The sequence below is a fragment of the Prunus mume genome, linkage group LG1 (assembly GCF_029339155.1).
Source record: "Prunus mume cultivar Tortuosa linkage group LG1, ASM2933915v1, whole genome shotgun sequence".
Lineage (NCBI taxonomy): Eukaryota > Viridiplantae > Streptophyta > Magnoliopsida > Rosales > Rosaceae > Prunus > Prunus mume.
Window position 1 is genome coordinate 7,463,026 of NC_142698.1, and position 70,664 is coordinate 7,533,689.

The following is a 70,664-nucleotide window of genomic DNA, read 5'->3' on the forward strand; positions in this document are numbered from 1 at the left end:
AGAGAGAAAAAGAAAGAAAAATGAAGCATAAAGAAAATGTCGTATTCCGTCCCATCTTTTCTAGATCTTAACCTAGCTCTGCCAACAAAAACATGGGGGCAAGAAGTTGCACCGGTCTGGACGCGCTACTTTGCTTCCTCGCGAGGACCAGTGATAGTAAACAACTCGTTACTCCTTGACAAAGAAGTTGCCATTGGAGTTGCGAAGAGTTTGGTGACTCCCAGGGATGTGCACATACTGGGAACGAGAAATGACAACCGGTTAGTGAGCGACGTCATGGTACTGAGCGTGCAAAGTGCGGCATCTATCGTAAGTGTGGGGCATCGCCTCATTGAGAAATCTTATGAGGTGCAAGTACTGAGAGCTCAGTTGGTGGCAGAGTAGAATTTGGTTGATGAATATCAGCGTGACATCAAAAGATTGAAAAAGAATAGGGCAAAGACAACAAAGGAGAACCAACGCCAGCTTCAAATACTGCAGGAAGAAAACGAAAAGCTATCAAAGATGGTAGATTCTTATTCTAAAGGCATGCAAAAACAACTAAAGGCCTTGGAGAACCCAGGGAAGCACAAGCGAGATTACGAGGCAAGTTTTGTTCAAGCAAGAGAGTGATCTTTGGGAGCTCAAGTGAGGAGCCCCAAGAAGCGGTGCATGAAGAGATAGGAGATCAAGAAAGCCAAACTAAAGACTCTTATTGTGGAATCAAAATGCGCGCCATGATGATGATGAAGAAGTTGTTGTTGTTGTTGTTGTATTGTCTTTTTCTTGTTTTTTCAGGACTAACAAAATCTAATAAGTTTTCTAACCACTTTATTTGGTAGAATCACTAAAACGTTTGTGGGTATCATATCTGTTAAACCCTCAGGAGACACAACTTCTCCTACTAGGGATTCCTAAAGGTATAAAGGCTTGTTGCATACACTCAATGCAATCGAGTTACCTGCGAAAGTGGTCAAATTAACTTCTTATTTTGTTTTTATCTTTGTTTTCCTTTTGTTTTGCTCGAGGAGGGGTATTTGATTGGTGCATAATTACATATCATTTTGTACCATTCTAACTTATGATTTGGTTATGTTTTTAAGTTAAACTTGTGTTTGTAATCTCTTTTGTGTTTGTTTCAGTGTATTAAGCTTTGGGACTCATTTAATGCATTTTGGAGTCAAGTTAGCTCAAAACTATGACTGCAGATCAGTCAACTTCATATATTGGACTGTACTTTCTCAGGAATAACCAGATAATGAGCCATAAATCATTGGAAATATGTGGAAATCTAGTTTCTGGAGCATTTTACGGTTTATGATTCTGAGTCTTCTAGAGGAAGTTATGCAAGTTTTGGCAACTTAAGGTCCAGATTCCGAGTCTGCGTTACTGTGCCAAAATTGACATTTGAATGCATTTTCGATTTTTCCTTGAGCTGGGCTGCATATTTGGAAAGATAAAACAAAAAGCTTCAAGATCCATATTTTTCTAGATTTTTCAGAGCGGAGGAACAAGCCCAAAACGAGCCCAAAAGAAGACTTCAATGCATTGTCATGCATGACATAAGCATGAGCTAATTATTTTGGTGGGGAAGTTAGGTAAAGTTGGTGAACTGAGTGTTGTAGGTAGAATGAGTACTCAATTTAGAATTTCACTTCCCCTAGGCCTATAAATAGTGAGGTTCTCCAAACTTGTAAACGCACCCCAAGGGGAGAAGCTCTCAAACACCTCTCTAGAGCTCCTCTCCCTTTTCCCTTCTCCTTCTCTTCCTTCTCCTCCTCTCCCTTCTTTACCTTTCCCTTATCTCCTCAAATTCTCCACCTCTCAACACCTCTCCATTCCCTTCATCAAATTCTCCAAGTTCTCAAACACCTTTCCTTCTCTCCTCAAACTCTCCATGCTCTCAAACACCTCTCCTTTTCTTTCATCAAATTCTCTAAAGTTCTCAAACACTTCTCCCTTCTCTTTCTCAAATTCTCTTAAGTTTTTCTTTAATGTTCTCAATTGTTGTACAAAACCCTTTTGCTTCTTAGTTGTAATTTATTTTTCATTATAATGTAAATTCTTATTTAAAGTTTTCAAGTTTCAATTACGGTTCTTGTTCTTATTCATTATGCTTATAAGTTAACATGCTTGTTTGAATGATTGATCACCATTAAAAACCTGTATGTTAGCTATCTTGGTTTGAATTAAGAGTAGACGGTATGCTTTACTTCGAATTGAACTATGAATAGGAAGAGTATGTATGGACATTTGACAACAAGGATTAGATGCATGCTTGGTTGTTTAAAACATTCTTCTATGCTTAATGGATTTCTAATGCTTAATTTTACATTAGACAACATATGATCAAATTATGGAATTAGGAATACAAGGTTAATACCAAACACTATGGCTTAATCGTACTTTAGCTAGAATTAATCCATGAATCTAAATTGAACTTGGGAACTTATTTTCTTGAGTTAGTTATTTTCTTTCTTCCTTGTTTTATGTTCTTTTGTTTTCATTTATGTTTTGTGTAGGGAAACTGAATTGGATCATTCAATCACCAATCTCTGTGGAATTGACCTCGCACTTACATATGCTAAACTACCAACGGCTCGTGCACTTGCGAGTATCACAAGTTAAGGATGCAGCTGAATTCATTTTGGTGCAGCTCAATCGATGCAACAACCACCATTGAAGAAGCGCCATCACGGCCACACCCACCACCGCATCTGTAACAGATATGGGGAAAATATGATTTCCAGCGATCTACCTGCGCATAAAACCGAACAAATAAACAAAACCAACAACCTCGTTAAAGAATAATTGAGTGATCTGCAGCAACCTCAGTCAAAGATGATGTAGAATCAAATTTAGAGAACATAAGCTGCATTAAGGAACGGGTTTTGGGAGCAGGATTTGATTGGGAACATAGACTAAAATAGATGATGGGGAACTTCAATCTAATAATGGCTCGGAGGAAACCCCCACAAGAGGCTTTTTATTCAAAACGCCCCAGTAAACTTATTCACTAACCTAAAAGGAAAAGACAAGAAGAGAAGAGGGGGGGAGGGGCAGTGACGCTTTTTCCTCCTCCTCCCTTTATGGAGTTTTCCTTTATGACTCACAGAAGGAGAGAGCAGCTAGGGTTTCTTTGTATGAGTAAGGAATTGGCTTATGTTATGATCTCTAGTTAATGATGTCACATCCCGGGATCGGCTCCTCCATAGCATGATATTATCCGCTTTGGGCCCCCCTTCCTGCCCTCACAGTTTTGTTTCTGGGAACTCACGAGCAACTTCCCAGTAGGTCAACCATCTTGAGATTGCTCTAGCACAAACTCACTTAACTTCGGAGTTCCCATAACTCCAAAGCCAGTGAGCTCCCAAAAGGCCTCATGCTAGATGAAGATGGGCATGTACATATAAGGCATATCACCCCCTCTCCGTTGGTCGATGTGGGATGTTACAAATGAGATTTCGTTCTGGGTCTTATGTTCTTTGTTGTATCAGTATCAGACAATCAAATTGTGGACAAACAATATCTGATTTTTTGTGATCATAAGCTGTTGAAGCATCGTTTTTTATTTTTGTGATCATAACTAGGTCAAATAAGTGTAGTTTATGCTTTGAGTTTTTTTTCTTTTTTCTCTTTCTATATTGAGTTTTAGGTTTCAAGCTCTCATCCCCAATAATTTGTTTCCTAACCATCCATCTTGATTTGACGTTATTTGTAGATATTTTTTCAAATTATAAAGAAAATACTCAACCTATTTTCTAACCATCCATCCATCCATCATGTTTCCCATTTTCTATCTTTCATCATTTTCATCCAAATGTTAAAGTTTTACATATCAGTTTATCACTTTTTTTTAGAAAGGAAATAAATATTGGTTTTTTTGGACCCTGAAACTTCGGTCAAATCTCACTTTACCCCCTCAAAGTTAAAATGACCCACTTAACCCCCTTGACAGTGGTTTTGTGTCCCACTTTACCCTCAACTGTTAACTTTGTTAAAAAATTATGTTAAAATGCTGATGTAGCACAAATAGGACCCACTCTTGTATGCCATGTGTAAAAAATAATAAAATATTTTATTTTAATGAATATAACAAATAGGAAAGAAAAAGTTTAGAAAATTATTACTTCCCCTCCCATTCTCTCTTCTCTCCCAAAGTTAAAATGACCCTTTCCCTAACAACTCCTCCCTATCTCTCTTTATCTCTCCCTTTTCTTTCTCTGTTCCTAGCTTCACCACCTTCACGATAAAGACCTTGAGATAGTACTTGATCCCAGAAACCATCCGCCTATGCGCCTCCACCACCTCCAAGAACTGAATCTCTTCGCCGATGTTGCTTTGGTGGCTCTTTCGCTGGCTCCGGTTGTCTTGCACCATCAAAAACCTCCCGGACTCCTGAACCTCCTTGTTCATCTTCACGTCTTCGATTTTTCGCCTGCCTTTGACCTTGGTTCCTCCATACCAATTTGACAAAGCAAAAATGAGGCAGATCAAAAGGGCCAAAATAATATTTTCCATTATTTTTGGGAGTTGTTTATGGGGGAAATTGGTGAATTGAGTTTTTGGGTTTTTGGGTTTGGGTGTGAAGAACTGAAGTATTTTGTTATTGTTGAGGATGGGGATTGAATTTGAAAGAGAACCAGATAGATCCAGATGGGGAGAGAGAAACAAAAGAAAAAAGGAAAAAAAAAAAAAGGAATTACATTATTTTATTCCACTTTTTCGAACCAAAAAAAAAAATTATTCACTTAAGGAAAAAAAAAGTGGGCTCCTCACATAACACATCAGCACTTCACTACTACAAAAAACACTTTACGCAATGAAATAAGTTCGTAGCACAAAGTATAATTTCGTCGCACAAAACCTGACGAAATTTTGGTCACAAATCTCGTGAAGATAGGGTTTGTGCGACGAAACCTAATCTTTGTCGTGCAAATCTACCTTGCAAGACGAATACTAAAGTTTTGTGCAACGAAAAATATTGGTCGCGCAAAGTCTTAAATTTTTTATTTTTTTAAATAACATTCCAGCATTCTATTTTTGGTACCTGCCCAAATTTTTAGAGTTTTGCGCGACGAAATATTTTTTGTGTTTTAAAATTTTTTAATTAAAATAAACTAATTTAATAGTTTACGCGACGAAATATTTTGTCGCGCAAGGTTTTTGACTTGTTGTTTTATTATTTCTTTTATATCAATTTTTTTTGAATTTTTACTTTTGAATTTTAATTTAATTGTATGAATTTTTTTAATTACTTTAATTTAAATTGACATATTCAAAATAAAATTACATATTCAAACTAGTGATCAAATTATCCAATAAATATATATATATATATATAATATTCAAAATGTACACATAAATCAACAAAGTACAATAATAAAATCCTAATACATGCCTATTGTAGTGGTAGTGGCGGATAATATGTTTTCGATAGTGTCATAATCCTTAACTTTAGCTGTCAAAGTCGGAGTTATTTTGGTTTTAAAAACCGTATCATTTTGTGCGACGAAAAATAATGGTTGCGCAAAGTCTTAAAAAAATTAAAGGAAAAAACATTGGTCCCATTTTTTGTATTAACCCAAATTTTTAGAGTTTTGCACTACGAGTTGTTGGTGGCACAAAGTTTTGCGCCACCAAAATTGCACGACAAAAAATATGTTGGTCACGCAAAGGTTGCGCGACGAAAAATATGTTGGTCGCACAAAGTTTTGCAACAAAAAATATTGGTCACGCAAAGTCTAAAAAAAATTTTAAAAAGAAATTCTCAAGTCCCATTTTTTGTACCTGCCCAAATTTTTAGAGTTTTTGCGACGAACTGTTGGTCGCAAACTTTTGAGAGACGAAAAATTGGTTCGTAGCGCAATATTTATAAAAATAATCGTTATGAATAATAAAAAAATAAAATAATTTTATTTTACGATTTAAAATATAAATAAGGGTAAAGGTACTTAATAAATATATATACTATTCAATTTCTTAAGTGTTATACGTACAAAATAAATAAATTTAAAGCTACTTAATATATATATATATACACACACCATTCAATGATCCAAAACCGTGAAACTTGACGATCAATTTCCCTTATTGACGATCAATTTCCCTAAATTATATTCAATGGTCATGTCATCTAGTTACATCAAAAGTATCTTTACATGCAATCCTCTATGGCATCTAGATGAATTCAACATATAAAGACCAATTAAGCTCTATGAAAATTGTGTAACGATCACACAAACCATAAATATGCATAGCATCTACAATTAAGTCATTCATGGTATCAATTGCAAGAAGCAAAATTCAAGTTAAGCATGACATCTACTCTAACTTGCATCACACTAATTTAACTTAGATGGTAATCGGGCATTCAAACCAAATTAAACATTAATAAGCACATCAAAAGACACTCAATGTTGAAGGAGATCGAGCTTAGAATGGAATGTTGATTCTGTGATTATTGTAAATAATTCCTTTCCTTATTTGTGAATGATTTAGCTTGATCGTAGGAACCATATTAGGATGCTTTGTAACTATAAGTCTGTGGCTCTGCCTCTTGAATAAGATAACAAATCAATTACATATCAATTTCTTACATGGTATCAGAGCATTGATCTGGGCAATAACCAAAAACACAACAAAACCCTAGCCGACCTCCATGGCAGAAAGCAAACCATCAGGCATGGCTTCGGAAACCAAGTGGGATAATCCCAATCACCAACTATACCTTCATTATTCAGACCAACCCGGTGCTATTCTTGTGCCGCAGCCCTTGGTTGAAGATAATTACAGCACATGGAAACAATCCATGACTATGGCCTTAACGGTCAAGAACAAAGTTGGACTCATAGATGGTTCGATCAAAGAGCCGAATGGGAAGGATCCAAGTGAATGGCAGCAGTGGAATCGTTGCAATACTTTGGTCCAAACTTGGCTGCTAGGGTCGATGTCAAAAGACATCGCCAGCAGCGTGATTAAATGCAAGAATGCTAGGCAGATGTGGCTGGAACTGCAAGAGAGATTCTCACATGTGAACGTGGTTCAATTGTTCAATATCGAGAATGAGATTCATGACTGTGTGCAGGGAAGTATGTCCGTGGGATCTTACTTCACGAAATTGAAGGGACTATGGGATGAACGTGACACTTTGTGCACCTTCCCAATCTGCACTTGTGGATCTGTCAAAGAAATGGCTGCATATTTGGACACGCAGAAGACCATGAAGTTCCTCATGGGTCTCAATGACTCATATGCAAGTGTTCGCAGCAACACTTTGCTGCAAGATCCCTTACCTATTGTGAACAAGGCATACTCCCTAGTTCTGCGGCATGAGAAGCAATCGGAAGTGACAGCGGGTAAAGCTCAGGCACAACCGGATGCGGCCGTGTTTGCCGTGAAGAATTCTAGCCGTGAATTCGAAGGAGAAAAGGGTGAGTTGAAGTGCACCAAGTGCAACAAAACAAACCACACTGCCAAGAACTGCCGTGCACACCTAAAATGCACGTTTTGCGGATGGAAGGGTCACACAGCTGATTATTGCCGCAAGAAGAAGGCAGCGGCTGAGGCCGAGTTTGGTGCGATGATTTCCAAAGGGAACCAAGCAGCAACGTGTGTGACAGAGAGGAAGGAGATGCAATTTCCCTTTACTGCTGAAGAGTGCAAACAGATCTTGAGTGAGCTGCACAACAGGTCCTCTTCTGCTAATCATGTTGGTAATTCAACAACCCATGCTCTTTCAGGTAAAGCTTTTTCACTCAACTCTAATGGCAAACAGAGTACTTGGATTTTAGACAGTGGATGCACGGACCATATGATTTATGATTCCAACCTGTTCTCTACCTCGAGGCCGGTCACCAATCACACAGTAGAATTGCCGAATAGGTCCGTGGCACAAGTGACCCACATTGGCATAGTTGTCTTGTCCCCCAAATTGATTCTTGAGAATGTTTTGTGTGTCCCGTATTTCAAATTGAATTTGATTTCTATTAGCAAGTTAGCAAATTCATCTTGCATAACCATTTTTCTAAACCACTTTTGTATCATACAGGACCTACGTTCGGGGATGATGATTGGGACGGGAATTGAACGGGAGGGCCTCTACTATCTCGATCGAGGCAAGACAGGAACATGCAATCAGGCACAAAAATCCAGCCCATCCCTTTGGCACCAACGCCTTGGCCATCCATCTCCCAGAGTTCTTCCATTATTCTCTTTTTCAAATTTGAAACATACCTCTTGTGATACTGACAAGTGTGCAATTTGCCCTTTGGCTAAACAAACAAAACTTCCTTTTCCTTCAAGTTCAATTACTACTCATTCTCGTTTTGATTTAATTCATATTGACATATGGGGTGGTTATAAAGTTGCTTCGATTTCAGGTGCCAAATATTTTCTTACCATTGTTGATGATTACACTAGATGCACATGGATTTATCTTATGAAACACAAGTCTGATGCTAGGACTCTTCTAGTTAATTTCATCAATATGATTGCTACTCAATTTGATTCCAAAATTAAGATCATCCGTAGTGACAATGGCCCTGAATTCAACCTTGGCAGCTTCTATGCTGATAAAGGTATCATGCATCAAACTAGTTGTATCAACACACCCCAACAAAATGGGGTTGCTGAAAGAAAACATAGACACTTGTTAAATATGGCCCGTGCCTTGCTCATTCAGGCTGGGCTCCCACATCGTTTTTGGGGGGATGCCATTCTCACATCCGCATACCTCATAAATCGAACACCCACTCCTCTTCTCGATGGCAAAACCCCGTATGAAAAGTTGTTTAACCAAACTCCTACTTATTCCCATTTGCGTGTTTTTGGTTGCTTGTGTTTTACTTCTACCCATGCACAGAGTCGTTCGAAATTTGATCCCCGAGCATCTCGGTGTATTTTTTTAGGATATCCTTATGGTCAAAAAGGATATCGCGTTTTTGATCTCAATCAACAAAAAGTGCTTGTTTCTCGTGATGTGTGTTTTTTTGAAAATGTGTTTCCTTTTCTTATTCCTCACCAATCCGCTGCGTCACCACCTCATCACCATTTGCCCAACCTTTCTTCCCCTCACCTTGATCCGTTCTTACACTTTGACATGGACTCCCTCTCCCAAGCCCATCTGCCTTCCCCCACTGCTGGGCCCATTCCACCCACCAGCCCATCTGACCCCACTTTACCCATCACACCTACCGCAGACCTCACGGATCTGCCTTCTTCATCCCCCAATCCAGACCTCATCGAGCTGCCTTCTCCTTCCCCATCTCCGTCGCCCACATCTCCCACCATCGCTCCACGCCGCAGCGGTCGCTCCATCCGACCGCCGCTTATTTGCGAGACTTCCACCTCGAGCCTGGCCTCCCTTCAAGGACCGCACCGATGTCTTCCACGAACTTGGTCATCCCTTCAGGTACGGCTCACCCTCTTTCTTAGTCCTTGTCTTATGCTCAACTTTCTCACTCTCACAAAACATATCTTGCCCAACTTACCCTTCTGCAAGAACCTACGAGTTTCTCTCAGGCAGTCCAAATTCCCCAATGGTGTGCCGCCATGAAATCTGAGATTGATGCGCTATACAGGCTAATAGGACTTGGAGCTTGGTGTCGTTGCCCCCTCATAAACGACCGATCGGCTGTAAGTGGGTATATAAGGTGAAATTGAAGGCCGATGGCACGGTCGAACGCTACAAAGCTCGCTTAGTGGCAAAGGGTTACAGTCAAGTGGAAGGCATTGATTACCAGGAAACTTTTACCGGTTGCCAAATTGGTGACAGTCCGTGTTCTCCTTAGTGTGGCTTCCCTGCGTGGCTGGCATCTCCACCAATTGGATGTGAACAACGCATTTTTGAATGGTGACCTTGATGAGGAGGTGTTCATGTCCTTGCCTCCTGGTTTCGGACGAAAGGGGGAGAATCGGGTCTGTCAATTGCACAAGTCGTTATGCGGTTTAAACAGCATCTAGACAGTGGTTTATCAAGTCGTCTACGCCTCAAAGCCGCAGGATTCCAACAATCACGATCCGATTATTCTCTGTTCGTCCGTCGTCGTCAAGGTAACTTCCTAGTACTGCTTGTATATGTTGATGATGTCATAATGGCAGGGAACAATTTGGAGGATATAGAGAACACGAAATTATTCTTGGCTAACCAGTTCAAGCTTAAGGATTTGGGGCAGTTGAAATATTTCCTTGGCATTGAAGTTGCCAGATCACGGCATGGAATCAGTTTGTCGCAACGTAAATATGCCTTGGAGATTTTGGATGATGCTGGATTTTTAGGTGTCAAACCTTCTCGGTTCCCAGTGGAACAGAATCTATCACTCTCACAGTTCAATGGAAAATTACTGGATGATGCTTCGTCGTACAGAAGAATGGTTGGGAGGTTGATATATTTGACCATAACTAGACCAGACCTGACTTATGTCGTACATGTACTGAGCCAGTTCATGGACAAGCCACGGCAACCACATTTGGAAGCAGCCCATAAAGTGCTTAAGTACATTAAGCATACACCGGGTCAAGGAATTCTACTACCATCTACAGGGTCACTCCAATTGCGGGCATTCTGTGATGCCGATTGGGCACGTTGTAAAGACACAAGGAGATCAATCACGGGGTACTGCATTTTACTTGGGCAAGCACCGGTCTCTTGGAAGACTAAGAAACAAACAACGGTATCACGTTCAAGTGCGGAGGCCGAGTATCGCTCCATGGCTACTACTTGCTGCGAAGTCACATGGTTGAAGAGCATTTTGAAGGATTTAGGAGTTGATCACACGCAGCCAGTAACTCTGTTTTGTGATAATCAGGCGGCTATACACATAGCATCGAATCCAGTGTTTCATGAGAGAACCAAACACATAGAGATAGATTGTCATTTGGTTCGAGAGAAAATTCAAAAAGGGATGATTCGGACAGCTCATATTCGAACTGCAAATCAGCCAGCCGATTTGTTCACTAAGCCATTAAGCTCGACACAGTTTGAAGTGCTACTTAGCAAGTTGGGTGTCATCAACATACACTCCAACTTGAGGGGGAGTGTTGAAGGAGATCGAGCTTAGAATGGAATGTTGATTCTGTGATTATTGTAAATAATTCCTTTCCTTATTTGTGAATGATTTAGCTTGATCGTAGGAACCATATTAGGATGCTTTGTAACTATAAGTCTGTGGCTCTGCCTCTTGAATAAGATAACAAATCAATTACATATCAATTTCTTACACTCAATAAAAAGGAAAAAAGTTGAAATTAATATTAACTAGGAAAATTAAGTATTCATGATTAAAATCACAATGAAAAATACCATAAGTTTAGAAGAACACCTAATTTCTCTTCCTTGCTTTGTCTTAAGCTTCCTCTCCTCCAACTTCTTGATTTTTTTGTGTATTTCGCAAAATAAGTGGAGTAAGCCTACTTATGTAACTCACGGCTAGCAAGCTCCCAAAAAAGAAAGGAATTCTATTCCTTCCCTAACTTGGACTACAAGTTCTTATTAAAAAGAAAAGAAAGTAAACTAATCAACTAATTACAACTCCCAAAGCCACTTCGACAATTCCCCACGCTTCACTTGCATCGTCAAAACCAGCCCATATATTAACATATCAATGCTGCTCCAGATCCAATTTTTATATGTAAAACTCGATGATTAGGATGCAAGTAAGCTAATTACCAAATCAAATTATGATATATACTTTTTAGAAATACCCATAATTATCCCTTTATCTATTCAAGGCAGGATTAGAAGTGCTAAATATTATATATGTCTCCATTAATTGATTTTTTTTCGATTTGTTTATAATTTCTGTCAACTTTCCTCCGTTTTGTTTTTTGATCGAGTCAACTTTCCTATGGTTTAGTTAGGCGGGTTAATGTAAAAGTAAACAACAATAGAAGAAATATCACCCTAATTTAGAAATTCGAAAAAAGGTAATGCACCAAACAAAAGTAGGAAGTAGATTTGCAGATACGGACTCCAACTTCATAATTTCCGAGCAGTGCAATCCATCATCAATATCCTTGCATTCTGAATAAACCACATGCAAAGCACATATCTTAATATCTAACTCAACTATCAAATATTTACCCCACAGAAAACAGCAAAGAATAATAAAGGAACAGTGAGAAAGTAGGAAGAGAGAGAAGAACAAGAAATAGAAAAAATTAAACTACAGGTCATATACCAAGAGAAATTATAGAATAATATTGTATCACCGCCTTTTAAAATATGCCATGTGTTATTTTTTTAAAATAATTAAAGTTTTTTTTTATAGCTGGACTTTGAATTTATTTTTATCTTTAAAATAAAATTGAGAACATAGGAAAAAGAAAGAGTCACTGCCCATCCGTTGCCTTCCCTTACTACAGAACCCTCCCTCTCTTTTTCTTCCTCCCTCCATCTCTCTTTAATCAACAACTATCGCCCATAAAGAATCTAGTGTATTTCCATACTGAGCATTTTGAGCCATTGGATCGGCTTGCAAAGAGCATAACAACACCCTTTTTGGGTTCATTTATCTCCTGTTTCCCTTTTTCCGACCGAGGTGGCCGACAGAAGGAATGTTTGGTCCTTTTTCTCTTGGATTGCGTAGGCGTACCACCACCAAGCCACTGATTGGCTTGAATGGAAAAAGTTGGATAGTTGTGTTCACACTTCTAACTTCTAACTAGTTGATTGATCAGCCAAGCAAGGAACTTCCTCTTGGCTTAGGTTCTTTCACTTCCTCATGGTCGAGAATGATTAGGTTTTTCTTATGGGTATTTTAGTATTTTTTGGGAATTAATGAGAATGATTCAAATTAAATTAAAAGACAATTAAATTAAATAATAAGAAAGTAAATGTAAAAATAAGATTGAAGCAACAATAAATGTAAATTTAAGTAAGAATGAAACAAGAACGATAAAGGGCAATAAAATAAAGCAATTTGAAATTAAATTAAACTTAAAGAAAATTTGATAACAATTAAAAGTAAAGCAATAAAATTGAATCTTAAAACAACGTAATGGAAAATGCAAGAAATTAAACTTACACTAACAAAAGCGAAGAACTAATCTAGTCTACTTGCTTGGAAAATAAAATTCTAGTCTAGGGATAGAAAAGTGAAAGACAAAAAGTAGGTTTTTGTGTCTGATGTCAGGGTCCTTCTCTTCATCTGATGGTTTATATAAGGTGATCGTCCATTCATCGGTTCAGAATTAAATGGCTCGAAGGTCAACTTCGTTCAAAATAATGTTCTGCTATTTTCTAGTTTGTACATTGGGCATGTAAAGCATCCGTTGATCATTTGATTTTTACAGAAAAATAGAATTATCCCTTGAAGAATTTTTTGCAGTTATATTCTACCTCATTTTTTCCCCTACATAATTTGAGAAAAATGGCGGCCTATAAGTATAGCTCCATTGATAGTGAGAGTATTTACCCTAAACCCAAAAATAAATAAATACATAAATATATATATACTCCTCAAAGTTAGAAGAATTCGAATGTATGTTCTATAGGGTTCATAATTACTCCTCTTACTACAAGACGCTTACTTAGCCAACATTTAAGCAACAACTGGAGTGGGAGAGTCAGAGTCGAAAAGAGGATTCCTCACTTCTTTCTCTCATTCAAAACCGTGCGAACTGCCGAATGGGAAAAATTGGGTGCTATCATATAGCTTTGTATAGGCTAAATTCGCGAATTGGTGATAAGCGGACTCGAACCGTTGACATCCGCCGCAGGGTAAACTACCGCCTCTCAGGCCCCCGACTGATTCTACCATAGAGGCCAACAAAGACTGGATTTGTTATCTTATGTTTGATTTTCGTGAAAAAATACCAGTTGAAGCGGAGGGTTTCTTCAAACAACAAGGAGCTAGGTCAACCATTCAATCAAATGAAATTGAGCATGTTTCCCATCTCTTCTCAAGAAACAAGTGTGTTATGCAAAATTGTGCTCAATTTCATATGCGGCAATTCTCCCAAGATCTCTTCTTTAGTATTTGTGATTGTTCCAGAAGAAATAAAACAAAAGATACGGTAGAGCTAGGACAGTTGTTGTACATGAGGTCTACCTCCTCTCTTGCTTTATTCTTCAATTGCGACCAAAATAAAAATGGAGAAGCAGAAGCTATAATTCTGGTTTTTAGTCCTAATGAAATTCCATATTATATTTTTAGTCAATAATATTATATCTGTTCTCTTAGTTGTTTGGTAGTTCCGATCTAATCCCAAATTAGAATTGGATAATGACTATTTTTTAAAAAAAAATTTAATTTTTTTTTGTGTGGAGACCTTTTGTATTGAGAATGACAATATCATATTAAACTCACATACACTACACGGATGCTAGAACTTGAACTCAGAACCTTTCTAGGGGAGTAGTTGCTCCAAACCACTACTTGCACACACTACACAACGTCGTTTTGAAGCCAGATTTTTTTAAAAAAAATTAAGGCGCCTGGACCAAAACGATGTTTTTTTGGCAAGGCGTTTAAATTATTATTTAAAAAAAAAAAAAAAAAAGTCACGCATTTCATCGAACAGGTGGTGTGCGCTTGGGGTTGTACACCAGCAAGGCTTAAGGTCGCCCCTGACCTCCATAACCATTTTTTCCGGCATCCATAGATCGACTGACCTCATTTGTCCCTCTGTGTGTCCGCTCCGCAGCCAATATGCGTTTGTGGTTATGTTCATGAAGACTTACAGCTTTCTCTTTTTTCTTTTCAAATTTTATTTACTCAAAGCAGATCTAACGTTTTTCATTAAAAGAAAGAAGCAGATGTAATATCTTAGTTTTTGCTTTTTTTATTATTTAAGTTTTTCCTTATGGTCTTAGTTTTCAATTGAAGGGACTGAAGATTTTAAAACAACTACTAAGGAGGACAAATATTTAATTTTATTAACCCAAACAAATTTGTTGTATTTACTTATGGAATAACTATGTTCAAATAAAACTACATGTCAAACGATAAGCGGCACATAAAGAAGAAGAACTCATTCGATGAAGGAGCCAAACATTCCCATCTACTATATAGACCTCATGAATTTTAAAAAGTAGAACTATGTTCGTTTGTAACTGCTTTTGTAGGGAACATTTTTGCTCATAGTCGCTTGTATTTGAAGAACGTTGAGATCTTTATTAAAAATTCAAAGTGTGTTTTAAAAAAAAAAAAAAAACGTTTAGAAGTGATTCTTGAAGAAGCTCCTATAATGTCACTTTCCTGAGAAAGAACTCTGTGAGTGTTTCTAACAAACACTATTGGAAATGTTTTTCGTTGTCAAAAAACGCTTTTAGCATTTTCAAAAACAATCTCAAGCACGTAGTAAAAATGGTTAGTGGCATCTAGTATTATTGTTTTCGGAATGATATTGGCCCCAAATAAATCGTGTCATAGTAACTTTCCAATATAACTTGCCGTTGAGGCATAAGCATTTACAGTCACCGCTAAACCATTCTTTGGCATTCTACTTAATGGCATAAGAATGGTTTAGCACCAAATCACAGTTTGACACATGCAAAAATAACTTATAAAAAACATGAGGAAAAATCACTATACCCATAGTAAATTGTGATTGGTAGGAAAGTAGGAATTCCTGCTTACAAGTAAGGAGATATTTTCTTGTTCAGACTGGCACCCAGTTTTACTGTAATGATTTTTCTGTTGCTTATAGCTTTGAACTGGTCTCTGTAATGATGCGCAGACCATGAAAAGGACTTGACCAATCTAGCAGCGGATTGCATTAATCCATTCATGTTGTCTTCCTTTTTCTTTTGCGAGCACCAGCAGAAGTGATTTTAAATAGATATCATTCAAAGTGACGACAACCTGGAATCTGTTGAAATCACATAAAGATGTTCAGTTGTGTCATTTTATTGTCTATATATTTGCAGTTTTCTGCATAATCAATCGTTCATAATTCATTGATGTTGACCAACGACCAAACCAACCAAACTTGGCTAAGTAAAAAAATAAGATCCACCAAATTGGCCATCAATTATACGTAGTGCAGGGTTAATGGACCCATCCTTGGCCTATCTATATATACAATAAAATAGGCCAGGGAATGTCTTATAATAACTGGCTGTCCGGACTACGTGGTCGTGCGATCATTCTTACAAAAACCGAATCCCCTTTCTTTTGATTTCATACGATAATTCATTCTTGTGAGTGTGTTGCTGTATAGGGTAGAAGAATCAAGGTCTTGACATGAGGACTTACATGTTCCATGGCTTTCAACATTGTCAATCACAGTGGTATTTCCCACTTCATGTTTCCAGAAAACATAATCATATCTTCCCTAGCAATTATCTCAGAAAGAAAAGTTTTGTTTTCAAAAAGCCGGTTTAGAAATAGATATTTCCGAATCAAACTATCCTTCAACTTCCATATTACAAATGGGACATATGTGTTTTGGTACCAATTTCTTTTCATGTTATAAAAGCTGGGTGCATGTGATGATCTAGGTGCCAACACCTGAAAAAGGGAAGAAAAAATATCTCACCTATATAGTTCAATTAAGTTGATCAAGTTTTTGGACATGTAAAGTTTTTTTTTTTTACAATGCGATATTCTAAACTGCTCTAAATATACGAAAAAGAGATCAAACTCGAGTACAAAGGGACAGACACACCGTCTTGTCCAACTTGCCTAACCGATAGTTACATTGGATTTAAAGTTTTTAAAACCACTTAGATATTTTTTCTTCTTTTTGGGATCAAGAAGTGATTATATATTTTACGAGGTGCCTTAAGAATTTGGTGGGATGACATAAGTTTTCCCTTGGGCACTTGCTTATTTTCTTTCATATCCTAATCTCAAACTCAAACTTTTGGCTCAAACTTGGTGGTATTTATCTAAGTTGCATTATATGTAGGTTAAATTTTTTTTTAAAAAAAAAATTATGTTCTTCTGATCGGTTTATGCTCATGCTTTTAGGTTTTTTTTAGTATAAGCGATAGTCTAAACTAGAGAGGATGGGAGATTTCTCATACACACTCACAACTAAGATATCATTGGGATTCGAACATAAGACCTCCTCTCTGCAAAATCAATGCCCTTTTTCACTGGGCCAACCATGTTGGCGGCATGTTTATTTTTTAATTAGCAAACCAAGCATCTGATCAATATTAGATTGTTGCATGGTAGTTTTAGAACTATATTGAAGTGGAATGGACACTAAAAAATTAGAGTAGATAGAAAGCATTCAATTGCCAAAACATGGTGCCATAATCCAATCCAATTATAATCAATGTACTTTAACCATAGCAGCAAGCAACCCAATACCATCTCCTTCTTGGCCTTTACGTACGTACATACACCGTACACGTGTGGATGTTCACACTTTCGTGTGCTCTGTCAAGACCCTTTATCTTCAATTATTTTAGCTTTTTCAGTGGGGCATTTAGGAAGGTTTTGGACTGTATCATATCTTCGAATGAAGACAATGCAGAAGGGGGTACTGGTTGGTGAGGCAACCTTCTCTCCACGTTAGAAAGTTTTTCACTTTAACAAATAAAAAAGGTTGGGAGCAACCCAAAAGGAAGAAAAGCACAAAATACATAGATTCTCTGCAGGCTTTGCTTTAATATCTTTCCGACCCTTGAGAAATGAGGTTGAATAAAAATTCAAATAAAATAAAAGCATGTTTTCCTCTTTGCTCTGTCCTCCACCATACTGGACATGCATTGCTTTGTCCACCATATTGGACATGCATGCATTGTGGCAAGAGGGTTTTTGTTGGATATATATTTCTGTGTGTTATGACTAGGATGAAAGAATGCTTCAACTCACGTAAAGTTCATACTTTTTTTCAGACTTTTTTTCTCTAAAAACTGTGTGCAAAGGAGATTTACAAAAAAGCCCAGCCTTACGAGCGCGGTAATGCTTTGCACAATCAAAGACAAACCCAAACTGCTGTGGGTTTAAATCATGTTGTTTGGATGGCGGATCACCCTGATTTGCTTGCAGATCCTTTGATCCAAGATTGTAATTACCTTTGTGTTTTCTTCTAATAAAATTTTGTTTCCCCTCACAAAGAAAAAACCCATGTGTGCATAATTTTTATTTATTTATAATCAGACAATGATTTGATATATTATATTTGAATATGGGTGAAGTCATATATAGGCTTGAAGTGGTCGTGACCCTTCCAAGCTCCAAAGACTCCTTTGAAGTCTACATAAAACTTACACATGTATATGGATATTCAATGCTTGCAAACAAGAAATATCACTTTTCTTTTTGAAAAACTGGAGGAGAATTTGAACTTGGATCTTCTATATCATTAAAGAAAAGAAATACCACTTCCGCGAAAAACTAGTTGGTTAATAAAATATCACCAAATGTATAAAGAAAAATGAGGAAAAGAAACATCAAGTCTTTGGCATTGCTAAATTCCAATGATGTTACCTTCGAACGAAAAAAGAAAATTGGTATACACATATATAATATACACTCAGTTGGTCCTTGTTTGAGAACAACTTTAGATGGATCTTAGACTTAGTAAAGAAAATATTTAATCCTTGTTATCATATAGCATCATCTAAAATGTGAGTGCGTTCGACTTCTTTTTTTTAACTTTACAAAGCCACCTAAAGTTCCCTAGCACGAACATATAGCTTTTGATAAGCATAATGAAATTAGAAGATTTTCGACGTCTGTTTGCCAATCACATTCTCCATTGTCATACAGAAACAGAACTAAGGAATGTCAAAGATGCTACCAGATATGAGGTATGATTATGAAAATGGGGCTTTCTGATATTGCTTTATGCATTGAACTTTTTCCTTTTGAACCCAATAAGATTGCACAAGCATGTTTAAGCTCTGAGCTTAAATCCCAAATACATCAGAATTAATACTCTTTGACAAAGAAACAAATAAAATTTGGCCAAAAAGTTAGGGCCACTATAAATGCGGTGGCTCACATTGCAAAACATAAAAGAGAACCTCGGAAAGTTAAATGGTAGAAAATCGGCCCTTGATTTTCCTGGAAAGGAAAAGTGCAAAATAATATAAACGCGATTGAGAAAAATAATCAGACAACTACAAAAGAATTTGTAGAGGGTCATTCAATACTAGTGTCCCTAGATTGTATAGGAATATTCAATATAGAAGAAAGATGAAAACAAGTGCACGCAGTCGAGTGTTTTCCTCACACTGTTTAAAGATCACTTTGATATATATAGCTCCCTAAAAGTCCTATTGTATACGACTTAGGGTTAAAATATGACACAAAACATGTTGGAATCAAAACATGAAGAAGCAGAAGCTATAATTCTAGTTTAGGGCTTCTTGCAAGACTAGAATGTCCCCTCGTTCTGTATTCTTCTATGGCGACCAAAATAAAAATGGAGAAGCAGAAGCTATAATTCTAGTTTTTGGTCCTAATGAAATTCCATATTATAGTTTTAGTCAATAATATTATATGTGTTCTCTTAGTTGTTCGGTAGTTCCAATCTAATCCCAAATTAGAATTCGGATAATTGTAATGTTGTTTTTTAGGACATTCTTATTGAGAAGGGCGATAGTAAATACTAAATTCACACACACTACCCGAATGGTAGGACTCGAATCCAAAACCTTTTCAAATGAGCAATTGCTCCAACCTACTATACTAATGGGTCCTTTGCAGATAATGACTAATGTTAAACTATGTACAAAAGGCACACAAATCTGGTTGTTGGGGGACAGTTTAACATAATTTGGAATAATTATATTCTCTTAATTAAAGTCTAGAAAACCAAAAGTTTCAAGAGAGGATAGGTTGGACATTTAAAAAAACAAATAAATAATAACAATTAATTGTAGGAGGGAATATAGCCTGGGCTGGGTGGAACAGCAGGAACTAGGAAGCTTCAAAAATCTTCAAAATGGAAACATTGATGTTGAATTTTTTCTTCTTTTGGTGTTGCTTCTTGTATAATCTAAAACAGCTTTGGTCCAGCTATGTCCGCAGCCAAACGCGTTCGTGGTTATGTCCATGAAGGCTGCTAACAGCTTTCTCTTTTTCTTTTCAAATTTTATTTACTCAAAGCATATCTCTTTCGTTTTTCATTTAAAGAAAGAAAGCAGATGTAATGTCTTAGTTTTTGCTTTTTCATATGGTCTGAGTTTTTTACTGGAAGGGGTCAATCTGAAAATTTTAAAACAATTACTAAGGGGGGAAAATATTTAATTTTATTAACCCAAACAAATTTTTTGTATTTACGTATGAAATAATTAGGTTCAAATAAAACTATGTAAATTTAGCACACATGTCAAACAACAAGCGGCACATAAAGAGGAAGGACTTATTCGATGAAGGAGCCAAGCATAAAGAGGAACTACTATAGACCTCATGAATTTTTAAAAAGTAGAACAATATAGGTCATAGACATTTAGGGCCAGTTTGGCATGTTGTGCTGTAAAAATAATTGTTGTCAGATTTGTTGTAAGATAAATCAGTTGTGAGATAAAGCAGTTTGACGTTTGGTAAACTTTTTGTTAAAAGTGTTGTTGGTACTAATTCCCACATAATTAGAAAATGATTTCCGCATAATCATTAAACACAATGCCTCTTCGAAATTGATTCTTGCATAATTAAAAAATGAAAGCACCTCATTAGCTGCTTTCACTTATTGCTTTCTCTCACAGCAATTTTTAACAATAAGTGATTTTATCATAATTTACCAAACAGGCTGAGCTTCCCAAGTTTTAAAATATAGCACTTATCACCTTAAATAAACAAACGGGCACTTAAAAGGTTGGGTATGCACGGGAAAAAATTAAAAAGGTAGGTACTAATTTGAAATGATTTTCAAAAGTTGGGTACTTTTATATAATTAACCCTTAAAAATTCAAGTGTTTTTTTCCAAAAAACATTTAGAAGTGATTCTTACAGAAGCACCTATAATGTGATTTTTCAGAGAAAGAACTTTGTGATCCAGAATCACTTATAAGTGTTTCTATCAAACGCTATTAAAAGTGTTTTTCGCTATCAAAACATGCTTTTAATTTTTTCAAAAAGAATATCAAAGACGTGATAAAAATGATTAGTACCGTCTGGTGTTATTGTTTTTGGAATGATATTGGCCCCAAATAAATCGTGGCATAGTAACATTCTGTCTTTGCTACGCTCCTCTTTGACCAAATGATGAACACGAAACAGCTCACAAGCAAAACCCAAAGCAAACGACTAAACGAATCTTTGGGCTAAAAAAACGACTAAGGGAATAAATAACCCCACATTTAGAGGCAGCCAGCTCCTATTGGCCTACCCACACCATCTCCACCGTTTGATTCTTCCCACGTGTCTTCACAGAAGCCCTTGATTCGTGTTCGGTGTTTGTTCACTTGGAACGTGGAAGCTGCTTTCACTGTTAACAATTTAATATTGTGTTATATGCTTTGAACGAACATAATCATCGGGCCCTATCACTTTTCAGCAAGTCCCTTTCCTTGAAACATTGCTTTCAAACGTTTACCTAGTATATAACTTAAATTATTTTGCATAAAAGTCCCTATATCTTGATATATTTAAGGTAGATATATTGTAATTTTGATTCTTTCATTACATTTCCCTTCCTCATCGTGTATAAAGCCTAAATTTAGATACGTACATTCATTCACAAAATTAGTAAACGTTTTCTTTATTTCCCTTAAAAATTAAAGAAGTAAACTTAGGTCATGTTTAGTGGTTCGGACTGGACTAGACTATTTCAATTAAATCGGATTAGTGTCTTGGTCGTTATTTGGTGAATTTATAAATGTTGGGTCTAGACTTATTAAATTGAATAACAATCTAACATATTGTGTCTTACAAGTCTTATCTATAGAAATGAGACTCATAAGAATTGATTTCGACTCAACTACAAACCAATCCAAATCGAGCCACCAAACAAATTTGAGGTTCACAACTTTGTTGTGTTGTAGCATGTGTATGTAATTTGAGGTTTACAACTTTGTTATGAACGGCAAGATTTTCTCAACCTTTTTTTTATGTATATACCAGACAATGTAGAGGCACCAATGCAAATTTGAAGTAGTCTGTGTCTTGTATCATTTCTTCCACACCAAGTATAATGGTTTCCCTATTAAGAAATCAGAAGGTGAAGAACCCATATATAATAATTTTAAATTCAATGAAACCTCCAGAACAACAAATATCTGGGTCCTTAAAGTTGTTGTTTCTGCTGTTTGGAGGGGTCCACCACCTTTTCTCTGTTTGAATCTGCTGAAAAGAACAAAAAAGAGTCTATATAAGAAGCAGGCCTGTATTAAAGAAATATGTCATAGGAAGGAAGGAAGTAAAAGAAAGCAGAGCGAGCAGCCTTAGAAGCCTTTCTCTTTGAGAGTTGGAAGGCAAGGAAAGAATCCATTGAATTGTTTACTAGCAAGGGAAGTTCCTTGCAGTTTCTCTAGGGACAGCTAACTTTCCAATGTTCTCTATATAAATTTTGTTCACCAAGTAATTGCTAAAAGGCATCTAGCTCTCTGTTTTTTTCTCTCTTGCTCATTTCATCATCTGTCATCTCTGTTTTCTCATTAGTCTCCTCTCCTTTACAACTTTTTTCCTAGCTGAGCTTGTGTTAAGCATACGCAGCTTCTCTTAGACTCATTTTGCTTGAGTAAAAAAAAAATCCTTGAAACCTGAAAATGGGAGTTGGAGGAACTTTGGAGTATTTGTCTGATTTAGTGCACAACAGCAGCCATAAACACAAAAAGAAGAAGCAATTACAGACTGTGGAGCTCAAAGTCAGAATGGACTGTGATGGCTGTGAGCTTAAGGTCAAGAAGGCCCTCTCTTCTTTAAGTGGTATGTTGTTGTTAATATTGTATCATTTTTTCTTCTTTGAGAGTTGAAAATTTTGAGCTGAAAATGTTGGGTTTTTGTTGTTTTGCAGGAGTTAAATCTGTGGAGATTAACAGGAAGCAACAGAAGGTGAGTGTGACAGGTTATGTTGAAGCAAACAAAGTGCTGAAGAAGGCAAAGTCAACAGGGAAGAGGGCAGAGATATGGCCTTATATACCCTACAACTTAGTGGCACAACCCTACATTGCCCAAGCTTATGACAAGAAGGCACCTCCTGGTTATGTCAGAAATGTGGAGAACATGAACATGACCTCCTCCACTGGCACTGTCACAAGATATGAGGACCCTTACACCACCATGTTCAGTGATGACAACCCCAATGCCTGCTCTATCATGTAATAGCATCATGGCATCTTCTCATTAGTCTCTCTCTCTCTCTCTCTCTCTCTCTCTCTCTCTCCTAGCTTTTCAAGCCTCTGTAATATTTTCAGTCTAGGACCTTTTTTGTCTTCTTCATTTTCTTAGTTTTGTTTCTTATATTATTGTATTTTTGTTTTGGGTTCCCTTTTTTTAATGAGAAATATGAGGAATTAAGGATTTTGATCATGCTTGTTTTCTTGCCCTCCGACGGTCCATATCATTAAACTAATGTGGTTTCCAAATCAGTGGTTGGGCTTAAAGTTAGAGGAAATAATCCAAAACCATTGACCAAAATCAATGATTGGTAATAAGTGAGGAGATGTTAAGATTTTATATGCACAGAAGAATACGATATTGGGTGAAGTGGAACAGTGGACTTGAAATAGAATAGACGAGACAATTCTATATCACGCCTTTTATATTAACAACACTTTTAAACCCAAAAAATACAAATGAAAATAAAAGAAGCGGTCGAATAGCTTTTGGGGTATTTGGTGAAACTAGTTGAGTTGTTATGAGGTACCTATCATACATAGCTTTATTTTTATGTTTACTTCTCGTGCCTCTGGGATGGCTTTGGTTTGTTCACAGCTGTATCTCTTCACCCCAAACGAGTTGGTGCTAGCTGGCTGTCTCTTCTATTTTAAGTTAAGGGGCCTTAGGGGTTGCTGTTGTGGCTCCATAAGCAAAACAACCATACATGGCAAACAAAGTGGAAGTGGACCTAGATTTCAACTTTGTAGGTCTTTGATGATTATACAAATAACAAATTACATATACAATGTGTGACATTGAAGATCCCCCAAGATTTTAAGTGACTAATATGAAATCGTATAATGTTGTTACAAGAGTTTGTAGTTTTAGTGATAGTGTGCATTTAGGCCCGCATTCATGACTAAAGCTTGAATCTCTACCTTCCGGAGGCTGTATATGAAAAACAACATGTCTAGGGCGTCTAGTATTCAAAATAATTGGCACCAACGTTAACATTATTCAAATCCATTTGGTTCCAGAAAGAGCTAAAGGAAATTGCCAAGGAAAGCAGATCCGTCTTTTTGGTTACTCAACCAAACATGAAGAACTAAGGAATCAACTTTCTTCCTTTCTTTCCCTTTTAACCTTTTCTCTTTTCTTTCTGTATCCTTTCTCTGATCCAGAGGAAGCGTAAAGACGTTTTCATATGCATACCTAGAGCTCAAAAAGCAATATCTTTGATAAAGCAATGTTAAGCAATCAACCCCACCTCTTAACTTTGTTTAAAACCATATTCACTTCACCTCCAATCCTAAAAATCAAAATTACAAGCATCTAAGGTCTAATCACAAAATTTATGTTTTCTTGTGTAATACAAATGCCATTTGACAAAATTTTGTATGTAACTTCAATCACGGTGCACTGTTTACTCTGTCATTTATCATGTTGTCAACTTGCCACATATTACATAATGACTAATCATAGTTAGCATATGTGATTGCATCATTAGGAAAATGTTAATAAGTTAATACGCGCAACATAATATACGTGATCACAAATGACCTGGTAACAATGCACCGCAGTTGAAGACGGTGAGCAAAAATGTAGGATAAAGGCAAAAAGCAAGCCCCCACAGTGTAAAGTTTAGAAGGTTAAAGTGGAAAGAAATGAAAACTACTGGGCCACAACATATTCCCAAAGATAATTACTAATGTATCAGGTCACTTCCTTTGATAAGATAAGTACCTACAGCACTAGTATCCTCCATTTGCGGCATTGATGTGAGGGGCGGAGCCAAAGCCAAACTTGAAGTGGTGTTGGCCTTCTTCTTTTTTTATTTTTTTATTTTTTTATTTTTTTATTTTTTTATTTTTTTATTTTTTTATTTTTTTATTTTTTTTTTTTATTGAGATAACTGCTCTTAATCACTTAAACTACAAGTCCTTTGTGTGTTAACCTCCATTTACAATGATAAAGTCATTTATGATTAAGTTTTAAAGGTCCATACAAATCTAAAAATCCTAACTCCGCCCGTGGAAATATTTCAGATGGCAAACCATCAAACATATTGATGTACGCTATATGTACAGAAAAGAAAAAAAGATGTGCCAAGCTCCATGACAGGCCAGATGAGTGTACTAACCAACCCACAGGAACTTTGGCCGTTTTTATAAAGGTGACCAGACCAGTGTCAGCAATGAGAGAGCAGCTAGGCAGTGAGGTCCTCTAAATTTTCAGAACTAAGCCCATTTTGGGCAAATGTAGATATTCAAGAGAAAAGCCATGGTCTCAGCAGCAACACGTCTAACATAAAGCAATCTGAAAGATTTGGTTAAGGATCTTTTATTGCATCATGCTCTTCTCTTCCCATAGGCATGCATTTTGAGACACCTTTTGCTGGTTTTCAAAGTGAGATAAAATTGGAGTACTATGTCGTACACCAAATATGTAAGCAACCATCCTAATCCCATCAGCATTACGGATGCCACTGAAGAGTTAAAGCCAAAGCATCAGCTCTAAAACCAAATCTGGGAATGTGTGTGTGTGTGTGTGTTTTTTTAAAATTGGAAAACTTTCATATGACCTTATAGAGAAATGAACTCTCTGCTGCAACCCAGTGGTTTTGATTGAGCTTGACACTGATCACTTTATGAGGTGAAACAGCTAACTGAGCCTACTTTTATGGGTATTAGCATTCAAATCAGGGACAAGTAGTTTTTTTCAAAGTGTTTAAATTACATAAGATAAGTATGTTCATTAATAGGAATTTTCATGTGTTCCATAGAGGTAATGCTATATACATAAAAAATGTAAGGTAGAACGTAGAATGAAATAGGCGGGAGCTATACCGACTTTATTCAGGGATAGATCTCCGGTTAGCAAGCCAAGCGTACAAAAAGAAGGTGCTCTCATATATGCATGCTTGAGGAGTCCTGTCTCAACTTGTATTTAACAGTGGAAGCTTTGAGTTTCAGGAAAGTCAGGAGATGCACTTGATCTGGGTTCCCTATCTATTTGCTGGCAATGGCCTATTTCCCGAGTAGATACCAACAAAATTAATATCGTAGACAAGAGTAGCATTGCCCGGTATATTGCAGTCACCTATAAGAAAAAAATTATATATTATATCAGTTTCTGAATAGTTGTCAAAATAATTCACGGAGTATGCTTTCATTTCTCCTCATGCTCTAGGAATAAATTAGAAACCGTCACATTTAAGAAAGGTGTAGCACTATGATACCATAAAATATCAAAAATTATGAAAGCAAATATCGACAGTGGTGTTATTTAACTGTCCCAAGAAGTTAACTCATAGTATATAGCTAGTATTTAGAAACATATACAGATAATGAGGATGATAGTGACTTAACCACATATTTTATGGCCTTAGTATAGGCTAGGCATTTTAAGATGATAGAAAGTTACGAGTTTATGACTTTGGCCAAGGGCAAGAGTTAAAAGATACAATAACCTAGGAAAACTAACAAGTCAAGATATGGGTCCTCACCTGAGAAGCATCCTGCAGGTTCTGGTCCATATGCTAAATGTGAAGGAATGTGGAGCTTACGTTTTCCCCCTGTGCAACATTTGTTGGGTAATGATTTGTTATCTTCTTTTTTCACAAATGGCAAAAACATAGAACACAATAACCTGTTCTGAAGTCCTACCTACTTGCATTGGAGGCACACCATCACCCCCATAAATTCCTTGATCCAATCCTCTAATGACCTGGACAACAAAGTATACATAAGATAAACGTAAATGAGCATACATAAATGAGGCCATATGTAGAGGGATAAAACAAAGTGCAATAGGGGAGATAAACATTCGTTTACTGAGAAGTTGAATAAAACAAAGTCCAAATGCTCTGTACAACAAGTTGGAGAACTGCATGCAATACATACACCATGCCCAAATGCAGTTGCAATTTATCTAACAGCACACTCTCTCATGTTAAAGGAATAACATAAATTGCACCTAAGTAAGCAAAAGACAGAACAGCCATAGAACAGAGAATCAGCAGTTCACAGAAAGCAAAGTGCACATAATATAGGCGGTTAAGATGTAATTTTAGTACGAAAATATAACAAGTGGATAACCATAAGATATCTAAAAAGAATTTTGCTTATGATTATTCTGTGGCTTTTGCGCTCATTAAGCAGTGTGATCCTAGATTTAAAAGCTTCATGCATGATTAACGTCAATTGGGAAATGAAGAGATACTATTTCATCTAACTGGCAATAAAGTAGAACAGTATCAATCATTTGAGACAATTTCATACCTTGCCAACACCAATACGCATAGTCAGAGGTCTGCCACGTTTGTAGCTGCTGTCAAAGACTGTCCCATCAGCAAATCTTGCGGTGTAGTGAACCTGCATTCGTTTTAGCAGGTTATTGTGTTATTACATTGTGCTTGATAAAAACTGAAGTTTAAGAGAAATGGAGAGTAACATGATACACAGGTAAGGTTTTTAGTAGTTTATTCATCTGAATCTTGGTATATCATTTCCGGTCATTTATTTTCTAAACATGTACTCTGCAGTTTTGTTTTGTTTCTGAAGTTCTACACACAAAGGAGAATGTTGGTGAGTATTTTAGGCTGAGGCTAATTACATTGTCAAGTTTCTCTCTTTAATAGTGTAAATTTTTGGGATCGAACAACTAATTAACAGGCCAAGAAGATGAAATCATAAAACTGATTTGAACAGACCAAACAGATGCTGCTTGTATATTTGGTGCAAGTGAGTCAAGAATTTCTCCCCCGGCAGGTGAGGATTAGTTTCACTAAATATAGGAAGACAATTACTCTCTATGAAGGAATGAGCGTTTAGATGGACTTTTATGGTTTTCAGAAGCTTGTTGCAGAGAAGTCCTACAGGTTTCTGGACATTTGACGTCATGACAATATATTCAAGGCATACAAAAACTATTTTTTTGAGAAGATACAAAACCTAGGGAATGTATGTATGGCGAATGAACACGAATCAAGAAGGGGAAAATCATGAGTAAAGTCATGCTTGGAAAAAAGTTCAATACCAAGGTTTGAGAAATGTTCTGGATTCATATTACTGAAACACAATCAACTTCACTTGTATCTCTCTTTCCCAATGTTTTGATCACATATGATATGAATTCATGTCTTATATACTTGGGATTTTAGAGAGACAACAGCTTTAAAATTTTCTTCATAGTCAGTGTATTTGATATCCATTAAAAACTACCAAAACTTCAAATTCAGTAAAAATACAACAATGACAAACCAAACCAAGATTAGTTTTCCATGTTCAAGTAAAACTGAAGCAATTAAGCACAATTAGAGGATATCCCAACAAAAAAGTTTGTATTTTTATTTCAAAATATATCGGAAAAACTCACATTGATGAGCTCACCACGAGGAGCGTCCACACCAGAACCCACTGAAACATCACAGAAGCCAAGCCCAGAACGAACAAAGTTCAGTTCACACAAAGGCTCCCCCACAGTGGCGTAGTATTCAATTCTTGTGGCATTAGCTTCCAAAGGTGACAATGCCACAAGTGAAGCTGCTAAAAGCCCAAAACCCACATCCAAAACACTCTGCTTGGTCACAAATTTTGAAGCCCAAGACACCTTTGCATTGTTTTCAGCTGTGGACGGTGAAGAAGATGAACAATAACAAGTGGGTTTGGAATTGCAGGAGGAAAAGGAGGTTGTAGGATGAAGGCTTTGAATATGGGGGAGGGGCTTTGGAGTTGTAAGGATTAGAGCAGAGACCTTCATTCTTCTTTTTGGCTTTTTTTTTTTTTTTTTGGCTTTCTTTTTTAGTTTTGGCTATCTGGAGCTTTGAGTTGTATGTATGGCTTAGCAAAATGATAACTGCTAAAACGATTCCGGTGCTTTGGGTGGGAAAGAAGAGTGGATACGATGGGACCCATTTGGGGGTGATCTGGGCCGGTAAACTGGGATCAGAGTCGATCTGGCCTTTTCTTTGATTCATAGTTGGGCAAACCCCAGAATTTGTGTTTTTTGGGCCGGCCCAAAATGTTCTGAATTGAAAACCACAAGAAGATGAAACTTTATGCAAAGGTTGAGTTTTGGTTAGTGAAGATGGTGTTATTGGCAACAATCAAAGAAATGGAACATTTTTGAATCATGTCTACCATAAGTTTTTAGAAAGTAGTCCCTACCTTAGAGCCTCGAACACTTCAAGCCATTGCATATGGAGGACGGGAGATCCAAACTTATTATTTCTTTTCAATATTGGAAAGAAAAATATCACTAAATTAATAGCTAGTTGATACTAAAATTAACTGAGATTATATATGTGGTTCTCCATAGAATGTATTAATATGATATTAAAGTAGATTGAACATTCACCAAAAGAAGGTAGAATTCAGAACTATATGAATTGTCTCTTTCAAGCAAGTAATCTGAGCTTAATGGGGTCTTACTTAAGTGTTTTTGTTCATTTTAGTTTAATTAAAAAGATTAAAATGCTAAGCAATGATTTTATAATTAGGTTGTTCTAATCAATTTTTGTGGGGCGCGATCTCGTTCTTACATATCTATATTTCAATAGATACATTCCCTTGAGAGATTAATATTAATCTATTAGTTAATAGTTGGTTTATGTTTACATAATATCTGTGCATAGACTCTTTTAAACAAGTAATCTAAGTTCACTGCGATTTGTTGAGCTCATCATTTGATCTACATCACTAAAAATGAGTCAAAACTTTGACTCGGTTTAAATGTGAAGCCCCTTTAAAGACAACACCTGAAAGCCTGAAGCACATTCGTCCGTTAGTAGTCACTCTCTTCATGCAAGTCACCTCACATTAAACTCATCTGTTTTGCTTTCCATTAAATCATAATCCTCAGCCATTACTACCCCCAGATTGGTTTTCAACTTATTTTGCATGCCAAAAGTACAAGAAGAAAGCAAAATATCACTCCCTTTCTTCCTCCAAATTCTCATCCATTCTTACCTCTAGTTTTTATGTCGTTCTGTAATTTTGGGACTGCTCTGTCAACTTCCTTGCCAAGGTCAGTGAAGGTTCTCTCTCTCTCTCTCTCTCTCTCTCTCTCTCTCTCTCACACACACACATAAAAATCCTTTTAACTTGGTTTTTTTGGTTACTCTCGCTATTATAAATTTATATTCATACTGGTTTCTCTGGCATGTATTTCAAATGTCAATTTATTTTGAATCATCACCAAATTTGAAACATTCAATTTAAAACAGATGCCATGCAACATTTTATTCTGTAGGACGAGTAAAATTCTGCACATGGCCTTTTATTTTGAAAAAAAAAAATAGTTATTACCGTTGAGACCGTTAAAGGACCCTTTTACCGTTAAGAGGGTTGGGATCAATCTTTTGCGTATATCCGTGTTCTCACGGGTGCATGGCATGGACCGTTAGGTTGAATATATATTCGAATCTTGGCCGTTAATACCGTTATGCTGTAATAAATATTCAAATTTTTCATTGATATGGTTTTTCTTTTAATCTCATTTTAAGAAAGAGGATTCGTAAAATGTTTAAGAGTACCTTTTTTTTTTTTTTTTGGGTGAGCTACTTCTGGAGACTTAATTCTGCCCTTTCTTTTAATTTTCTCTATGATATTCTGAAAATTATTGTTAGCTTTATCTTTCAGAGGCTTGTTTTGCACAAAAAAATTAATTGATATATATATATATATATATTTGCCCAATTCCAGCGAGAATCTCTCTCATTTATGACATGACACTCTTTTTACAAGCTCATCTTTTACACGTAGCAAATGTAACCTGAATATCATTTGTGTTATATATGACTTGCATTCTTTGATATATATATCTCTCCCCTCTCGGAGTCATACTCTTATATCTACACAGCCTTCGCTTAATTAGAGGAAAGCCATGGCCAACAGATCATCGATGGAGAGAAAGGTACGTAGGACTTCAATTTATTCATTTAATTTCTACTTTCATATGTACTTTGCTTTTCAATTACTTTTCTTTTATGTGCCATGGTGATATAAGTATGTATTAATCCACATTGGGACATACGTTTTCTGTTATACAAATTTATAAAAGAGGATAAAGTGATTTTTTTTTACTGAGATGAACCAGTTTGCGAATTAGATTATCAGAATGATTTTGGTTTTTATTTTATGTTTACATATCTAGGGGAAGGCACTTTTGGAGCCTCATCATGTTGCTTCGCAATTTCCTACTAGCAGCAGAAATGGGACAAGTTTGCAGCCCCTTGAAGTGAAGTCAGTGCTCTCTCTCTCTCTCTCTCTCTGTCTGAAGTTAGTACTCCTCCCTCCCGTCTCTCTGTGTGAAGTTAGTGCTCCCTCCCTCCCTCTCTCTCTCTCTCTCTCTAGATTAGTAAAGTAGTTTAAAGCTTTACTAAAATTTCCTTTCAAAGAAGGATTTAATCAATTTTTTTCTTTTTTTGTTATGTTCAATTTCTCATTTAATGACTCTACTTTTGTGAGCGCGCTCTACATTTAAAAGAAAAATATCAGTAGTAAAACTATGAAACATAATAATAATAATAATAAAAAATGTCATGTAACCATCTAACTCTTGTTCTAATGATTTTTTTTCTTTTACAACATTCAAAAATGTCTCAACTTCAAATTCCCCTTCGACTGTGATGTTTGTTTTCTTTTTCCTTTCGTTTCTTCTCGAACTTTAAATTTTGTAAATATCATTTTACATATATCTATTTTGTCATGAAATTTGTAAACGCGCAGGAGGCATCCTAATCAAGTATCGCTTAATAAAGCCCCCCAAAATCCAAATGCCATGAATTTTCCTTCTTCAGTCCTGCTAAAAAAGGCCTTAAGTTCATTAACCGAACCACCAAAGTCCAAAAGTCCAGGTTCATCTTCAACAGCTCACCATGCCAATCCTACAAGCACCAATTATGGCAACAAAATCCATACCTTATCACCCTCTACAATTCCAACGCAGGTAATTAATTAGTTGCTTCTTAATTTCATTTGACAACTAAGTAGTTGAAATAATGTGATTGTACAATATTCATGGCAGGCAAACAATATCCATTTGGGGTCTGTTCCATATCCGCTAGCACAACCAACTAACGATGGCCAGGGCTTCAATAGATCACTCCCAAGAAACCGGCGGCTCCCGGGGGTTGGCACAAGTGGTAGTGCTGCCTCAGCGCTGCCGTATTCCAGACCTGGAATATTGGGCACTAGTCCAGCAGTATGCAACTTTAAGTTGTAGTGGTTTAAAAGTTCATTTTTTCTATTAAGCAATGTTTAATTACTGGACATTAATTAATTATGTGCTGGGTTAAATTATTTTGGGGCTAATGCAGGGCAGCCAGGGGACCTTTGGACCAGTGATCATCACGGGACCAGTGCCTAGGAATGTCCCACGTTTTCATGACTCGGTACAGGTATATATATCAGTCTAAACCCTAAAAGGGTTCTTAGTATATATTTCCCTTTTATTGCTACACCCTAATTGTATGTTTTAGCAAAATATATTACGTACTGGGAATGCTAGAGAGACCATATTATTGTACCATATATTACATCTCTAATAGAGGTGATATACCTACTCGTATTGGCGGGACATACCTCTATTAAAGATGTCACACAATGTGCAGAGAGGGAGGAGCTACATACATGCCTAAAGTGGCTGTGTGTAAGTTCATAAACTTTTAAGCTATTTCTCCTGCCTCCGACTCCCGGTCCCCAAAATATATAAACTCTAGCTTCACCATTTACGATATATATGGTATTCTTAACACTACTTTTACATCCCTGCTATTTTCCTCACATTTCCGTATACTGAAAACGGACAACTAATGCGGTCCACTTATTGAACAGGGTTTATATGGTCGGTCCTAAATCACTTAACACATTTCTTTATATCATGACAGAGAGGAGCTATGAATAATCAATATAGGCAACAGCTGTTAGCGAATGCAAGTATGGAGCTCCGACGAAGGTTTCCAAAAGTATGTAATTAATTAATTTAGGACAATATTGGACTTGGTTTAATTAGTTTCTAAAATGTTCATTAATCAACAACTGTTGATTAAGCACCATAGAATTAAAAATCTTAATCACAGGTACAGGTACGGGGACCAATAAGAGACCATGATCATGAGAAGCTGGCATTGGCAACCGAAGAAGCCCATCAGTGGCCTGTGATATATGGCCATCCTCTTCGGGTACGTGCCAACTTCTAATTACAAGTTCAACCTAAAAATCTATTAAATTTCAAAGAGACGGGCATGCGGCCCACTACTAACAACACTAATATGAGTTGAGTCAATGGCCACACCGAATCAATGTGTGATCGATCTAGGTCAGAGTGTTGGTTTGAGTTTGAATTGGGGTGTCAAATTTCAAATAGACGAGCCTGTAGCCCATTACTAAGAGCGCTTCCAGCAATGGCCCCTTGCCCAAGCAACAGGAGGCCCAAGCCCTAATTTGTAGTTCCAGCGGGCTTCTACAGCCTTGGTAGCACATGGGTCCCACCAAATCAAGAGAGCCCAAAGGCAAGATCAGTCTGGGCTGTTGCCTAAGGTTTGCTGACGTCATGAGCCAAAATTTTAAAAAATCTAAAAAAATACTAAAAATTTCAATTTAAAAAAATAAATAAATCATTCGTCATATTCTTCACTTCCCACACCAAAACTCTATACAAATTCCTATTTCCATGGTAACTACTATTCACATGAATAGTAACCCATTGCCTTGCCCTTGCCCATTGCCATGGCAAATGGGTGGAAGTGCTCTAACAACATTGTTATTATCCCCAACTTAACCACCTACAAAGCCTAGTAGGTGTGAGGTTTGATCCCAAAAGGCCTCAATGTTATTATAAGTTGTAGTTTAATCAGTTAAGTTTCCGATATAGGACCTTTTTTTTTATTATGAGATAGGGGAGACAAAACCCCAAAAAAAAGACAACTAACTACCGATCAATATGGAACTTTATATTCTTCAACATAACCATTTTCACCATTTCTACTGTAGAGAGGAGATTTTTGAACTTTTAATTTTCTATTTTTAATATAAATTCTGATTACTTGTTTAATATTTCTGCGGCAGGATTTTGATGTAACCAAGGGGATGTATAATGGCAGAGAAGACGATCATTACTACCCCTTCCCAGCGCATCTTATCAACATAGATGATTTCAGTTAAACCCGAAAATGGGAAACTAATTTGCATTTTACTTGGAGTAGGGTTGCTTGGAGGTTTAACATTAGCATGGCATGGACGTGAAAGTAGGGCTTGGAGCTTGGTTATATATTTGAATGTTTGTTTACTTGGAAATTATATGTTTCCATGCTTGTTATTTTTTATACTGCTCTTAATCAACAAATTATTCAGACAAAAGTTTGTTCTTGTGCTCCCACCCAAAAGTTTCTTTTTTAACTTCAATGAGTTGTTCAGAAAAATGTCAATGGAAAAGAAAAATTATTTAGACAAAAAAAAACTTTGAGAAATTAGGAAAACCCAATACAAGAACTAAAACAGAGGAAAACAAAGAAAATTAACCCTAGTCCCACCCCTTGAGAGAAGTTGAGGTTTCACCCCAAAATCAATTGACAATAAGTGAGTAGCTCAACTCCTTTGCCGATGCAAGGTTTATAAACTTTAGGGTGAGGATCGTTGAAAAGTTGAGAGATCGGGGCGGTGGAAATTTATATGGAAATCTAAATTATTGAGCTGTCGAGGCTAAATTACCACCCAAAAAAAAAAAAAAAAAACTCGTTCTTATCCGATAACTGCTACAAAAAAGTGACTTCCTTTTGCAAGAAGGAACCATCATTATTAAAAGGTGATGTTTATTTTTGGTAGTTCACCAATAAGTTAGACTAATTTCAACATGGACCACTTTTGGTGGTTGTTTTTAACATTTGCCTAAAAATTTACAGAGAGCTACAATACAACTCAAAATTTTGAAATGGATTTCAATCCTATATTGAATACAAAATAAATGTTCCTGTGCTAGATTTTTACAACAAAGAATGTAATTAAACTTGGTTCTTCAAATTTTCTTTTCTTCCTTTGCAACCTCTTGCTTGGTATATTTACTGAAGCACCCACAAGACAAGCACCAATGACTATGGCCTGTGAACTCCTCTAGTTGCACCACAGCCCATTATAGAGGAAGGCAATTTTCCCACCTTATCAATTCCTGATTCAAACACCACACCCATTCCCATAAAGAAATGAGACTCTATGTGGCAATGAAACGCCCAAGCCCCTGGATTATCTGCCCTGAACCTCAAAGCAGTCCACCCATAACGATGAACAGGCACAGTATTCTTCATGATAGGGTTCACCAAATTGTACTTCTTTGGATCATTGAAAATGTCAAACTTGCCCTCCCCATATCCCAGGACCCAGAAATCGTGCCCGTGAAGATGCCACGGGTGCGTCTCGCTGTTGTTCGGGTTCCTGGTGTTGGCATTTTGGAGTATAAGGTCCACTGTTGTATTGAACTGGAGCCTGTAAATCCCATTGCTTACTGTAGCATTTGTGTTGTTTGGTTTCTTGTAAATGTCATAGTTTACAAAATCGTACCCATCAGGTGGAGAAGTTTGATCAAATGCATCAGTCAAGTTCTGCTTGAGGGCAATGAGATAAGGTGTGTGAGGATGAGTGAATGACACATTGTTGACTGACCAGCGGACATAACCGTTGACGGTGTTTTGTGTGTTGAGAAGCACAATCACTCTGTCTGCGGTTGGGGGAAGGGGTGTGGATGAAGCCTTGGTGTGATTTGATGGCAAGACTTTGATCCAATCGGGCGCGAACATTGTCCCAAGCAGGGCCTGCCGGGGGTACCGCCGAAGGAGATCTCCTCGGGTGGTTTGGATAGTAATTGAGAATGGCTAAACCAGGTGGGGTGGTGGCATTTCGGCTAACCACATTTGTTGTCATCCAATAATTTCTTGAAGGGTCTTGGTCTGCTTTTATTAGCACAGAATATGTCTCACCAGAATATAAGAAAAGGTTCTTCACAACAAATGGCTCAACATAATGCCCGTCTGCCTCAACCACTGTCATATTATGGCCCTGCAATATGGACAAGTTTTGTTAATTATATGCTAATACTTAAAATTATGCAGATTGTGTTCTGCATACTACATGAACATGGATAAATTAGTACCTCTATTTGAAAACTGAGGGCAGACAGAGAAGTCAAGCTAGCAACCCTTAGTCGATACGTCTTGCCAGGGACGACTGTCATTGCGTAAGGGGAGCATTCCGGGTTCGTTGCGTTACAAACTTCGGGGTCTAAGCTTGGAGTGGTCAGTGTGGAGCAGTCGAATCTTCCTTTTCCTTGTATCAAAAGCGACTGAAATTTTGGCCAAAAGGAAAACCCATTAACAAGTGCATTGACAGCAGCAAACAGTAAACTAGTAAATTCTATTTGTTACCCAAAAACTGAATAGAGAGACAATTAATTACCTGAGGTTCCCCAACCCAGACAAACTTAAGGGAGGACAGCCCAACTGCGTTTTCATAAGTGCTCTTGTGGAACCAATCATTAAGTATGATGCTTCGATCATAATCGTAAGAAAAAGGCTCTGATTCTCCATCAGGAAGCGCTACACGAATCGAACCATATAAACCAGCTTCTCTCTGCATTCCATAATGAGCATGGTAGAGGTATGTTCCAGGCTGCAAAAGGCAATTTAATCATACATGGAGATCAGTATAAATTATTAATTCAACAACAACAATCTGTCTGCCATGAAAATGATGTCCTACTTACCCTATCAACCACAAACTGATATTTGAATTTGTCTCCAGGCACTATTGGGCATTGAGTCACGCCTTCAGTTCCATCACTCCACGGTGTTCCAATCTGCAACCGAAAAAAGAAGCACACTTTCAGATGCTATGAAACATAAAAAATTAAAAAGTTTAGCTGATCAAATAACAAATAAATAGGAATTGAGGAAATTACGAGGATTGTACCTGTCGAATTCCATGCCAATGTATGGCTACATTTTCTGTCCATAAACTGTTTGTAAGCTCAACAATGATGGTGTCTCCCTGCTGAGCAAGTATGGTTGGTCCAGGAGATCTACCATTAATGGTTATCACCAGCTTCTTGAAGCAATCAGGGGACTTGTACTCATACTTCACCTCCCATTTGTAATGCCTAATTCTAGCCTCCACTGCTGGAACCTCAACCAAAGACAAGAACAGAAACAAAGCCAGAAATAACTTTAAAATGCAACCATTTCTCTGTAAAAGCTCAACCATTTCTCTTTGGAACCTTTACAAAGCTCACTGAAAAAACTACAGAGACTCTATTTGAAAGTTGATGAAATATTAATTATATTGGGTGCTGTTGCTTCCTCAAACTCAAATTGGCGCTTTTTGTAAAAGTGCTAGCTGCTTCAATTGCTTTTCCCCCCTCCAGCTCTATATATAGTGTCTGAGTCTTTGGTCAAACATGGTAGCTAAAGACTCAATCAATTACTCAGTCTTTGGTCAACCATGCAGGAAATTACTGGGTATTTTCCTGTTTATGAGCTTGTGTTTTTCGTATGAAGCTGACATCTTCAAATTATTTGCAATTTTCTTTTTTTATGAAGTTTTAATTGGTCAAACCAACTCCATGTCCATGTTGCCAAGTTGTATTTTTCTTTTTCTTTTTAGCCCCGAAATGTTGTACCATATCATGTCAAAACACGAGAAAGAAATCCAGCAGTAAGGTGGAAATTTCTATGAAAACGAGTTGTTTCAGGCTTTGGTTTTGCAGCAACAAGAAGACATACTATGGATATAAGATTATTTGAGATGAATTTTTGTATTTCAAACATTCAAACTAAATATCTTTTTTGTCTTCATTCATAAATCATTTTTACGAGAAATCGACAATATAAAAGCGATATAAACATATTAATTAATTATGAAAACATTAAAGGACATCCATTGATCGAGAAGATGGAAGAATCGTCCAGTTGAAGCTGATTAAATATAAGTAAAATATGATCACGATCACATTTTAAACTCCTTTATCGTATTGAATTACACTTGTGTATTTTATATGGCGGAAAAAAGTGCATACGTATCCCTCTAGTTTATCCTATCTACACAAGAGTTCGGGTGGTCTATTTTGTGACCCTATTAAGTATTATCCTCTACAATAAGTATTATTTAAGAAATATCATTGTGAGACCTTTACGGTGTAGGTTGAGGAGGACCCTCTCCTTCGCTGGAGCTTCATCAAAGTTTGATCTGCATTGACCCGTTTACCAGAAAATAGTAATAAGCATGGTGCCCTATCCAAATATATCCATGCATGATTACCCCACCATTCCCGGTATGGAACTAATTAGTACCTAAAAAAGGGTTTTTACATATAAGTTCATAAATAGGATCTAATATATATCCTTGATAGGGGTGGAAATTTGGATAGACATTTAAAAATTGACGGTGAGTCCTTAATTGGCCATTTTCATATAGTTTGAGTCCTTAATTTATATAAACAAAACAAAACAAAACAAAACAAAACAACAGGTAAATTGACAATTATGATTTAGTTCAAGGGACAAAACAACACTTTAGCTATAAAATAATGATTTTGTTTTTTCAATTTTCAATTTTTAAAACCGAAACAATAATCTAGCCACTTTCTATTTAAATGTACTTCAAATAAAGTTATTGGCCTCTTTTCCTATAAGTAATAAATCTTGTTATGTCATAAATATATTGAATGTGGATGACCACCATATCATCCATTACCTCCAGCTTTTAATAAGTTGTAACCTATGTTATTACTATTGTAATTAGTACCCTTTAACTACAAATTATGGGTTAATTTTCTATATATGGTTGTAAGCATATAAATAGGTGTTTATCAAAAATGAATATGATAAGTTGGTAGAGCAAATTCTATTGCCTTTCTTTTCTCTCTACAATTTCCTCTACTTTTTTAACATGTTAGTATATACATAATTGTAAAAAAGATTGAAATGAATATAAAAAAAATTATGCAATACATAAGTCAAATTTGGCGTGGGCTCATATCGAAGTGGCTCGGCCCAGTTTCAATGGAGGGTTGTGGGCTTGGGCTGGACTTGAGGTAGACGGGTCCGAACGGCCCGTTTATTAAAGGACCAACTCTAAACTATTTGACGCTTTTACTCTTTATTTAACTCTGTAAATACATGTGTTCGACCCTTTATTCGACCCAAGATACGTCAATGCTTTGATATGTCAACGCTTTCACATGCAAAAAGGTTAGAATCTAACTTTTGACATGACAACTCTGGTGTAACTAATTTATATCTATGTCTATATATAATGCAAAAGATCATTATTGTTGAAATTTTAAAAACCCAACAAATGCCCTTACTGAACCAAAATAATAAAAGAAAAGACAATTATAAAATGAGTGTAAAATAATTTTTTTAAAAAAATACTATAATAAATTACACATTTCTCCTCACCCTAAAGTCCTAAACACATTTGTCATTCCTAAAAAAACAAATATATATATATATATATATATATATATATATATAAAGCCACTTGACATGCGTGAGCACAGATCGAGAAGCTAGTATTATATAAGAGCATCTCCAAGAGATGAGGTAAAAGAGTAGGCAAATCTCACGTGGTCTAGAAGCATAACATAATCTTAAAATAATTTCTGGTTTGCTTTGCATGTGTGCATTTGTCTAAACCTCACATGATTGTAATCTATCTATATAAAGCAAAAGGCAGAGAATGGTGAAACATTCAAAATACCAGAAAATGTCCTTGGTTAATTCAAACATTAAGAATTAAAATTATAAATTAAATGAGGATAATATGGTAAATTTACATTTTTTCATATTAAAAAAATTAAAATTAAAAACAAAATCAGATAATAGGTCCTACTTTTATGGAACATAACTACCTATATTATTTTTTCTTAATTCTAAAAATAAAAAAAAAATAAAAAATAAAACCAATTGGCGAGCATGTGCTAAGGGACTAGTAACTAATTACATTAGAGTTGAGTCATTCCACACGACTAAAACAAGGTCAATTACCTAATATTTAACACAAATAAATTAAATTAAATTAAATTAATTAATTAATTTACGATACGAAGCCACAACTGAAATTGTCTAGGTGACTCAGAGGTTCAGAACATAAATTGTCAAGGTCTTCAACTGAAATTTCCATGGGGAATATGTTGTAGAATACAATTTAGTTCAAGTGATCACACAGAGAGATGGGAATAGAAAGATGAGGTTGCAAAATATAAGAATGCAAAATGTTAAGAAGAGTCAGTTGACTGCGTATTCATAGTATTGAACATTTCCTTGTGTTGACATTGACAATTACTTTGATTTTTTTTATAGATTACGAAGCAACATAGCAACGTACTTCACAAATACAATGCCAATTAAACAATCCTACAATAATTTGTGAATTATATCAAAGATTGAATAATGACAGTCTAGAGAAATAAAAATAGATATAGTGATATGAGTATCGATACTATGTGGTTATTCATTCTTATAAGGACTAAAAAATTTGTCGATAAAATCAAAGGATGTGTAAATTTCACTTCATTACCAAAAAGTTCACCGAATTTCACAATTTTTTACTTAAATTTTGTTTTCGTCAATTTTGTACTTAAACATTGATTTTTCTATCACTTTCGTACCGAGCAAAACCCATTATTTTTGCATGACAGTGTCACGCAAGGTTTAATTTTTGGCTAAATGGTGGTGTGGCTTAGAGAATCTCCAAGGGAGATGTCAAATACCAAACATCAAATTTAAATTTGCATTTGACATTTATAATTTGTGTCAAATAAATAATTATTTATCAAATCATTTAAGATAAATAAATAATAATAATAAAAGAAAATAATGAATGAAAGTAATAACCATCTGTCTTTAAAAAATAATAAAATATTCATTTGACATCTTGCTTTTGGAATGTCAACCTCAGAGGTTTGAAAGTGATGTGAATATTATTTCTAGCTATTAAATATGTAGTATCGCTCTTAATGACAGGCTCATATCATCACGTGCATGAAAAAATTAATTAATTAACTAAAAATCGAAACTCGCACCTACCCCAAACATCCAGGTAAACCCATTGGGACTGTAAGTTTTGTTTATGTTTGTGTCTGTTGGGCCCTGTGATATAGTGTTTGAATGGGCCTAAGAAGTATGTTAAATTGGTTTTTTGTTCACAAATGGTCTTCAAAGTTCAAGAAATTATCACTTTTGGTTATTTATGCGTTTTTGTGACACTGTTGGTCCTCAAGGTTAAATTGGTCTCTACCGTCTGATTTTGTCAAAAATTCTGTTAAATTGCTGACACGGAACTTAAGTGGAGCCCACACGTCATCAAGTCATGTGAATTTTCTAAGAGAAAAAATAAAAATAAAAATAAAAAACGCTCACATGATTGTAATCTATCTATATAAAGCAAAAGGCAGAGAATGGTGAAACATTCAAAATACCAGAAAATGTCATTGGTTAATTCAAACATTAAGAATTAAAATTATAAATTAAATGAGGATAATATGATAAATTCACATTTTTTCATATTAAAAAAATTAAAATTAAAAACAAAATCAGATAATAGGTCCTACTTTTATGGAACATAACTACCCATATTATTTTTTCTTAATTCTAAAAATAAAAATAAAAATAAAAAATAAAACCAATTAGCGAGCATGTGCTAAGGGGCTAGTAACTAATTACATTAGAGTTGAGTCATTCCACACGACTAAAACAAGGTCAATTACCTAATATTTAACACACAAAAAAAAAAAAAATTAATTAATTAATTTACAATACGAAGCCACAACTGAAATTGTCAGAACATAAATTGTCAAGGTCTTCAACTGAAATTTCCATGGGGAATATGTTGTAGAATACAATTTAGTTCAAGTGATCACACAGAGAGATGGGAATAGAAAGATGAGGTTGCAAAATATAAGAATGACAAACGTTGCAAAATGTTAAGAAGGGTCAGTTGACTGCGTATTCACAGTATTGAACATTTCCTTGTGTTGACATTGACAATTACTTTGATTTTTTTTTGGGAGACTTTGGAAAAATCCAAAGGAGAGAGAAATTTTGTAAAAGAAGCCAAAATAGACAAATTTGCCCTTATTTATTTTTAAATTTCCTAAGAAATCATTTACACTTGCATGTCTTTAATTTGAAAGTTGAGAGGTTTTTCTGTCTTTTTTGAAAAAAACTTAGGCTTTTTCCAAAAGTAAAATTTTTTTTATGGCTAAAACCTAAATTTTTTTTATTTTTATTTAGATTACGAAGCAATATAGCAACGTACTTCATCAACTAAAACCCTGAACTCCCACCTACCCCAAACATCCAGGTAAACCCATTGGGATGTTGGGTTTTTTTTTGGTTTGGTTGGGCTATAAGTTTTGTTTATGTTTGTGTCTGTTGGGCCCTGTGATATAGTGTTTGAATGGGCCTACGAAGTATGTTAAATTTGTTTTTTGTTCACAAATGGTCTCCAAAGTTCAAGAAATTATCACTTTTGGTCATTTATGAGTTTTTGTGACATTGTTGGTCCTCAAGGTTAAATTGATCTCTACCGTCTGATTTTTCAAAAATTCTGTTAAATTGCTGACATGGGAATTAAGTAGAGCCCACATGTCATCAAGTCATGTGAATTTTCTATGAGAAAAAATAAAAAATAAAAATAAAAAACGCTCGAATTTGTAGCTATTTCATTGACAAAGGATATTTCAGAATGTATTAAACATGGGCAATACTGGCTGGAAAAAGGTTATTTGTGCATTTGGAGATGACGTTTTACAACCTGATGCAGAAGTTGATAGGCCTAGACTAGGCCAGCTTATATTCTCTAATCCCGAACAACGCAAACTTCTGAATTGTTACTTACCCTTTTCCAGATCGTTCCAACTGCCACCATATCACCATCAAAAGCCATGTTCACTCTCAGCTTTCCTTGGCGGTATATACCGCGCTGCGAAGCAATCTGAGACATTGACTTACGCTGGAAAAGAAAAGAGAGTAAAAAAAATATAATTTCAAAAGACATTAGAAACACTGAAGTAAGCAGTACTTTTCTTAATTTTTCCGACAAGAATGTGAAAGGAGGATTAATAAAATCAATAAATTTGACAGGGGTATGGAATTTCACATAGTAACAGCTCAATCTGACCTTTTCCCAAAATTACTCCACTGCAAGCACAATCATAGAAAATCATCTCATTCATCTCTCACCACAACCTCTGTTGCCGCAATCCGGTGCACCCCAAAAACTTTAATCTACTCCGAGCACTATCCTATAATAAAGAGGTACAGAGTGGTTGGAGGGTTGGAGGGGTCGTGTAATGTAAAATGGGTCAGCCTGTCTCTAAGAGGTGTGAGCCCAAGTCCTACATAGCGACGGGTCATTAAGAGCATCTCCAATCGAAATGCCAATTCTAACGTGGCAAGTTTTAACCCAAGAAAAAGACATTTTAAGTCTTCCAACCGTGATGCCAAATCCTAGTTGGATTGACATCCTTCACTTTTGCTGTCAAAATTGAAGCCAAGATGTTGAGATGTCTTTTTATTTTTTATTATTATTTTAATGCTGAGCCCACTTTCTTCTCTCCTCTTCCATGTATAGTTCTTAACTCTATTTAATATTTTACTCTTAAATATCGGGCCCACCTGCCTTTAAAAATAATAAAATAAAATGTATATTTGACATCTTGGTTGGATAAAGAGTTTTACAATATGTTAAATTGCCACATTAGCCATTAAATTTAAAACGGGCCAGCTTTATATGAAATAGGGAAAGGGAAATTGGATACTAATAGTTTGGATCCAGAGGCAGTTGTGAGGGGGTTAAAACGCAGCCACTGCAAATCCAATTTCTTAGGGCCCCCGAATTTTTGGCCCATGCATAAATGAACATAAGTATGTTAAACGTAAATTTCCTTACTAAGTTTGAGCTTAGCTCGGTTGGTCGATCGTGTTTTCCATCCCACACGAGCGTTATTGGATATGTGGACTTCACCTAAATAACCCATCAACAATAATAGAAGTTTTGACGGAACTTGATGATATGGACCAATTTAATATACCCTAAGTAATCTTGAGAACCAATCATGTCATGAAAAAATATAAATGGTTAAAGGTGATAATTTTGTGAACTTCATGAACTATTTGTGAAAATAATCTTTTTTTTATAAATACAAGTGATAATGGGGAAGGGGAATCGAACCTAAAATCTTAGGTGCACGGATAAATGTTCTTAACCAATTGAGCTACAAGCTCATTGCTTTGTTTGAACTGATTTTTATGAAAGAGCAAAAAAGATTTCGAACAGAAGCCAACAAGTTCCAAAAGAAAAGAAAAATACTATCTTGGAAAAAAATAATAATAATAATTACTGCACGAATTGGAAATTACGCTCCAAGACGTTAGAACTAACGCAACACAATTCAATAAAATTAGAATTAAATATTTTTTTTGTCATTGAGTTTTATATAAATTTCAATTTAGTCATTTTTTTAATCAAATTTTATTTTAATTTAGTCACTGAATTTTAAAAAAAAAACTGTGAATTGGAAATTACACTCCAAGACATTAGAAAGTAATGCAACACCAGTCAATAAAATTAATAATTCCAATCAGCAATGCCACCAGTTTCCTGATTCCTCGTTTCGTTTTTTTTTTCTCTTCTGAAATACTTTTACATTAAACTCAAACAAGGGGCGATCTCGATTCTCTCTACTCCAATTTCCACCACAAGGAGGACGCCAACCAATAACTTGGCCAATCGCCAGAGGTAAGAAATGTCTTCCCATTCTTTCTGATTCAGTTGGTTTGATCTTGTTTGTATGACTGCTTATTAGCTTGCATGGAAAGAAAAAGGCATGTTCTTACCATGAAGGGCATTTTGTTTTGCTGGAAATGTAAAACTGATTGGGATCTTGTTATTTTATGTACTGTAGTTTCTTGTTTCTGGTTTCCTGTATTTGGGTAAGTTGATTGCAGAAACATTTTCAAAATTAAATTAATAAGAAAATGCAACCAAAACTGTTGTCAAATTGCAATTTTTTCTTTTTCTTTATATTCTTAACTTGAATGTGTTGATAGAAACAAATGGTAAAATTATTATATGCAGCAACAGAGAGGCTCTTCATTTCTAGGGAGCCAAATTCCAAATCTTTAAAATGGGGAAATTGATAGGGTGCACTGGAGCTCCATCTTTGTCTTACTTCTCAAAAGAGCTAAAGAAAAGAGATAGCTAGAGTCATTTTCATTTGAGATGCTCTAAGGCCTTTAGCTAATTTTGTTCATGTATTTGATTTTGCATTCAAGAATGAGGATAGTAGGACTGACAGGTGGAATTGCGTCCGGGAAGAGCACCGTCTCAAATCTCTTCAAGGCCCATGATTTTCCCGTCGTTGACGCAGATCTTGTTGCTCGTGTAAGTAATGATCAAACCCTTAATACTCTTATATTGAAATCATAAAAGATTTATGGCAGTATATTCTTTTTAGCTAGTTCATTGACAGAGGATATTTCAGGATGTATTAAAGAAGGGCAAAACTGGGTGGAAAAAGGTTGTTTCAGCATTTGGAGATGACATCTTACAACCTGATGGAGAAGTTGATAGGCCTAAACTAGGCCAAATTATATTCTCTAATCCCGAAAAGCGCAAACTTCTGAATCGGTACTTACCCTTTTGCAGATAGTTCCATTTTTATTTTGTGTTCTAATTGAGAGTATCACTTAGTAATACTATTAGCTGTATGATTTTACTTCCTACTTCAACATTATCCCTGGTGCAGCTGAGTAAATCATAATCTTTTACAAATCTAGTCACCATTGAATACAAAAAGACTCACTGATCAGTGTCAATCTGTGAATGCTGGGTTCCCACTTATGGTTTTAAATTTATATCATTCAGGTCCTGTAATACTCACCAAGTTTTGACTTGTCCAAGTTAAAATTCATAGTATAATCTCCTAATAACAAGGGAAATTATGCAAATTCCATTAGTCAAAATTGCCTAGATTTTGCTATAATATTCCTGGTAATGGTAATGCCTTATCAGAGATTCTGTGTTGGATTACTTTATAATACAAGTTCCATGACATATCAGTTTCAAAGTCTAGTTTTTATCTTTTTGTAGAGTGCTGGCTCCTTACATATGGTTTGGAATCTTTTGGGAAGTTTTGAAGCTATGGACGGAGGGGTTTAAGATTATTGTTGTTGATGTCCCTCTATTGTTCGAGGCCAAGATGGACAAATGGACAAAGCCCATTGTTTTGGTATGGGTTGATTCTGAAACACAGCTCCAGAGACTCATGTTGAGGGACAGTACAAGTGAGGATGAATGCTCAGAACAAGATAAATGCTCAGATGTCACTTGATTTGAAAAAGACCAAGGCAGACCTAGTGATTGATAATACTGGTTCACTAAAGGATTTAAGAGAACAGTTTCGCAGTATCTTAGTTATCGTCACGAAGCCCTTGACGTGGACTGAATTCGGGTTCTCTAGACGAGGTGTTCGCGTTGTTTCTTCTCTCCATTGTTGTAGGTGTTTTGACGTATTTTCAGAGAAGTTTATATGCTAGTAGTTTATAGCAACCTTGGAATTGTACTTGGTTGAGATCTTGATCTAAATCTCTTCCTCTTTGATAGAATAAGAACCTTCACTCTGTTTTGTAGCAACAATGAAGAATGAATTTTTGCATCACAGTCTAACGTTATTAAGCCAGAGCCTTGGTTACTTACGTTTCTTGGTGGTGACTCATTTGAAATCTCACTTAGCTCCGTCAATGAGGTTGTGCGGGGTATAACGAGATATGCATTATTTATGTGCTATGATTTCAACTTTATTAACTTCTTTTGGGGCTATCCCATTCCTTGGTTCTAGTCATGCAGTAGTGGTCATCTAGATTTTGCTCCATTATGCTTATTTTCTTATACCCTTTTTTTGGGTTTTTTCAATTTAGTATTATGTATTTACACCCTTAAGGCATACTCGTATTGTTTTTTCAATTTTAACAATTTAAGATAATGGGTCTAACCCAATGAAAAAGGGTTTTAACTTGCAAACCAGAGGTCTCAGATTCGAACCCCAATGGCATGATTTGTGAGTGTGAGAAGAGAAACCCCCCTCCCCTCTAGTTTAAACTATCACTTGTACTAATAAAAAAATCAATGCCACATCTTGAACAATTTAGTACCGTGTTACCTTGTTTTGGGGGCAATCCCATTCCTTGGTTCTAGTCATAGAAGTGGTCATCTATCTTTTGCTTCATTATGTTTATTTATTTTTGGGTTACTTTATGGCATGTTTACTTGTAAATAATAGGGGAACTTAAGAATAAGAAAAGAAGGAATATGAATCAGATCAATTACTCTCCTAGTTGATCTAATCCCTAGTTTTGAGGGTATTTGATTACGGATTTTATGACATGTTTACTTAGAAGGAATGGGGGAACTCATGAATTGGGGAACTTGAGAATTTGGGGGTAAGGAATTGGAATCGGATCAACTACTCCCTCTAGGTTGATATGATTCCTATATTTGAGGGTATTTGATAACGGATTTTACCATGGAACTTCCAATTTTTTTTTTAAATTCCGTATACGTAAGTAAACGTAGGGGCACGTGTTTGTAACGAAGGGGAATACATAATTGGAATGATTATGATAACCATTATTGATAAGTAAACATGCCTTACAAGAATCAAGAAGTCATGAATTGGAAAACTTGGGAATCAAGGAATAAGAATTGGATCAGCTACTCCCCTAGTTGATCCCATCTTGATTTTGAGGGTATTTAATTACATATTTTAACATGAAACCCACATAATTTTTTATTTATTTATGATGTATTTATTAGTAAACGATGGAATTAGAAGCTTTTCACATTTCATAAAAGTCCAAAATTAGAATTCCAAGGGAGAGTCAAATACCAAATATCAAATTTAAATTTAAAGGGCAATTTTTTCACATTTAAGCCCAAATTATTTAAGATAAATAAGAAAAATAATATAAAAAGAAAAAAATATGAAAGTCTATCAAAATATCTTGCTTTTAGAAAAACCCTACAATACTCGCACTCTAAGAAAAACTAATTTGACTTTTCATATGGATCAAATATACCATACAAGCCTTGAATTACTTAAAAATTACAACACTACCATGAGAGTTCTTTTCTAAAAATCATAATGCGGGCAAAATAATGGTATTTCACACATCATTCAAATTTAAAAATAATAGTGTTGGTCCTTTTTGAGTTTTTTTCTTCAATTTATAGGTCTTAGTGTTTATATATAAAATCAATGCAAGAAATAAAGTTTATTATAAAATTCAAGAAAGATAAGACTCAAAATTCATTTTCTCAACAACTACAACAGATGAAAAAGAAAAAGAAAAAAGAAGAATGATACAGTCTACAAAGACTCTTCAAACTATTAAGATTTCAAAGAGACAAACCATTGACCCACTATTAGCAACATCGATATTGTCCCTAACTTAATTACCTGTTTAACAGGTGTGAGGTTTTTACAAAAAAGGCCTTGATGTTATTAGTAGTGGAGCTATTCATTGTATATTATATTTTATTTGGTCAAGTTTCCATAACTTCATATTTTTCAATACAAACTCATTCAATTTATGTTTCTTCTTCAATTCAATTATGTACATTCTCAATCTCTCCTCCACTTTCTCCTTGTTGTTTTTCTCCCCATGGTCCATGACGTAGAAGCCAAGAATGCCACTGACAATGGCTCTGGTGTTGATCCAAACATAGGCCTCCTATCTCTCTCTCTCTCTCTCTCTCTCTCTCTCTCTCTCTCTCTCTCTCCTTGATTTTATCGGGAAAGTTTCATGGTGTGTTTTACTAATTAGGAATTGGATTCCACCTATGGAGGATTCACGCGTTTACTTTATATCAAAGAATTAAAAAGTAAATGTAGGGCCCACATAAAATTTGAAATTGAATTCCTACTTTTGGAGGAATTCAATTCTTAGGTGGGAGGTGGTATTCTAATTCCTGAAGAACTAATTCATTAGGAATTCATCTTTTTTACCCATTATATCCTCTCACAATTTTAAAATTTTAAATCTACTTTAACCCAACAACGAGGACATTTTAGTAATTAGTACTACTCCTACACCAATTTCATATGGTTTAGTAAACAACTTCAATAGGAATCAATCAAAATCTAACAAATTAGGGAGTATGGTTGGAGTTGAAATTTTTTTTCTAAAATAACTCATTCCATATGGTTTAGTAAACAATTTCAATAGGAATCCGAAATCTAATCCTCCTCAATTCAATTCCTCATAATCCAATTACGGATTAATAAGCATGCCATCAATATTTTATTTTTGTTATTTTTAATATTTTCTTCGACTTAAAAAAAATAAAAATAAATTCCCACGTGTGCCACCACCTTGCAAGTTGCAACACATTTTCAAGCACACCTTGCAAGTTGTAACACATTTTCAAGATGAAATATTTTGTTATAAAAATTGAAAACATGTCTTAAGTGTGCAAGTCATTTCGGGTATCTCAAAACAACATATAACCAAGGTCGTTGTTTTGTTTTGTTTTTTTTAAAAATCTGAAAAACAAAGGTCGAGGTTTAATATTGATTCTTGACTAGTTGGACTCATCCCAAATTAAAAAGGAAAAAAAGAAAAGAAAAAAAAAAGAGAGAGAAGAACATCTTGACTAGTCACACAAGTTGAACCAGTGCTTGCTTTGCCTTTGCCTGCTTGAAATTTTGTACTCACCTTGCACACCCACTGCCTAAATTAGGTAGGCATGTGCTGTTGAATTATAGTCATGTTTATCAGCATGACAATTACCCTTCAGGATGGATCTACATAATTATATGGTTGTCTAGTCTAATTAATAAAAATTTGTACTTCACAAAATATAAGATGAAAATTAAATCACCTGACCTAGAGAGTTTATCATTTCAGTATTAAACATTTACTTACTATTTGAACTTCAACTTAATTTTGTTTTCTACACCAACTAGCTCTTCATGTGCAAACGCGAGTTAAGCGAATTGGCCACAGTAGTGAGCCGATCCTTTACATCCAAGTTCGAATGCCCGTATTTATCGATTAGAGTTGTTTAGATTATCGTTTCATACAAAGAATATTAGGAATAGAAATTAATCACATGACTCTAACTAAAACTCAGGAATTGAAGATAAGAATCAGGAATTGAAGATAAGAAATTGATATTAGGGATAGGGATAGAGTTTGTGCTCCTAGGTGCTCAATCACTTCAGCTCCATCCAAACCCTTCCGACAAGTTGTAACTTAAATGACCTAAATATACCATCTACCAACACCTGCAACAGCCTAACCTTAAGTCTCAGTCAATGCCCAATTCCATCCATTTTCCCACCAACCCCAAGGACCCCATCTCACTCTCTCCTTCCTTTGCTTTAAAATGCAAAAATTTAAAATGCAAGATTCCTCCAATTCACCTAACCCATTCCTAAAAGGAACGATCCAACTCCAACAAAAACACCTCCTCCTCACCAAACCCCATGGCCGCCTTTTCCCTCCAGACCTCCTCCTCCTCCTCCAGCATTGCTCGTCTGGGTTCCCAAACCCGATTTTCCGGAGCCGATTTGGGTCCAGACCCGAAATCCATAGGTTTCCCTTCACACCCTCGCTCTAGTCTCGTGCTTCCTCTCAAGCTCACCAACAGTAAGAGCAGATCAAGAGCAATGGTGATGGCAGTTGCAGTAAGTGGCAATGACCAAACCCAAATAACGGAAGTCGACATCTCTCTGAGCCCAAGAGTCAACTCCCTCAAGCCTTCGAAGACAGTCGCCATTACTGACCAGGCCACGGCTCTCGTTCAAGCCGGTGTACCCGTAATCCGATTAGCGGCTGGTGAACCCGATTTCGATACCCCTTCTGTCATTGCTGAGGTGGCTGCTTGTTTAGCTTCTTTCATTGACATCTTTATTTGTGAATTTTGTTGCATTGCCAATTGCCAATAATGGGTTGTTTTGAATTTTTTTTCATTTTCAAAGGCTGGGATCAATGCAATTCGTGAAGGTCACACAAGGTACACGCCAAATGCAGGGACTTTGGAACTTCGCGAAGCAATTTGTTATAAGCTCAAAGGTTGGACCTTTTTGCTTCTTTCTGGTTTTTTCATGTATGATATGTAGTGTATGATTTCACATTTGGAGTTGTAAGTAACGGTTAGGCTTTTGTAGAGGAGAATGGGATCTCTTACACACCTGATCAGATCGTAGTTAGCAATGGAGCCAAGCAGAGTATTGTTCAAGCAGTGCTTGCAGTTTGTTCCCCAGGAGATGAGGTCAATTGCTCTGTACCCAATACTCCCACTATCTACTTTAGACCTTATATTTTTGATATGGATTCGTTTATATCATTTTCATTCATTTCAGATTCGAACTGTATTAGTAGAGTGGAAAGAAACCAAGTGTCAGCTTAATAATTAAGAAATGTTTTTTTTTTTTTCCTTTTTGCTTCGTTGTTTTTTGGTGTTATTGTTAGTGGTTATGAATGCATTGTAGTAAGTACCTGTGAAGGTGACTCACATTTGCCAAAAACCTTGTATCTCCAGGTTATAATTCCAGCGCCATTTTGGGTGAGTTACCCGGAAATGGCGAGGTTAGCCGATGCAACGCCTGTGATTCTTCCCACGAGCATCTCCGACAATTTTCTCTTGGATCCAAAACTCCTGGAATCCAAACTCACTGAAAAGTCAAGACTTCTGATTCTTTGTTCTCCATCCAACCCAACAGGATCTGTATACCCCAAGAAATTGCTACAGGAGATTGCTCAAATTGTAGCAAGGCATCCCAGGCTACTGGTACACTTACTCTACCTGAACTGAAAGACCTGTACTTTATTACCTCAGCCTTAACATTTTGAATCCTGAATTTTCAGTTACTGTTTTGTTCAGGTTATTTCTGATGAAATATATGAACACATAATTTACACACCAGCAACTCACACAAGCTTCGCATCTTTGCCGGGCATGTGGGAGAGGACTCTGACAGTCAATGGCTTTTCGAAGGTAAGTGTATGGCTAACACCTTGTTGATTTCATACTCCTCTGGCGTAAAGGTGGCTTATCCTTGTTAAATCTTGATAACTGTTAAACAGAAGAAAAAAAATCCTGAAGTGGTAGGTTTGATTCTAAAGGTTGACATTTAGAAGGTGGTATCTGTAGGCTTTTGCAATGACTGGTTGGCGTCTTGGATATCTTGCCGGCCCTAAACACTTTGTTGCAGCGTGTGGAAAGATCCAGAGTCAGGTATTTCCTACATTCGAATTCCATATGCATCGTGCAAATATATTTTGCCAATTATTTAACAAGTAATAATGGCACATGTGTGACAATTGCGTTTTTCAAACCGTTTTTTGTTAGCTTGTGGCATTCATTAATAGTTTTGGGGTAAAAAGTTTGAAAATGTGCGCACACACAAAATAAGAACAAAAAAATCCTTTCAGCCCATCCACACAGACTAATTAATAATTTTGGTCTATACATTTGAGTATAATGTTAGTTCCAACAAATTCATTTTGATGTTGCTTGCCATTGTAATTAAAGTTTATCATTCCTACAATGAAATTTATAGACATGGAATATTTTATGGAAGTTTTAATCCTTTGTTGAATTGTAAAATTACGGAGGCAATAAGCATGGTAATGGTGGAATATGTGTTTGAAAAGGCGGTAAGAGGTATCATGCATGCTTTATATCGAGAGGTACTTAAACAAAACATACATAATGAGTTTAGTGGAGACATCACTTGTTTAATAGTTTATACTGCATCAAGTATAAACTAACAGTCTAACATGTCTGGAATGCTATTGATGGTCAACCACCTTTAAGTAACTAAACACCACTACAGCTGAGAGACGGTTCTTAAGCGGCAAAGAACAGCATGGCGCTGCTATGACAATAATTCTTGTCATTGCTTCTTTCTTCTTCAGCTTCCAACACAAGATTATTTTTTTCTCTGTTTTGGGTTGTAGCTACTGATCGTTTTGGACATTGTGCTGAAAAATGTCCAAAGTATTTACATTTTAACATTGCTGTTCAGTTCTAGTTTTAAAACTAGAGCCAACACTATTTTGTGCACTCTTAGGAATGGGAATCATCAAATGGTTGGCAGAAGTGGAGCCACCATGGGATTTTGAAACTTCATTTTCCTTTTGCTTGCATTTGCAACGGATTTTTAAATTCCATTATTCTCTTCTAATGGAGCCTTCTTAAATGTTCCCTTTTGTACTCTTCTTCCATTTGATTAGAAATCTGGATGGGATCATGACTTGCTGCTAAATCCTTAAGCAATATGAATATTTAATTCTTTGCAGCATGGATATGGATGCCTTTATTCCATGGAAAGTCTAATTTTGTCCAAGCTAAAGAACTTATTGGAATACTTTGTGACCGAGAGACTTCCTGGCAACAATTCTTTGAATGTCAATGAACTTATTGCTTGTCTCCACCTAAAAACTAAATCCAACCTGTTTAGCCAATCAAGGTTTACTTCAGAAATGTTGTCCTTTTAGAAATCATCAACTTCCAATTTCACACCCCTTTTTACCCCCAATAGTATACATTCTTCTTGCCATGAGGATTACTTTCTGTTAAACCCTTGAGAAATATGGGTATTTAATTCTTCACAGCGCAGATATGGATGTCTTTGTTCCATGTAATGTATAATCTTGTCCAAGCCAAAGAACTTATTGGTACACGCTGCGGCAGAGAGACTTTCTGGCACCAATTTTTGACTTTTCGGTGTACTTATTGCTTGGGCAGTGTGTCATAACCATTTGCATGTCATCTCAAGTTCATGACTGCATACTGAGCTTGTCATAAGCCACACCTAGTTTTAACTAATGCATAGCTAATTTATATTTACAAGTATAACGGAACAAGTCCCAAGTTAAGATCATGGATGGTTAATTAGTATCATTGCAAAAGAAATTGAAGATAATTAAATAATTTGGCCTACATTAGAGGTCAATATTTGGACGTCTTAAGTGTTGGATGAAATTTTGGGATGGTCAGTATATATACATTACTTTTATTTACATTTGTATATATGTTTGTGTTTTTGTAGTTTCCTACACAAGCTAACCCCAGTGTAATATGCCATAGTTCACCTCAGGTGCCAGTAGTATATCACAGAAAGCAGGAGTTGCTGCCCTTGGTCTTGGCTATGCTGGTGGAGAGGCAGTTTCTATTATGGTGAAAGCATTCAGGGAGCGACGAGATTTCTTGGTCAAAAGCTTTGGTGAACTTTCTGGTGTTAAGATTTCAGAACCCAAGGTACCAGATCTGATTATCCGTTTATTTCCTCTTTATTTTTCTCATTTTCCTTTCCCCCTTATCTGGAGTAAAGCAGTCCTTTGAGGGATTAAATTTTTTGTATCTTTTATCCTTTTCTTTTTATCCTAATTTCTTCGTTATATCACTTCTCACTTTCAGGGAGCTTTCTATCTCTTTATTGATGTCAGCTCTTACTATGGAACAGAGGCTGAAGGATTTGGTAAAATTGAGAATTCGGAATCCCTATGCCGTTACCTTCTTGACAAGGGTCAGGTATGCATTACCAATGGCTGCTTGTAGATTGCTATTCAGGAAGAGTCATATTTTAGTAGTCCTAATAGTTTGAAATCCCTTGATGGTTCCATAAAATACTGACATGGGATTGGTCACTATCTATAAAATAAAAGAAAGAGAAGAAAAGAAAAAGGAGTACATTAAGTAGCAAACTGACTTCAGTTCTTCATACTTGGGTTGTCATTGATTTACAGGTTGCACTAGTTCCAGGGGATGCATTTGGAGATGATACCTGCATACGAATATCCTATGCAGCATCCCTCACAACCCTGCAGGCAGCTGTAGAGAGAATTAAGAAAGCACTCGTCACACTAAAGTAAAGCCTGTCTGCCTGCATTTAAATTAAGCAAAATCATTACTGGTAATGTTGCAACTGTTGTACTTCGGTGTAAATCTGTACTCTAGTAACTCTAGTAATTGTTTCGAAACTAAGTTGGTCCTGTAGGTTACAGTCTAAAATAATTTTTCCGGCGCTGTATTCAACAGTTATGCAATCAAAGGCATATGTTCCTATTTTATTTATTTTTGGTTAAATCAAAGGTGTATGTTGAATTGTATTTTAAGGATTCTAAACTCATTTTTCAGAATGCTCTTTTCTTAGAAACTACTGTAATCTGGCATTTTCGTTTGAAATATGATCTACCAAATTTACCTTTTGGAAGCTGATATATAAGGTTATAGTAATCATTAAGAATTAGTATGTAGTTCAAAAGAAAACAGAGAATGATGTTGCAAAACTCAACTCTACCCTTTGTTGGCAAAACTTTTATGTTGCAGGTTTGGGACTTGTGAGAAAGCCGAACCGAAAGTAATTTGCAGTTATTAAACATGGAAATGTAGTCCTAGGAAATGCATCCTAAAAGGGTTGTGACTAGCCAAGTTGAAGTATGGATATTTCCCACAAAATGTATCAAATAAGTTTGTTTGAAGTGTCCCTCAGGCCTTCTCCAACCCTGGGGTTAAACCCAAAAAAATCTAAAAATTTGGCCCCATTTCATCTCCACCGCAGGCACACTGAAATCTTGGGCAGTATTTGGCCCAGCTTTCCAGTCCAGGCGGAATTGCTGTGGAAGATCCCAGCTACACGGACCACCTGCTGCCAACTTACCCATGCTGCTTGCACCACTTGTCAAGCCCAGAACAATTATTTATTTCAATCCAATGGCTGCATTAAGTTGCTGTGTCAATTTTTTGTTTTTGTTTTTTTTATTCTGCATATAATCAATGGCCAGCATATTTTTAAGAAATCTTAGTGGGAAAAATTCACATCTAATGGCTGAAATTTAAATTCAACGGCAAAATTAATTTTTATAATTACTCTAAATCAAATTCAACCCAAAATAATTTTGTGATTATCATTTATCTTAATTGTAATTATTTAATATGTTTTGATTTTTAAGTGAAATTATATTATGTTTTGGATTTTGGATTTTTTTTAGGTTAAAATGTTCAGAAAATTAAATCATGAATGTTGAAATAAAAATAATGTGAAGAAAAATTAACCCAAAAAAATATTTGAGGTTAATCATTTTTAAACAATTTAATAAAGTTATGGACTCAAATTATGAGTATGCATGGTTGGAGGAAAAAACAATTTGAGTCCGGGCAATACATGAATAGTTGTATTTTTAAGGGGAGAAATTTGGGTTTAGCCCCATTTGGGTTGAAAATGGCCTCAAAAGAATGACACTATATATATGTTTGTTTTGGTTAATTTATGATGAAATAGTTTTTTTGGGGGTAAGTTTATGCTCAAGCATATTTTGTAAAGCCCACATGGAGGCCACTCATTACTTGCAATTCTTGTTCTAGTCCATTTTTATTATTTTTAATACAAGTGATAGTCTAAACTATAAGGGAAGGGGGAGTGGGTTTTCTCACACACACTACCAAAGTGTCATAGGGGTTCGAACCATCAGATTATTGATATGCAAGTTAAGGCCCTTTTTCACTGGGTTAGACCACTCATCCCTTTTCCACTTTCTTGTTTTGGTATGAAACATTCACACACAAGTTGATATTAACTATTTGTATTCAATAATTGAAAAATTAGGGAAAATTATTTATATTTACATTCACATCATGCTGCCCTACCCAAAAAGTGAGTTCATGAATGAATACAAAAGGCTTATGAATTTTCATCCTTAAATATATATACCATGAGAAAGGAGAAGGAAGGACAAAGAGAAGAGAAAGAAAAGAGACAAAGCATATATTTATGTAGGAAAGGGAATAAATTCCTGCCTAGTTGGAGACTTTGCTTCAACTGTTCCAACATATTCAACAATGGCCTAATGGATGAAGATTGTCAAAACTTGTCCAAAAGGAAGGTTCCCTCCAAAGGTTACCGTTTGAAAAGCAATAGCAGAAAGAGGAGAAAGCAATTCCTGTCCAACTGGAAGTGCTTTTGTATATGACATCTTGAGGAAGCTAAGGACTAAAGAACCCCTAGACCAAAGCCAAAGCCTAAAACTCTTGACTTAAACTACAAGTAACTCAATCTCACATAGGAGGAATTCCCTTTCTTCCACCCTGGCCTTTCTCTCTCTCTCTCTCTCTCTCTCTCTCTCTCTGTTTTTTTAAACTTCACCTTTATATATAACCTGTACGTAACGATGATGAAAATTACCAAAAACCTGAAACCCAAAAAGGGAAAACCAGCTATAACCTCAAATGGATGCTTCTACTTCATCATCCAAAGAAGGCACACCAGAGATTGTGTTCTTTGACATAGAAACAAATGTACCCAATAGAGCTGGACAGAGGTTCTGGGTATTGGAATTTGGTGCAATTGTAGTTTGCCCACAGAAGCTCGTGGAGCTGGAAAGCTATAGCACCCTCATCAGGCCAGGGGACTTGTCTGCTGTGGCATTGAGATCTGGCCGGTCCGACGGGATCACTAGGGAAACTGTTGCAAATGCACCCTTGTTCAAGGAAGTTTCTGATAAGATATTCAGCATTTTGAATGGTAGGGTGTGGGCAGGCCACAACATCCGAAGATTCGATTGCATTCGGATTAAGGAGGCCTTTGCGGAGATTGGCAGGCCTGCTCCTACTCCGGTTGGGATCATTGATTCTTTAGGGGTGTTAACTGACAAGTTTGGTAGAAGAGCTGGTAATATGAAGGTATATATACATGTTACAATTAATTGTTAAACCCTAAACCAAACTGTAATTTTTGGCTGCAAAAACAATCTTACTTGATTTTCTGTTCAGATGGCAACTTTGGCATCTTACTTCAAGCTTGGGCAGCAAAAGCACAGGTGGGGAATCACATTTCTAGTTACTATATACTATTATTGGGGTATATCAGAAGAAATTCATGTTTGTTTATATAATTCCTCAAACCATTTATAGGAGCCTTGAAGACGTTAGGATGAATTTGGAGGTCCTCAAGAACTGCGCAACTGTGCTATTTTTGGTACTTCCCACAAGACCATGTCTATTTGTTTTCCCCCGGTTGATGAACAAAACTTTTAATTAGCCTTTAATTAAACTTTTTAATTTGTAACACCTTAGGAAGCAAGCCTCCCTAGCCTGCTAAATGGCAACTGCCGAGGCTCTTCAACGATCACAACGCGAAGCAGAAGCAATGGGAAATCGTTATGCAGAGAAGAAACTAGCCGGAAGTCTCCACCCACTGCTTCGATTGGATATCAGAGAGCGGTTCCATATGCGTCAAGGGGGAGTTTGGAAAAGGTTTAGCATTTAAAATCTTAGTTAATAGTTAATATCATTCATAATTAATACTAACGAAAGTGAGATTAATTAAATAATTGGTTCTCCTTTATTATTATTATTTATTTTGAAAGCAGATGACAGAGAAGGTAAAGAATCTGCTGTGTAGAGCTCAAGGAAATCAGCCTCTTAATACCATACTGAAGCATTCTCATTCCCTACTCCGGTGACAAAGCAAACGACGTCCATTTTTCATGCAGCTGAGCAGATGATCTCTTCTCTCTCCTTCTATCCTATTGAGAACCCCGACAGAGAGAGAACACAAATTTACAACTGCCTGCAGTGAAAATCAGAAAGAGGAAATTAAAGCAAAGCAAACAATAGCAACAACTTGAACTAGTTATTATCCTTCGACTAATTGATTCAATATATATTTATATATATATTTTTGGTTTCAAAACCATCTCTTATTTATCTGCATTCTTTTGTTATTTCTTTGTCTATACCCTATTCATTAATAAACATCCTTCCTAAGCAATTGAATTTGAATCTAATTTTCAACCCGACTTATTGATGTCAAAAGTTGGTCGCAGTTAGTTTTGACCCAATTCACTATTAGAGAATTATCTCTAAACCATTAAAAAAAAAAATTGTACAAATGCTAATTAACTTAGATTTCCAGCAGTTCAATAGATTAGAGAATTAGCTCATCAAAATATCTCAGTTAACCAATCACCAATTCACACTCTAAGACCCTCAATTAACTCAAACACCCGTCAAATCACAAGAATCGAAACCTAATTAGAGCTCAAGATAATTCGGGACGTGAAGAAAGCCCACAATAATTTACCTTACGGCTCGTTTGATAACAAATTCAGTTTTTAGTTTTTATTTTTAAGAAATTGAAAATAGAAAACTTGTTTGGTAACCAATTTTAGTTTTCAAAAAAATTGAAAATTGAAAAATTGTTTAAAAGTTGTTTGGTAATAACTTATATAAGTTTTATATGGAATTTGGAAATGGAATCTTTTGGGGTCAAATTATGAATTTGAGCTTATAGAATGAAGTACATGTTACAAAGAGTTTTTGTAGTATTTTTTGGTGAATTTTTTGGAGTTCGAATGTTTTTTTTTGGGTGAAGTTTGGATATGGAGGTCCCGAGGCTTGTTCTGGGTCTGTTGCTAAACACAAGAGTCAAGTGGTCGGGTCCAAGTTGGGAGGTTCCAAATACTGAGTTTTGGTAATTGGAGTGCATTGCATGTGTGGTGATGTAAAATTGGTGACTGAAAAAGGAGCACAAGAAAACTAAAAACAAAAACAAAAACAATTTCAAGGTTTATTTATTTATTTTTTATTTTTTAAAGAAGAATAAGCCAAAACGGCACACAAAGATTGGCATGAATACAGTGGCCTCATTAAAACCTTCATAAGAAAACTATTTGGGACAAACTCCAGAGTAGGAAAGAGTACCACATATGTCAAGGATTAACAAGAGAGTCCAATCCATACCACAAAAGAGCGTTACAAGAACAAGAAAAAAAAAAAACAAACTAAACGCCAACACAGTAGACCCACAAAGAGAACCACATCCCAACTGTCAAAAGAAACCTTCTATGACAAAAACTCATAGTCCCTTGACCATCCACAAACTGCAAAAACACACCGAGGAAAGAAACCCAAGAGAGCACACGAAGGAAGAGCACAAAACAATAACATAGAGGCCCTTGAAAAGCACCTAACTCAACTCAGAACTTGGCAAAGAAACTCCTATGACCAAACATAGGTCTTAAGGCCGCGCAGAGTAAAGACGAGCTACAAATGAGCGACAAAACAATGGAAAATGATAGCAAAATGGACGCTAAAATCAAAGACAAAACCCCTCAAAAGGCACACCACCACAAAGACAAAACATCAGCCACTAGTTATAAAAACTTTGCCGAAGAGAGAACTAATTCAACGTCACTACTATCACTGCCATTGAGACAGAGACAACACCAACCACCTAGAACACTGCTAAAACAATTAAACAGAACAAACACATAAACAAACCTAGATCCAAACAGATTGAGGCTAAAAAACTAAAATCCAAGTAGATATGGGGAGGAAAAGAGGAAGGGGGGAGGGGCCAGCAAGAGCCCCTACGAAAGTGGAAAGAGAGGGAGGAAGGATGAGGCCGGACAAGAGATTGTCATAAGGACAGTCTATGTCTATGAGGGACTAGGAGTCTCGAAGACGGTACAATGATGTGGGGCATCTTGCATTGCACATCATCATGGGTATTGAGTTTGTATATGCATTTGCTATGTCATACGACTTAGTCGGCATGTGAGACATTTGTGGATGCCAGAGACATCGTGGTGCACCTTGGCCGCACATGTTCTCTCGAAGGATTCAACATTGTTTGACCTTGTCCAATACATGTGTGGATGCTAATTGGATATTGACGTGTGTAGGGGCCGATCACCTATAGCACATGAAGATTATGTGCGACGTTCAGAATACATATGTCATTATGTGGTCTATCTTGTGTGTCAGTAGATTAAGTAGATAGAGTGTTAGAAAGCACATGTGGTCCTGGACCTTTGAGTCTTGTTGTGGACACTAGAGTGCCATGAGTTGTTTTCGAGTTATAAAAATTATAGTTTTCCTTTTCTGTAAAGCCAAATACAAAAACCTTTTATTATAAATAACATATAAACAAATTAGAAAGCTTTTAAGGTACAATGAAACTGAAGAAAAATAAATTGATAGGTAAGTAAAAGCAAAATAAATTAAAAGTAAGGAGGTGAGCTTGGTACGGTGAAGCACTTCAAAAACGCTGTCCTAAAGCCTTTGTAGTCTTTCTACTTGTAGGTATTGATGGTCTACAAGACTCCAAGATATGACCCCTAATACACAAGCTCAAGATCTGCTATGAGCACATTCACAATGTTTAGAGGTTTATCAGCAAGCAAGGATCCAAAGAGGGTAATCCCATTGCTAAAATCATGTAGACCTAGAGAATCCCCTATTTGGACAGCAAGTTGGTCTGCAGTTGAAAATTTTCTCTCCATCATAAGGAGAGACCTAAAGATATCTATGAGAGTAGGAAAGAGAATAGACGAAAATCCAGAGACTAGATGGTTATGAGTGGAGGGAAATAGGCGAAGAAAAAACAGTGAAAAGGGGTAAGGACAAAAAATTGGGTAATAACAAGCTTTTGAAGCTAGACTAAGTGTGAAACCCCGTATTTATAAAATTATATAGTTTACAAATTTAATATTTTTCGATTTTATTTATATATTATATTATATTATATATGTGTATATTACATAAATATCATATTCTATTATATATGGATATGCTTAGTTATTGTTAATGTAGCTACGTGTAGTCATTGCTATTATGGATATGCTTAGTCATTGTTAGTGTAGTATGTGTCAAAGAAAAACAAATGCTTAGTAAGCACAGCTATATACTAGCTCTGTCAATTCACCAAGAAAGGTTGTATAGGATTGGAGGAATTGGGAACTACCTTATCTGCAATGCTAGACCACCACATGAATATAACTTGGATGGTAATTATTTGTAAACCGCCAAACACCATCCAATAGGAAGGGAGTCACTGCCGACATATTCTCTATATATATATATTATGTACATAGCAAATGAACAGAGAGAGAGAGAGAGAGAGAGAGAGAGAGAGAGAGAGAGAGAGAGAGAGAGAGAGAGAGAGAGAGAGAGAGAGAGATGAAGAAATTCTTGGAGGAGATATAGGGCTTAGCTTGTATTTTCTTAAATTGGAGCAATGCTTTGGAATCGAGGTAGGGGTTTCTTGGGGGCCCTTTTCATAGATTGATTTAATTAAATTTTGTGAGTATTATATTATGCGTGGTACTTGTATTGGGTGTTTACGTAATCTTAACTATTTGAATAATGTGGGCATGATTATATGTACATTGGTGATGTTTAAATGTTAAATTGTTGTTAGATACATGGAAGACATATAATTATATCATTGGATGTTTATGTACTCTTAACTGTTTGAATAATGTTGGCATAATTATATCATGTCATGGTAATTGGTTGGAGTTGTTGGATTGAGAAAATAATGATGAAAAAGAGGGTAATGGAAAGGATCTTTTGTGTAGTTGAGTCTAACTCTTGGCAGGTACCACGTCTCAAGGATCCCACAATGCACATGGCTCTTATTGGGTGATTCGGGACTGGCGAAAGGGAGTTAGACAAGATGACTAACAAAAGGGAAATTACGGGATGATTGAAATGGGTGTTAGTTTATATAAATGGGTATTCGGGACCAAGTGGTATAAGCATGGTATGAGACATGCAGGTCTGCTTGTCCAGTTATATGAATTAACGGGAGTAGATGAAGAGCATTCATGCATTATTATTATATATTGTTATTATTAATGTGATATTTGGCTGTGTGATTGCTTGTCGCTTAATTTAGTTATATCAATTTACTGTGGTAAGGTCTCATATCCCTACTGAGCTGTGGTTGCTCACCCCTCACCGTGTTTAATTTTTCAGATGAATTAGTGGGCAAGACAAGAACTAAACCAGTTTAGGCTGAATTAGATGAGAGTGATAGAGCTTTATTTATTAATTGTAAAGTTGTAAGATTTTGGAGATATTTTTATGAGAGAAGTTTATTTTAAACCCATGTTTCGACATCTTTTTATTTTATTTTATTTTTTATTTTCTCACGCGCCAAACGCAGGGTTTTCCTCGACCCCCGGGTCCAGGGTGTGACACTAAGATAGTTTTGGTTTTTTTCTTTATGGGCTAAAACGAAAGAGAGGATTTTGGAGAGCAGGGCATATATAGTAAACGATAAGGAAAAAGGTTAAAGATGGATAGAAAAAGGATGTGCAATACCACCAAGGTATGGAGACTCTCACGAGAAGAGAGATGCTCTCAAGAAGAGAGAGAAAAAGGATAATAAATGGTTTAACAATGCCTTTTTTTTTCTTCTTCGCCATACTTCAAAACATCCAATTCCACTCTCACGGTACCCTCTCTCTCTCTCTCTCTCATGACCCATAAATGAAAATTCAATTGAGAAAAATTGGTAAGAAATTCATGCATTAGTAGCTTTAATTGTTCAATTGCATCACTTGAAAATCTCAAAGCAATGAGGGTGTCTAGTTATTATAGTTTACACTCATGGCATGTTTACTAATCCGTAATTGGATTATGAGGAATTGAATTGAGAAGGAGTTGGATTAAGGAGAATTAGATTTCGGATTCTTATTGAAGTTGTAACTAAACCATATGGATTGATGGGAGTTAGATTCGAGATTCTTATTGAAGTTGTTTACTAAACCATATGGAATTGGGGTATGAGTGGTACTAATTACTAAATATCCTCATTGTTGGGTTAAAGTAGATGACAAATTTGAAATTTTGAATATTGTGTAAGGATATAATGTGTAGCAAAGATGGATTCCTAATAAGTTAGTTCTCTAGGAATTAGAATATCACATCCCACTCAAGAATTGAATTCCTGCAAAATTAGGAATTCAATTCCTAATTTTGTGTGAGCATCAATTACTTTTCAATGCTTTGATACGAAGTAAACGCAGGAATCCTCTATATACGGAATTCAATTCCTGAGGAGAATTCCAACTCCTGATTAATAAACACACTATCAAGTCTTATGTCGACAGATTCCAACTTATATTTAAAAACCTAAATATTACAACCCTGCCACCATAGCCCAAATCCAATTTTTAATTTAAAAAAAAGCCCAAAACCGTAGGCGTAAAAAAAAAAAAAAGCCCATAGTGGTTGCGGAAATGTTTTTGTTTAAATTTTAAAATTTTCGATTCGTTTTCCGCTTTTCATTGATGTATTTTTCTCGATTAGGGATTAGGGCTTAAGATTTGGAAGACGAACATGGGCAAGAGAGAGAGGGAAAAGGCCAAATTTGATTGGGACGAAGTCAGCGAAGAAGAACGAAATTTAGCCGAGAAAAACCCTTCGAAATCTGTTGCTGAAAGGAACAGTAGCGATGACGATGAGGCCAATGAAGATCTCAGCCTCCAGATCGTCGAGAAAGCTATGTTAATGCGTGCGGCCAAGTTGGCTCCGGACAACGACGTCGTTTTGGGCGAGCCAAGCGGTTTGGTTGAACTTCCTTCTTCGACTTCTTTGCAGGAAGCTGAAGTTGCATCTGCAGATTTGGAGACTAAGACGGTACGTAAAAGGGAGAGGAAGAAGAGGATTAAGAAGGCGAAGATTGAAGAAGCTGTGAGTGGTTTTCGTCTTTTACTCCATTTGTTTCTAGAGAAAATTGATTGAAGGAAAATTAAGGAAATTAATTCAATCCGTGTAAAATTTAATTCGTTTTAGCTAGAAATTTAGTTAAGTGTAGTTAGAGAAGTATAAGTGGTCAGTAAGCCAATTTATTTTTCAAAAAAATAAATTTTTGTATCACTTTTTATTTGTGGTCGTTACACATAATGGGATTGAATTGGAGAAATTGATTTGAAACCGGACCATCTGATGTCAAAATTGAATTTCCTGATTAGACTGTTTATGTAGATGTCTGTAGGAAGAAATGTCAGTCTGATTTTCTGGCTTTTCTTTGTTGTAGAAGAGGATGAAAGAGCTGTTGAGCTTGTTTCTTATGTATGACTGTTTTGCATCCCATTATTGGTTTAGGTGGTTGCTAACGAGGAAGAGAAGGTAGAGGCAGCTAATGCTGTAGATTTGGCTGAGGCGGAGCAACTGAATAATGTTGAGATTAGCGACAATGTTGTGCTGCGGAAGCTACTTGTGAGTTCAAATTTTTTTTGAAATGCCCTATTGAAAATGAAAATCCTTATGAAGACCTTAGCTTGGTACCTATCTTATTTCTGTTCTATCAGCGGGGACCAAGGTATTTTGATCCTCCAAATAGTAGCTGGGGAACATGCTTTAACTGTGGCGAAGAAGGTCATGCCGCAGTGAATTGCACCGTAGCTAAGAGGAAGAAACCATGCTTTGTTTGTGGCAGTTTGGAACACCATGCCAGAGACTGCAGAAAGGTTAGTTACTTTCTGAACAAAATTGTCAAATAATATGGAGTAATGAATTGAATTTAAGCGTCTTCTCTGGGTCGAAGTTACTACACATTTATTAGTGTCGGGGGGTAGTGGGGCTTTACGCCAAAGGTTTTATGTTGACTTGAATGAGTTGAGTTGGAATTCATTTTTCTATGTTGTATCTTTTATTTTTATTTTTAATTTTTAATAAAGGATTGAGGTTCAGACAAAATGTTGACAATTTTCTTTTGGTTGTGCAATTTAATATTCAATTGCTCTATGTCTCTTAATTTCTGGGAAGGATTGGCTAAATGTTGCTCTTGTCAATTTAGGTTATTGACTTTTATTGTATGTACACATGCTCTCTTCTATTTCTTAGATCATCTTTTGATAAAAAAGATTAAAAAAACAAAACGAAGGATCTCATTTTTCTGTTTTATGTGTATGCTATATAATGTTAAGTGAGTTCTATTACAAAAATGATGAATTGTTCACCAATTCTTGTACGCCACAGTGCTTGTATGGCATTGTACAAAGATAGGTTCCTCAATCTTTCCTGTTTCTTCATCTTGATTGCAATGTTCTCATTGGAAGCTCTAGAAGATGGTTCATGTTCATTTGGTCTCTTATTGTACCTGCTTTAAATCTTTACAGGGACAAGATTGTTTTATTTGCAAAAAAGGTGGACACTATGCTAAAGATTGTCCAGAAAAGCAGAAGAGGGGCTCATTGAAATCCCAAATATGTCTAAAATGTGGAGATTCTGGGCATGATATGTTCTCATGCAAGAATGATTATTTAACTGAGGATCTTAAGGTATTTTTGTGACTTTTAAGTCTATTGTCTATATGATTTTTATATCATATTAATCATGAGATATATTGTTTGGAATTATGTTTAAGAGCCCTTTCTAAATTTCTTTTCCTGAATCAGGAAATCCAATGCTATGTCTGCAAGAGATTTGGCCATTTATGTTGTGTCAAGTATGTTGATACTAGTCCCCAGGAAGTTTCTTGCTACAAATGTGGTCAATTGGGACATACTGGTATGGTAAGTCTTGTTGCTTGTTTTTAGGGGTGGGGTGGGGGAGGTGCATTAGCAACTGGATATATGCAAGCAAGGCCTATCGTTTTGAAATGGGGCTGTGGATAATATCCAATCAAACAGTGCTAATATGAACATTTGACCTATTGGGATTTGCTTTGATATGTTCATGTTGCCAATATTGTTGATGATTTACAAGTGGAATTCATGTTATGTGTGTGTGTGTGTGTGTGTGTTTGTGCGTTTGTGCGTTTGTGCATGCATGCATATGCCTATGCATACAGAGATTTTTAAAGTGGTTCTAAGGACCTGTTTTTCAGCCATTCGGTTAGAGATATGGACACGTAAGATATTTTTTTTTGGACGAAATATGGACACGTAAGATAAACCTCGGTATAACTTATATATTATCTTCTGATTGCTTGGGAGGTTTGATATTACCTGGTCATATTTTTCTTTTTCAACATTTTTTGACCCTCTAAATATAATATTCTGTTATAAAAAAGCTATAGTCTCTTCTGTGTCCAAAATAGCATACGCATTCTATTATTTTGCTTCCATTTCGCCGAAATAGTCTACCTTTCTTTTTTTCCTTCTTTTAAGAAAGGGAATTCTGTACATGCAGGGATGCGTAAGTTTGCGTGGTGGGGAAACCAATGATTTTGGATCACCTCGTTTATGCTACAAGTGTGGTGAACGTGGTCACTATGCTCGTGCATGTACAAGTTTTGCTAATGTAATTCTCAGTGTACACCTCCCAGAATTATTTTTATACTGTGCAATCTTCTTCTATGTTGACTGTGGGTAGTGCTAGTCTTACTTTTTGAAAACGCTAACTGCAGTACTCTGTCAAACTTGCAGACTCACCAGAGATTTGGGGAATTATCTAATTACTCTACTCCCATTTTGAAATCTCATAAGGAAAAGAGAGACTACACGGGGTTCAAGTCCGCTCCGCATGACCTAAATAAAGCTCACAAAAGAAAACAGACCCAGTATGAAGAAAGAGGTATGACGACCCCACAAAAGACTAAGCATAGAGGTGGCTGGATAATGGACGATCCAGGGGATTTCTCCCCTAGAAATGGCAAAAGGAACAGTTGGAAGTCTCCAGCAACACCACCATCTGGTAGGGTTCATGCTTCAAGTTCTAGATCCTCTAAAAAAATGTGGAAGGTTTCTGGAAGTCCAATCTCACAAGGGCAATCTAGATCTTTTCAGCACAGATATTCTGCATCGAGGTTTAGCAACTCTAGCGCTGATGGTATTAGAAGAAATTATGATTGGTGGTAGCCAATAGGTTTTACACAGGAAAGTCCTTTGATGTTGTATCTTATTGTTTTCCTTTTTCTTATTGTTTTCCCCTCTTTCTATAGATGCCCTTGATATGTTTCCTATTTCAAGTTCAACTCTAAGTTAGGCAGACAAAAATGAGCGTGTTGGATTTTTTTCGTGTTTCTTTTTCCATGGATTTAGAATATAGTGGCCGCATATTTTAAATTTTATTGTTATACACATTTATAAAATCGTTATTTTTATTTCCTTACTTTTTAGGCTTTTTATTACAAAATGTCCTTGACATTTGCCAAACTATTAGATTGCATTCTTAAATTTTTTTTTGTATTACTCATGGTCCCTAACGTTAATATGAGTACTTTTAAATAGTCTCTCTGTCAAAAAAATTGTTAAATATAGGGATATAATCGTCAAATCAATTCCTTTGGACCTCTTCAATGCCTCATCAACTCACAGTTTTGTGATGAAAAATCTGAAGGACACCGTTGCAGAAAATGTTTAGTCACGAAAAATCTGATGAACATCTGTCGCTAAAAACCTTTGGTGACGAAAAAGCTTCAAATTTCTGGGCAAAATAGCAGATAGGTGTTTTGGGTTTTAGGTATTTTTATGAGCTTCAAATCATCCTATGACATTAGAATGTAAAACAATTTCATAGAACTGATGTATAAATTAAATAAATAAACTGCAATACATCATATGATCATATGCAGGGGCACGCAGCAAGATGAATTCCTTCAGGTGAGGAGGAACCAGCTGGACCTTACTCTGGAACCATTATATTCATGCAACCTCGGATGCTTTGTTGCTTGATCATCAATCAGTACAAAAAGAACAAAACTACATATGTTGGTTTGGTTGTGTATTAAATTTCTGGTTTCTTGGTAAATTCTAGACATTGCTATGTGGTCGCAATCCAATCATTGACAGACTGATTATCAAACACAGCCAATGAGGATTTGAACTTTGAAAAACTGTTCTATGTTATTGATGCCATAATTGTTGAGTAAATATATGTATGCTATAAACTTCATATGACTGCCGTTTTGTCTAATTTACCAACCAAAAAAAAAAAAAAAGAAAAAGAAAAAAAAAGAAATCAGAAATAATTGAATGGTAAATAAAGTTAGGTTATAGAAAATGTTTGAATATAAGACACTGGTTATGCACAAGAAAAGGAAATGGAAGTATCATGTGAATGTAGTTCATGTACAAGAGAAAGGTTAACAGCTAGAATAACATATATCTCATTTTGGACAATTAATCCAAGGATTGATTTGACGATTATATCTCTGGATTTAACAATTTTTTTGAAGAGAGACTATTTAAGAGCACCCATATTAACGTTAGGGACCATGAGTGATACAAAAAAACTTTAAGGATGCAATCTGATAGTTTCGCAAAAGTCAGGGATGTTTTGTGATAAAAAGCCTACTTTTTATGTTATCAGGCAACTTCTGCATTCGTTATTATGCATTTGTTATCTTGATCGGTAAATTATACTCGGTGTTACCTTTGTCTTTCAGGAGCTTTTATAATGAGTTGCTATGTTGAGGGAGTGTGTTGAGGTATTCAATCTACCCGTCCAATAATAGCTCTTCAATTATAGTGGGTCCCAATTGATGGAAAATTTGCCCCTTTTTTTTCATTTTATTAATTAATTTATATAATTTATATTTATGTTTTTCTTGTTTTTGGACTGAAGACAAGACCTCAAGTGCATGATTTGAGTTATAAGCTTCTTGTCTATATACCCCTTTTGCTAATGAATCTCATTTCAGAAACTTATCATACCAGTAAAACTTTGAAACATTAACACCGTTTGAATTGCATTATTTATTACACATTCCTTAATACCACAACCCACTAAGCAAGCATATATAACTGCTAGTGTCACAAGTTGAGGGGTGAGAAGATTGAAACCATCTTCTCATTATTTCTGTCCCATCCACATCTATGTACATAAGTAGACTGGGACTTAGGGTAAGTAGCACACATGACAAAAGCAAGCAACTAGTAATTAACCTAAATGAGAATGATGTGAACATTCTTCTGAAGAGCTAGCATTAACAAGCTGTAGCAATTTTTCCACCAAAACTTGCATCCACCGCTTCTCCGACCGTCACGAAGACTCTCCCTCCAATTTTTCCCACAAAGTTGGATAGCTTAAGTTTGTGAATCACTTGCCATCTAGGGTTGGCAACGGCTAACTGAGAGAGAGAGAGAGAGAGAGAGAGAGAGAGAGGTAAGAAGTTTAAAATAAAGGAGAATGTGTAAATTATGGTTTAATTAGCCAAAGAGGGAAACTGTGTCTTACCTCAATTCCTTCGGAGATCAAATTCTTTTGCAGCTCCTCTAGAGTAGCTATTCCAGATGTATCAATGTTAATCAAATCTGGCATACAAGAAGGAAAAGGAAAGAAATTATGAATCTCTTCAAATAATGAGTAATGCTAGAGAAACTATATTGTGTACCACCTATCTAATACATATAGAGCCCGCCAATACAAATAGGTCCTACCAATGATTTTGTAGTACAATATAACAAGGTCTACCTAGCATTTTCCTTCTAACATGAAAGCTTGCTGGTCATTGCTGATCTCGATTTTCACAGTCTCAGTAATTACGTTGTGTTTCTAAGTAATGATATTTGGTAAACCTTCAAGTATAAATAGTGCCAGTCATTTAACATCTCCTGAAATACGATCCGCTATCTTTATTTTTGGTGCTTAATTATGTAGTGTTTAAAATCCAAAACGACGTATAAGTTCTGGGTTATGGATTAGGTTTTTATGTTTAGGGTTCAATACGTATAAAGTTGGTATAAAAAAATTAATTAAACAGAAATCCAAAACGACG

General features: G+C 36.0%; 7 protein-coding genes, 1 long non-coding RNA gene and 1 pseudogene across 10 annotated transcripts in view; 5 read left to right on the forward strand and 4 right to left on the reverse strand.

Annotated features, from left to right (window-relative positions):
• Positions 1 to 22,225: 22,225 nt before the first annotated feature.
• LOC103331917 (Heavy metal transport/detoxification superfamily protein) lies at positions 22,226 to 23,357 on the forward strand. The gene is made up of 2 exons (XM_008234592.2): positions 22,226 to 22,754; positions 22,843 to 23,357. The coding sequence occupies exons 1-2, from the start codon at positions 22,595 to 22,597 to the stop codon at positions 23,148 to 23,150; spliced, it is 468 nt and encodes a 155-aa protein (XP_008232814.1). The 5' UTR covers positions 22,226 to 22,594; the 3' UTR covers positions 23,151 to 23,357.
• A 2,488-nt stretch (positions 23,358 to 25,845) lies between these two features.
• Positions 25,846 to 29,012, reverse strand: PNSL4 (FK506-binding protein 16-2). Of its 2 annotated transcripts, none has more exons than XM_089044241.1 (5): positions 28,524 to 29,012; positions 27,428 to 27,520; positions 26,817 to 26,873; positions 26,653 to 26,721; positions 25,846 to 26,246 (listed from the first exon to the last, which is right to left on the reverse strand). In XM_089044241.1, exons 1-4 carry the CDS (start codon positions 28,905 to 28,907, stop codon positions 26,686 to 26,688), a joined length of 570 nt encoding a protein of 189 aa, XP_088900367.1. In that variant the 5' UTR covers positions 28,908 to 29,012; the 3' UTR covers positions 25,846 to 26,246; positions 26,653 to 26,685. The 2 variants fall into 2 exon arrangements, with proteins under 2 accessions (XP_088900367.1, XP_088900366.1); XM_089044240.1 differs by having other exon boundaries at positions 26,813 to 26,873; positions 28,524 to 29,011.
• Positions 29,013 to 34,942: 5,930 nt separating this feature from the next.
• Positions 34,943 to 37,520, reverse strand: LOC103332491 (Cupredoxin superfamily protein). Its single transcript, XM_089044287.1, is given in 6 exon segments — positions 34,943 to 35,871; positions 35,873 to 36,196; positions 36,291 to 36,479; positions 36,593 to 36,805; positions 36,900 to 36,992; positions 37,106 to 37,520. Coding segments are annotated over 6 exon segments (1,743 nt in total). The 5' UTR covers positions 37,397 to 37,520; the 3' UTR covers positions 34,943 to 35,238.
• Positions 37,521 to 42,830: 5,310 nt separating this feature from the next.
• Positions 42,831 to 43,460, reverse strand: LOC148920893 (uncharacterized). The gene is made up of 2 exons (XR_016123293.1): positions 43,316 to 43,460; positions 42,831 to 43,147 (listed from the first exon to the last, which is right to left on the reverse strand). It is a non-coding gene; the product is annotated as an uncharacterized LOC148920893 (long non-coding RNA).
• A 1,419-nt stretch (positions 43,461 to 44,879) lies between these two features.
• On the forward strand, positions 44,880 to 46,889 carry LOC103332436 (dephospho-CoA kinase-like; annotated as a pseudogene). Its single transcript, XR_016121908.1, has 4 exons — positions 44,880 to 44,935; positions 45,472 to 45,580; positions 45,681 to 45,826; positions 46,289 to 46,889. The product of XR_016121908.1 is annotated as a dephospho-CoA kinase-like (transcript).
• Positions 46,890 to 50,597: 3,708 nt separating this feature from the next.
• Positions 50,598 to 55,347, forward strand: AAT (aspartate aminotransferase). Its single transcript, XM_008235195.3, has 9 exons — positions 50,598 to 51,074; positions 51,180 to 51,273; positions 51,369 to 51,472; positions 51,743 to 51,991; positions 52,085 to 52,198; positions 52,355 to 52,438; positions 54,296 to 54,466; positions 54,626 to 54,739; positions 54,955 to 55,347. Exons 1-9 carry the CDS (start codon positions 50,685 to 50,687, stop codon positions 55,078 to 55,080), a joined length of 1,446 nt encoding a protein of 481 aa, XP_008233417.1. The 5' UTR covers positions 50,598 to 50,684; the 3' UTR covers positions 55,081 to 55,347.
• A 1,791-nt stretch (positions 55,348 to 57,138) lies between these two features.
• Positions 57,139 to 58,987, forward strand: LOC103332455 (Polynucleotidyl transferase, ribonuclease H-like superfamily protein). The gene is made up of 5 exons (XM_008235204.2): positions 57,139 to 57,886; positions 57,977 to 58,023; positions 58,118 to 58,181; positions 58,280 to 58,459; positions 58,576 to 58,987. The coding sequence occupies exons 1-5, from the start codon at positions 57,434 to 57,436 to the stop codon at positions 58,666 to 58,668; spliced, it is 837 nt and encodes a 278-aa protein (XP_008233426.2). The 5' UTR covers positions 57,139 to 57,433; the 3' UTR covers positions 58,669 to 58,987.
• A 5,285-nt stretch (positions 58,988 to 64,272) lies between these two features.
• Positions 64,273 to 68,056, forward strand: LOC103332466 (uncharacterized). The gene is made up of 7 exons (XM_008235213.2): positions 64,273 to 64,690; positions 65,105 to 65,218; positions 65,311 to 65,469; positions 66,121 to 66,282; positions 66,400 to 66,516; positions 67,136 to 67,246; positions 67,372 to 68,056. The coding sequence occupies exons 1-7, from the start codon at positions 64,337 to 64,339 to the stop codon at positions 67,801 to 67,803; spliced, it is 1,449 nt and encodes a 482-aa protein (XP_008233435.2). The 5' UTR covers positions 64,273 to 64,336; the 3' UTR covers positions 67,804 to 68,056.
• A 1,553-nt stretch (positions 68,057 to 69,609) lies between these two features.
• Positions 69,610 to 70,664, reverse strand: part of LOC103332483 (sulfate transporter 2.1-like) — a 5,251-nt gene continuing 4,196 nt past the window's right edge. Inside the window, exons 11-12 of the mRNA XM_089043411.1 lie at positions 70,124 to 70,200; positions 69,610 to 70,016 (exon numbers count right to left, since the gene is read on the reverse strand). Of these exons, the coding sequence (XP_088899537.1) occupies positions 69,873 to 70,016; positions 70,124 to 70,200 (221 nt within the window). The 3' untranslated portion in view covers positions 69,610 to 69,872. The remainder of the gene's footprint in view (positions 70,017 to 70,123; positions 70,201 to 70,664) is intronic.

Coding starts and splice junctions, on each gene's coding strand:
- LOC103331917 (XM_008234592.2), top strand. CDS start 22,595: ATGGGAGTTGGAGGAACTTTGGAGTATTTGTCTGATTTAGTGCACAAC. Junction 22,755..22,842: donor GGCCCTCTCTTCTTTAAGTG/GTATGTTGTTGT, acceptor GTTGTTTTGCAG/GAGTTAAATCTGTGGAGATT.
- PNSL4 (XM_089044240.1), bottom strand. CDS start 28,907: ATGAAGGTCTCTGCTCTAATCCTTACAACTCCAAAGCCCCTCCCCCAT. Junction 26,874..27,427: donor TGCGTATTGGTGTTGGCAAG/GTATGAAATTGT, acceptor TTTGTTGTCCAG/GTCATTAGAGGATTGGATCA. Junction 26,722..26,812: donor TGTGCCTCCAATGCAAGTAG/GTAGGACTTCAG, acceptor AATGTTGCACAG/GGGGAAAACGTAAGCTCCAC.
- AAT (XM_008235195.3), top strand. CDS start 50,685: ATGGCCGCCTTTTCCCTCCAGACCTCCTCCTCCTCCTCCAGCATTGCT. Junction 51,075..51,179: donor CCCCTTCTGTCATTGCTGAG/GTGGCTGCTTGT, acceptor TCATTTTCAAAG/GCTGGGATCAATGCAATTCG. Junction 54,740..54,954: donor ACCTTCTTGACAAGGGTCAG/GTATGCATTACC, acceptor ATTGATTTACAG/GTTGCACTAGTTCCAGGGGA.
- LOC103332455 (XM_008235204.2), top strand. CDS start 57,434: ATGGATGCTTCTACTTCATCATCCAAAGAAGGCACACCAGAGATTGTG. Junction 58,182..58,279: donor GCGCAACTGTGCTATTTTTG/GTACTTCCCACA, acceptor GTAACACCTTAG/GAAGCAAGCCTCCCTAGCCT. Junction 58,460..58,575: donor CAAGGGGGAGTTTGGAAAAG/GTTTAGCATTTA, acceptor TTTTGAAAGCAG/ATGACAGAGAAGGTAAAGAA.
- LOC103332466 (XM_008235213.2), top strand. CDS start 64,337: ATGGGCAAGAGAGAGAGGGAAAAGGCCAAATTTGATTGGGACGAAGTC. Junction 65,219..65,310: donor TTGTGCTGCGGAAGCTACTT/GTGAGTTCAAAT, acceptor CTGTTCTATCAG/CGGGGACCAAGGTATTTTGA. Junction 66,517..67,135: donor AATTGGGACATACTGGTATG/GTAAGTCTTGTT, acceptor CTGTACATGCAG/GGATGCGTAAGTTTGCGTGG.